General features: G+C 39.5%; 1 protein-coding gene across 1 annotated transcript; it reads right to left on the minus strand.

The window, feature by feature from the left end:
* Positions 1-1,541: 1,541 nt before the first annotated feature.
* On the minus strand, positions 1,542-32,843 carry LURAP1L (leucine rich adaptor protein 1 like). Its single transcript, XM_060762357.2, has 2 exons — positions 32,353-32,843; positions 1,542-2,830 (listed from the first exon to the last, which is right to left on the minus strand). The coding sequence occupies exons 1-2, from the start codon at positions 32,602-32,604 to the stop codon at positions 2,453-2,455; spliced, it is 630 nt and encodes a 209-aa protein (XP_060618340.2). The 5' UTR covers positions 32,605-32,843; the 3' UTR covers positions 1,542-2,452.
* Between the last annotated feature and the right edge of the window lie 26,000 nt (positions 32,844-58,843).

A 58,843-nucleotide genomic window follows, 5' to 3' on the forward strand; every position in this document is an offset into this window, starting at 1 on the left:
GGAAGCCCCCATCTATAAAGACCCAGACCTTGGAGCTTTAGAGGTGTTTAATTAATGTGGAGAAAACCCCAGTACTCTGCATTAATTCACTTTCATCTGAGGCATCATTTGGATGCCTCAGGTAAAAAGCAAGGCAGGTCTTGCATTTTGGGCTTGTCTGGAAGGGCTCTCCAATAATACAGATCAATTTGCATTATATAAGTCTACACTGACCATATAATGCAGATCAAAATGTGTTATATGGTAGTGTAGATAGGGCTTAAGATAGACAATTTCTGAAGACATTTTCTGAAGATCTTGGAATGCATTATGGAGAAGAATTAGATAATAATCCCAAAAACCAATAGTCCAAATGGTTGTCTAAAATTAATCATAGCATCTGGCTTTAAACAAGAGATACACATCACTTGTAGAACCATTCCAGGTAGGTCCAAAACACACTAGAAACAGGCATGCCGGTTTTTAGCAGAATGGAGTCTAGACAGCCTGCCCAAACCCTCAATTTTAGCAGGGTGATGGCTAGATACTGTGCCAGATCAATCTGAGATTGACCTAGGGAGTAACACTGCCAGCCCCCCATCCCCCGTTTTAGCATTAAACTAAAGCCTGCAAATGGAGCCTGAAGAAACGTAATGGCTGTGGGGTTTGACCCTCGGGTTTGTGGAAGGTGATCCTGAGAATTAATCCCCACAGGCCCCACACCCGGGAAACTGCAGATCTTCCTGGAAGATCTGCACTTTCCCAGGTGTTTTTTAAACCTGGAGTAAACCTGGAAATCGAGGTGTACTCCGGGGTAAATTGGATTAGCCAGATGCATGGTTTGGACATTTCAGGCTACTCTTGTAAAAACCCCAGGTTTTGGGCCAGTGTGGATGGGCCCGTAGAAGTTAAAAATGATGAACCAGGGCTTTATGCTGGTATCACAACAATTCATTTCAAATACAGTGTTTTCTCCCTAAAGCATTTCATTTGTGCAATGTGATTTTTAATATAATCTTATAAACCTCTTTTTCTGTAGAAAGTATCACCAGTTAGCCAAGTTTAAACCAGGTGGGAATAGGGCTTTCCACACTTCCACTGAGGGATGAAGCTCCTTCCTCTTGAACCATGTAGTGCTAGTAGGTAGTACTGGCTTATGTTTCTTTAATATGCTAGATTTCCAGGTACAATCAGTGTTTTTTTTTTTTAAATACAGTTACATTCTTCTCTTCTCTTTAATATGACCTTTTTACTGAAGCAGTTAGGTTCCATAAGTACTATGTTTTCATTTTATGTGGACATTTTTGTGGCTTTTTCTTTTGCCTTATATGAATTTGAAAATCAAGAGAGTCTTGGTTAAGACATTCCTTGACAACTCCCAGTGGAGTCATGAAAAGAGTTATATATCTTTAATTATAACTCATTTTCCTTCCACTTCCTTTTTCCCACAAGTCATTACACTGTAAGCCTGAAAGCTTATTATTAATATCTGCACAAATATTTGTAAGCAGAATAAAACCATCATAATGTGCCATTAAGAAAGTTTGACTCAAATCCATAAATAATCAAAAATGTTTTATTGTCAGTCAAATTTAGCATTCAATAGTTCATCCCCATACTTCGTATTGAAGATAAAAGTTAATTTCCCTAATATTTATTTCATTTTTAAAATCATCAAAAGTGATATTATAAAAGGGGGAGAAAATTCTAACAGCAATAAATTAAGATGGCAGGGGAATCTAGAAACTGAGATATAGAAACAGACAAAGGCCCAATCCACACGGGCAGAATAATCTGGCTTGAAGCCGGCTCAAGAGTGGGGTGCCTCTAAAACATTCACCCCCAATGCAACCTCCAACCCACATCCATCTGGAAACTGTGTTAAAGAAACTTACTGGAAATTTGGGATCCTACCATAAAATGTGCTGATCACTGTATAAACAGTGCAGTGCTATCAAGCAGAAGAGACATTTAGAGCGCTTGTCAAGACAGGGTTAAACTGCAGGAATCACAGGCAGAAGCCGAATTAAGAGCTCGGCTTGAAGGTAAAAAATGCCTTCCCTCCTGCAAGGAAAGGACAGTGTTCCTATGTGAATGCTGGCTTTCAATGACTCAGCTTGCTCTGCTTTAAGCCAAGTAAACTGTTTTCAGCCAGCACTTTTTGCCAGAGAAGCTAAAAAACATCAGTCCTAGATTCAGTTCAATCCACGATCAGTACAGCTTTGTATACTCTGTTGCAGCTTTGAACAAGTTCAAGGGGTTTCTGTGTAGGCACTCCAAAGCAAACCGGATTTCTTAAATCCAAATCCTGTGTGGAAGGGCCCAAAAAAAGGAGCACACCGAGCGAAAAAAGCAGATTTAAAATACATTATCTTTTACAAAGGTGCTTTTAAATGCTTAAAACAAAATAGCAGCATAGAAAAAACATAAATACAAGTGCACATGTGTCCCCTTACCCCATAGTTTCATTTGATTAACCAAAACAGTAGTACTCGTCCGACTCAATCTTTGAATGTTTATGTAGGGACTGTGAGTCATCTATTAGGGAAGAGTCACTGAACTGATCCATGTCTGAAGGAGTACGCTGTCCTGGGACATCATCTGCCAAAGTGTCCAGGTAACTCCCCACAGATATCCCATCCAATCCATCACTACAGTCCTGCAAACTGTTGTAGCTTCCTCGGAGTGAGGTTTCCTGGCTCTCTAGTAAACTGCAGAGGCTGCCACTCAGGCTGCTTCCCCGACTGGCCACAGCTCCTTTCTCTTCAATCATCCACTTGATGGATTCAATGCTTTCATTGATGATCAATAGTTGCCGCATGAGCTTGACATCTGTGGCTCGGAGATCAATCTGCAGGCAGAAAAAAACAACTGTTCAGTCTATGGCATTTCCATCCACAGTTGTCTCTCCAGATATGTAGTTTTTATATTAAAAGATTTGATTATTCATGGATTTGGTTAAAAATGTTCCCTCTAGGTCGTCCAGTGTGATTCTACAGTCAATTTTTTCCAGTCATGCTGGAGGACCTAAGGTGCAGCTATACTGTAGAAATAATGCAGTTTGAAACCACTTTAACTCAATGCTATGGAATGCTGTGAGTTGGGAAATTGTATTTGTTGGTTAGTTTAATGAATTCCTACACAGAGACACCAAAAGTTCTTTGTAAAGAATGATATCTCTTGAAAATATAAACAGGTTTGAAGTGCAACTGTAAGATAGTGACTAGAGAAGCAGAATATAATCTCAAGATAAATCTGCAAATGAAACATAATACAGAACTGAACAAAAAACCAGCAGTGGGATAGAAGTCAAAGAGAATTTGAAATCACTAGGGCAGTTCTTCCGAAGGTATTTAAAAACACAGTAAGCATATCAAGATTCTCCAAAAACAGAGGTACTAAGAAAAAAATCAGCAGTACTCAGAAAATGTCTCACATAAGAAAATGTGTGTAGACAGACAGACCACATATGTCCACACAATTTTGAAAGGCTGGTTTAAATGGTTTTACAGCACTAATGACATCCAATTTGTACTTTATTACTTGGGCTAAGTTAGCAATTGGATCCCATTAATTTCTTTCTAAATCTAGTTGTGTGCTGTCTCCTAATCAGTGAAAGGTTGAGAAAAAGATTGCTTTAATATACCTCTCACAAAATGAAGACAACAGTGACTCAGTCCCTGCTGTGTGAATATGCTCATTAGTATTTATGATATGTCAGGGATGATGCAGAGTCAAGCTTTCAGAAGTGACTAATTAACTCTGTTTCTCTGGGACACTACCAGTTAAACTCTCATTAGCATAACCCAAAGCAGAATTAGGCCAATGCTGAGATTCAAACTCCACATATTATGGGTCCCTTTGGTAGCACAGGTATGAAAACATAACCCATAAAGATTTGTCACAACCGAGCAGGCTAGTAATTGATCACCTTCCACTATCCCCTGGTTTACTTATTTAGGTTGTAATCCTATCAGACTCCATGATATCCCATTATGCAAACAGAGGTATTCCAAAATCTGAAAAAAGACTCTTGTCACAAGCATTTTGTATATGGGTTGTTCAAACTGTACACACTTTGGTTGTTATTCACCAAGAAGTCAACCTTGACATATGACTCTATGAATGGGAGGCCTTCATGAACTATGGTCATTAATTTGCTCTAGGACTCATTTATTTGTTTGTTTGCCAGTTTAGAGTACACACAGAGCTCTCCTTCAGCACCACATTTTAAAGGAGTTGATTTTCTTCCTGTCAGCTTTCTTCAGTATTCAGCTTTTTCACTCATGCATAGAAGAAACTTATATAACTGTAAGTCTCAATGAACTTAATGAAGTGTAGGATTGCAGTGAACTGTATTGACTCTGTCTGCCTGCTCCACATCATGAACACAGTGGCCAACAGCAGAAGTTGAAAAAAGGAGTAAAATCCATCAAAAGAATCAGGAACTTCCATAAAAAGCTTCTTCCTTTTCTTAGCCTGTTTTCCACCAATAATTTCTACATTCTATCCCAGAATTTGGAAACATTACATTCCTTAACTACAATACCTTTCTAGTATCTAGACTCAGCGTACTTGAGGGACCGTATCTCCTCCTAGCAGCCCACACGAGCCCTGAGATCATCAGGAGGGGCCCTTCTCTTGGTCCCAGCACCGTCACAAGTGCAATTGCTGGAACAAGAGAGAGGGCCTTCTTGGACTCCTCCTTGTTGGCCTTTTGTCCACAAATTAAAACCCTTTTTGTGGGACCAGGCCTTTCCAGATAACTTATAATAGACAACAGCCAGATAGCTACTGGTAATATCTATCTTTGAATGCTTTTTCAAACTTTACAATGTAGTTACACGGCCCAATGGAAATGATTTTAGTACAATCTGTTTTATGGGTGATCTCAGTGGTCAGAGTTTCAGGTAAATTTTAAATGGTATGTTTCATAATTTATTGATTTGTTATATATGGTTTATGTAATGTGCAAATTCTATATTTGGTTTATGATGTTTTTGTTTGAATATATATGTTATGTAATTTCTGTTTTTAATCAGCTTTGAATCCCAGCCATGGGAGAAAAGTGGGATAAAATTAATTAATTAATTAATTACAATCCATTGGCTAGAATGGCTACTAAAAAGGATCTTATTGGTCCCATTGCGTATTTTTACTTTTTATTGTCCTCTTGTCTATCTTCTGTTGCTTTCACCTTGCCTCCTGTTTTCTACATCTTCCATAAAACTTCGTTTTAGTCTTATGTAGCTTACTTCTCTATGGCTCTCACTTTTTCTATATTTTAATTTTATTTTTTATTTATTTTATTTATTTATTTGCTCCCTCTCTCCCAGAGTGGAACCCAACACAGCTTCCAAAAACCATAAATTAAAAAAACAAAACATTAACCATACAAAACAATACAAAACAGTATAATTCATTTCTAAGCAGCCTGTTTTCTCTATTGTGTTATTTCTTAGTTATTTACATTTATTTATTAAATGTATATGCTGCCTTCTCCACCAAAATAAATAAATAACAGGATTTAGAAGAGTTCATCCCTCTTGCCCACTCACTTCTGCCTAGTATTTGCTTGCATTGTGACTCCTTATGATTTGTAGTGTTTCCATGACGTTGGTGTGCTGAAAGCATTGAAGGTTATAAATTTAAATTCTAAAGGAATGTAATGAAACACTGGGCACATTGGAGAAGGAGTAAGGTTTCAATACTTTGAATGCTTCTTTAAATTTTGAATTACAACCTGGAGTGGGACCACAGTTTCGGGTGCATCTACACTGTAGAATTGATGTAGTTTAACACCACTTAACTGCCATGGCTCAATGCTGTGGAATTCTGGGATTTGTAGGTCTGTGGGGCACCAGTACACTTGGACAGAAAATGCTAAAGATTTCATAAAACTAAAATCCCGTGATTTCATAGTATTAAACCATTACAGTTAAAGCAGTGTCTAACTACATTATTCCGCAATGTAATGCATCAAGATTCCCAACTCATATATTTTGAAGCCTTCTGAGAGGGAGAAGATATTGATTTTAAAAGACCATTTAATCTCTCATGTCTTTCAAGCATGTTTACTATGTGTTTTCCATCTATCTGCTTCACAGTGGTGGTTGACATTGTGTGCCATCACATCGATTATAACATATGACAACTCTAATAACCGTCATGGATTTTTAGGGGTTGAGAGAGTGTGATTCTCCCAAGGTCATCCAACGGGTTTATGTGTCTGATCAGGGAATCAAACCCTGGTCTTCAGAGTCATAGTCCAACAATCAGTTCACTACATCATGCTGGCCCCTTTGTCAAAAGTTCAGTATTTAGAACAGTGGTTCTCAACCTGTGGATCCCCAGATGTTTTGACCTTCAACTCCCAGAAATCCTGACAACTGGTAAACTGGTTGGGATTTCTGGGAGTTGTAGGTCAAAACACCTGGGGACACACAGGTTGAGAAACACTGATTTAGAATTTATTAGGAGACAAAGGATTTGTTAAAAAAATAAAAATACAATACAAAAAAGTGCAACAGTTTAAGAGAAAAACATATTTAATTCATCTTCACAACAAAAATCACATCTAGAGGACATATATGTGTGTGATGCAATCTTTGCATGTATGAATTTGGGAGAAATATTCCTAGAAATTAATGAGGATGGTATACCAAAAATAGAACAATATCCTCTTTTTTTTTTGAAGTTTACATTGGGGTAGGTGGGGAAGCTTTTGCTTTTCTGTATTCTATAATTCCACTATTTGTTTGATAAATGACAACAAAAAACAAGTTAGGTCTTTGAGCCAAACTCCAGACCCCATGCCTACAAATGAAGATGCAAGTACTAATGTGTGCATGTCAATGAATGTAATCTATTGTGGTGTATAATCTTTTAAACTGTCCTCCTAAACCTTCTGCTTTTATACAGATCAATGTAACATCTGCATTGTTCACTCACAATGAGCTGGAAAAAAACCTGCATTCCAGACTCTAAGGAAGTGAGCACTTTATCTTGTTTTGGCAAGCTTCCCTTTTCTTTATTTCTTTTTTTTCTGGATATAATCCTTTCCATGGATTCTTTCAAAATTTCAACTCCGTCAAAATATCCTGAATTACTTAGTGTTCTTTTTCTCTCTCTTTGGTGGTTTAGATCCATGGTGTCTGTCTGACCACCAGCTTAAAAAAATAGACTGGAGAATTCTTTCAGAATCTGTTCCACTCTTTCCTCTGCTTATATTCTTCTCACATTTCATGAACTTAATATAAACCATTCCCTCCATTGTATTCCATATATCATCTTTATTTCCTGTATCACTTTTCTGCCGCCCTTAGCACCCCAGGTTCATCTTTCAGTTTTTGGACTTCCTCTTCATTCTACCTCTCTCAAAATTTTAGTTATTATCTTGTTCCAACCACCCCCCCCCCCCCCCACTGAATTCTATTTAACACAGGAAGCTTCCTGTGTTCACCTATATTTTTATGACAGGACCTTGTCAGGAGTTGTTCTACATTGTGGGATGGAGTTGATGGGCTCTGTTGTAAAAGTATGGGCAAACCAGTGCATGCCGCCAAAAGGACCTCATGTGATATGGTTGTTAGTCTCATTCATTCACTACCTGTGGTATGTAAGAAATGCAAGGGTGGGGAGATACTGACGATCTGTGATATGGAAAGATTCCAAGTCTCTCTCACCAGTCTCGCAAATGCAGTATGGTACTAGGTTAATTGCAGTTCATATTTTCAAAAATCCAAAATTTGAAACACTTCTGGTCCCAGATATTCCAAATAAGGGAGGGTTCAATCTGTAATAGAAATGCCTCATTTGATATGGGCAGGTCCCAAATTGCAATAGGACCAATTTTCAGTTTTGACTGAGGAAATGTGGTACATTATAGATTCCTTTTCCACAGGCTGGTTTTCTGATATTATGCAGTGGTACATTAAGGATGGGATTGTACTAGCTCCCAGGCCACCAAAATACCACAATGGGACCAAGGAACCTGTAATTCTCCATGAAGTAAATGTCTGTTGGTGTGATTCAGCATGTTACAGATGTTAAGGTTTCAGCATAGGACTAGGGGAACAGGGTTCAAATCCCCATTCTGGAAGATTACCTGCTTAGTGAATGTTTACCTGTCTTACAGGATTTGTCATGAGAACACTATGGGGTGGGAAAAGGCATATCTGCTGCCTTGAGCTCTTTGGAAATGAATAAATAGATGAAATGAATAAATACATATCTTTGATTTGGTTTCAACAGGATCTTTCAGGTCTAACTTGCTCTCAGTTTTGCCTCCCGTGTGGAAATTCTCTAGCGGAAAAATCTCCACCTAGGTATCATAATATTCCCATCCTCTTGAATAAAAACTTAAAGAAACACAGCTGCATCTGTAAGAAATCCTTTGGGTGACTGATTATATCAAATTCCTGATAAAATGGACAGTCTTAGCCTTTGGGTCTAGACATCTGTGAAATATGTCCAGTGGATTTAAATGTTGTCATATAGTGAGATTAGTAAGATCAGTTCAGTTCATGAGAATCAGCACAGTAACTTCGAATATATTTTTTCAGTCAGTCACATAACTTTCTAGATGGAATGCACTGGGATCTAAAGAATAAAAAAATCAGGAATAGCTTGTAATTTGGAGCCATCGGCATGGCCTATGATTACATTCTAACAACCAGATGAAAATGGCGTGGTTAAAGAGTATTGGATTTGGACTCTAATCTTGAAGCCCCTACTGAGCCGTAAAATTTATGGGCCCTCAGTGATAATTATTTATACTGCCTTTTCTATCAAAAAGTAGAACATCAAACATATACAGTAGACTCTTGCTTATCCAACATAAACAGGCTGGCAGTACGTTGGTTAAGTGAAAATGTTGAATAATAAGGAGGGATTAAGGAAATGACTATTAAACGTCAAATTACATTAAGAATTCACAAATTAAGCACCAAAACATTTTTTTACAACAAATCGACAGAAAAAGTAGTTCAATACATGGTAACATTATATAGTAATTACTGTATTTATGAATTTAGCACCAAAACATTGTAATGTATTAAAACAGCTGTGGATTCGGGTAAGAGGCAGACTGCGTTTGATAATACAGAATGTTGGGTGAGTGAAGGCTGGATAAACAAGACTCTACTATGCCATCAAAGATCATAACACAAAAATACAATATAATAGAAATAAAATCCCCCAAATCCTACTCATCGCTACCCATCTCAACAATCCCAGACACAACTCTTTAAACATAGTGCAGAGCATGTTTTTTCCATATTCAGCTTATAATGGTGGATGACCCTTCAGTAATAAATAAATAAATAAATAAATAAACTATTGGAGACAATGGGTTCCTGGCATACAATATGGGTTCCTGGCATATTAGTGGAAAAATAACTACCAATGCCCATATCAGATTGCTGGAGAAGCATTGATCTATCACGCCATATACCACATTCTTTAGAGCAGTAATATAATTTCCAGATCTATATTTTATCAGCCATGCTGGCCGACCTGTCAATAATACCATGGCATGTCCTTGAAAAATATCTGCAATTTAATTTGTGCAAGCACCTCACTATGTGTTAGCAATGAAACCTGTCCTCAAGGCAACAGGAGAGAATTTAATCTGAGCATGTTCGTCATGATTTCCAGCCTGGAACAATGCTAGGTTTACCCACATTCATTTGTCAGTCAACAGCAGCATCAAAGGATGACATGTATTTGTGACTCCCTCAGTCTGCATCATCCACCCACTGTAATCTGATACTTTTTCCAAGGAGTATTCTGACTGAATGACAAAGTGATGGAACATTAAGCACAGAACAAACCAGAGCTTAGGGGAAAATCCTTTCTTTGTTATTACATCTCCCACATCCTCCCTGCTCCCCTCATCCAATATGACTGCTGCTATGCTGGGTTGAAGATGCTAGGAACTCTAATACAAACAAAAGGCAGTTTTTCAGGCTCTAGAGAACTTTAACTAGAACTGGGAAGGATGCTTATACAGCGGACCCTTGGTATCTGTTGGGGTTTGGTTCCAGGGCCCCTTGAATCCCAAAGTCCATGGGTGCTCAAATCCTGTTACATACAATGGCATAGCTGAATATGTTCTGGGAATATTTTTAAATAGTGAATAGTTGAATCTGTGGGTGCAAAATCCATGGAGATGCAAATCATGTGCTTTCTAAGGGCCCTCCCAGACAAGCCCAAAATGAAAGACCTGTGGGTTTTACTGGAGGTGTCCAAACAATGCCTCCAGTAAAAACAAATTAATTCAGAACAAACCAAGGTTTCCCTGGTTTGTTCTGAATTAATTAAATACTTCATTAGATCCAGGCTTTCCTGAAAGGCCCAGAACTAATGGGGCATTGGCCCTGTGGGAACTAACTTCTGGGACTATGAAATCTCACTTCTTTGGGCTTTGAGAAGTCTGGAGGAGGAGGGGTGACACCTACCTCCCCCCCCCTCCAGCCCCTGATTTCCTCCTAAAACTTACTTTTAAAGGTCCCTGGCCACCATAACTCCTTTCCTCAAATCCCCTGGTGCATGAGAGGAGACAGGGGTGGAGCAAGAAGGTAGTTTCCTCCTCCCCACTCCCATTGTGTCTGGCATCATTTTCTCATGCCAGGAGGATGCGAGGAAAGGAGTTATGGTGGCCAGGGGCCTTTTAAAGTAAGTTTCAGGGGATAAATCATAGAATCATAGAGTTGGAAGAGATCTCATGGGCCATCCAATCCAACCCCCTGCCAAGAAGCAGGAATATTGCATTCAAATGGGGGGAAGGTCTTCAGGGTGGCTTCATACTATCTGATTTGTCTCAGGATGACATGTAGGCCATTTGAAGTATGTTTCAGCAGGTAAATGGGGGATTGGAGGGGAGGGGGTAGACGCCATCCCATTCCTCCATGCTTTTCAAAGCCCAAAGAAGCAAGATAGCTGTGGAGACTTACCCCTGGGCCTGCAGAAAGCCTGGGCTTTGGGAGGTGAGGGGGGACAAGAACCCGTGCCAAAATGGGTTACTTAAACTCACTTTGGCATGAGTTTTAGGGCTGTCTGGACATGAGGTGGGGTTTTTCTCTCTCTTCTCCCCTTTCCTTCCTTTTTAATTATAACATCAGACATGTTTGGTACAGAAAAGGGAAACCAATATTAGCCACTTTGTGTTGAGTGGTAGGATATTGGTTTTTAAGGCTTATTTATAGGCATTGGGACAAAATTGTACCAGGAGGTTTAAGGAGACAAATGCTTATTGAAATGAAAAATGAGAAAAGACATCCCCAATCCCAACAAACAGGGCCAGACAGGATGGATTACAATGATAGGAAAATCCAGACAGATTAAAAAGACCAGACAATCACAGATTTTGTTCCTTTATTTTGGAGATCAATGCAGGTTTGCTGAAATCCTATATGATACATTACATTATCTTACACAGATGGCCTAAGAAACACCTTTTCTGAATTGAAAAAGTTCGTAACAGGACACTGGCAAGAATGCCTAAAGCACATCAGGACCAATGGTGCACAATGCACGTCGCTTAAAGTTGTGCTTAGGCATTGATGTGTATCATGTACTGGGGCATACTGCACTTTCCTGGCTCTGCTATGTAGTAATATAATAGTATATCTCTACAAATGTTACAAAACTGAGTACAGACATGATGAAACTGCACAATTCCAATTCCTGCAGATGTAAGTAAATTTATGACAATGTAAGGACCCAATAGGATTCCAGCAGTTTTGCTTACCCCGGAATATTTTCTGTCTGCTCATAATATAATCATATAGTTCTTATACCAGTTCTCCAACTCAGTATATTTTAAACTAGTATAAAATTGGAAAGAAACTGGGACAAAATCTGAGACTTTTCTGCCATTCTGGTTTTCTGCAACAATGAACTACTTTCTATTAACCATATAAGCTTCTGCCCTTGGCTATATGTGTGTGTGTGTGCGCACACACACACACACGGTATATATTTGCATATATGTGGGTGTGTATATATCTATGTTTGTAGGTAATTTCCATGACAGCTCCCATTTCCAGAGAGCACTGAGACACCCAGCACCAATGGATCTGGACCAAACTTGGCACACAGACCCTTCCCCTTAACCAACTTTAAATATTGATGTGGTTTGTGAGGAAATGACAGAGGATGATGGGATGTAAAGTCCACCGACATCAAGAGAGCATCGTAAACTCATGGAAATGGATCTGGACCAAACTTGGGACACATAACCATCATGACCAACTTTAAACAGTGGTTCGGTTTCAGAGGCAATGGCAGAGGATTATTGGAAGTGTAGTTTACTCACATCCTTATGCATTTTAATGGAATCATTAATATTTATTTATTTATTTCAAACATTTATATCCCATCCTTCTCAACCCCTGAAGGGGGATTCGGGGCAGCTTACAACTGGCAATCATTAGATGCCAACAAACAATCACAGTAAAGGCAATTAACATTAAGTAAATCAACAAGATTATACAAATACTTTAAAATATTGACCATTAAAGTATTAAAACACAACCAAGCCAAATCCTCAAATCCAAATCGTAATCCAGAGTTCTAGTCCAAGGTCTATTCACTGACAGTTCTCATAAGTCATTGCAGTTGCTGCTCGGTCAGCTGCCCCAATGCTTGGTCCCAAAGCCAAGATTTAAGCTTTTTTCCTAAAGGAGAGGAGAGAGGAAGTCACCCTGATTTCACTGATCACAGTCCAGAAAAACTTACAAGAAGGGTGTTATAATTGAACACCATCATTGCTACATTTCAATGACAGGTGCAAATCTTTTAAGCACTATGTCCTAATAGAGACAGAGATACACAAATATGAATCAACAAAACTGAAATGTTTGTAATTTTGGTTGGATTGTATCCTTATTACAATTTTCCAGTCACGGGGTTTTCCACAAAGGCAATGTTTTATTTACCTATTGTTCTGCTTACATTTCTTCTTTCATGTATATGGAAACATATTTCCAATGACACCTATGTACAATGCCAGTTTATTTTCATGTCTGGGTTTGGTCTGTTTTGCATTGATAGCAATTTTCCAATGCTTCAAAACAAAACACAGCATGTGGACAATAACCATAATCTGTACTTTTTGTTTTTTATAACCTTGTCATAATTCAATGCAAAAAAAATTATCTTGTTATGAACTGTGGTTCTCGGCTGTGTAGATCACTGCTTCTCTTGCTTGTTTTAAAACGGATTACAGAAATTGACTCTGACAAAGCAAGCAATGAATCAGCAGACTGGTGAAATCATGCTGAAGTTCCTGCCTAGCATTTTTCACCAGACCTAAAGCTCACTTTCTTTCAATATCTGTTTTGGAATTCTCAATGCTGATGTGTAACATCTACTGTTTGAGGCATATAGCTGTTTATTTACAGGACTCCATATGGAATGACATCACCACAGAGTTTTTCACAGGATCTTAAGGTGTGAGAGAAGCCAAATATTGCTCAAGCCAAGTAGGATAGTGGTTTTAGTATAGGCATACTTCAATTAACAAAGCCTCTGACAAAGAAGATCCTACTCAAGAGAGTATTTTCATGAGCATTCAGCTCATCCTATGTCCAACTAGAGAAGGCATAAGCACTTTATCAGAACCAATGATTGCTGCACATCGCACATCGCACTTGCCCTGGAAGCCCTATATACACCTCCTGTCACATCAGCACTTTTAATCTTGTACCCATTGCTCTGGCCCGGCCCAGTTTTATTGTGTTTACTGTATTGTGCCTATTGTTTATTTTGCTTTATTCTGTTTTTAATTGTTTGATTTTCTTAGATTGTATTGTTGTGTTGTGTGTTGAGGCCTCAGCCTGTGTAAGCCGCATCGAATCCTTCGGGAGATGCTAGTGGGGTACAAATAAAGTTTAATAATAATAATAATAATAATAATAATAAAAGGCATGTATTTTTTAGAACATTCACATTTGTAGGATGTTGACCGAGGGCTGAAGAAATGCAGGCTTTCAAGGTCCATTAGCAGCAGTGTGTCTGCTCTAAACAATACAATCAAGCTTCAGCAGGAAAAGAATAGGATTCTATTTTGTTTATCTTACTTTAGCCAAGTGTGACTGCCAACATCAGGCAAAGTCCTGCCCTTCTGTGATGTTATTAGGAGCCACCTCCGGATCTCATTTTTGTGGTCTGCTTCATTTCTAACATATCATGGTCTATTAAATATTGTTGAATGGTAATGTCTAGCAACCCCAACCAACATGATGAAGCAGTACCTGGAGTAACAAGTTGTCCATATTTTAAGGAGACCTAGGGTAGAGCCACCATGCAAAATTATAGCAGTTTGACACAATCATGACTGAATACTATTCTAGGATTTGTATTTCATTGTGACATCATAGCTCCCAGGTGGAGAAGATTTAATAGCCCATAAAACTAAAAAATTCCAGAATCCTATAACATTGTGTCTATCATAGCAATGTCTAACTGCGATAATTCTGCAGTGTGGCTACAGTCCTAGAGATCTTGTCCTCTTAGATAGCCTTCACTCAATAAGCTGATGTTATGCAAAGCTCTAGTAATCTTCTCTTATTGTAAGAGAAAACATCAACAGAAAACGGAAGGTATATATACCTCTGTGAGTCGTCCCTGGGCTGAGAACAGCGGTATATAAGCAAAGTAAATAAAAAAATAAAAATAAGTGTATATTTTGCATGACAACCATCCCATCTGTTCTGGATAGCAGATATCAATGTAAATGCAGATGTCTGAGGAACTCTACCTCTGGATGAACTAGCCAAATCCAGATATATCAGAGCAATATCTGATTCAGAAAATACATTTAGACGTTCAGGTTATGTGAATATGTGTGTGTGTGTGTGTGTGTATGTCTATGCATATGAATATGCATATGTATACACACACACACACACATATATACATACGTACACATGCAATAAGAAATTATTAAGGGTGGGATTTTTGGACATATTTTTATATTTATACTGGATGTCCAAATACTTGGTTCAAATGCAAAGACCCTTCTTAAAGTTGCAAACCCTTAATGCAGGAAATATGGACTGAAAGGTAACAGAGAAATCAGCAGCTCTACTTGACCTATTGTCTAAAGAATTAATGTGTATTAGCTCTTTTCTGCTTCGAGAGTAATCCATTCTGCCTTCCCTTTAACCTCTCTGATTCTCAAGGGGGTACTAATAACAGGGTCAGATGGTAAAGAAAACAGGGGCCCCGTGTCTCCTGAAATGCTCCTTTTTAATAGAACTATTAAAGATACCTACTTCAAAGGTTACAAACATTAAAATAAAGTAGAGAAACACTCTAAAACATTCCTGTGGTATGAGCTCAAATCACGCTGAGCCACTTCTAAGTCAGAAAAGAAACACTGCTGTGCTAATCATGGAAAATGATTGACTACATTTTAAACTCAGTGTGATGTTTCTCTGTGCATTCTCCATCAGCCCTGCATTCTCTCTGTGTTTCATTTCACCCCCTCTATTCTTTCCTTGCTCCAACGTGCATCTTTCTCATTTGTACTGTTACCCAACATCTACTTACCTCTGCCTTGGAATGTTTTATCTTTCCTCAATCTCTGCAAAACTATAGATCTATTCCTGTTTGCCTCATTTACCTTTCCTTTCCACAATTCTCAGTCCTGTCCTATCTGCCCCATTACTGTGACTTCCCCATTTAGAACCACAGTTCTTCTCTCTATACCACAATTTTAATCAATTTCCACCAACAGTTACAGAGGAAAACCAGGTCAAACAACATATGAATGTAGTCCACATGGTTAAAGTTATCAATTAGAAAGGACATACTAGCTAGAAGATGCTACAGAAGTTTGCTTTTGCCCGGGTCTACTGGGAAAGGCGAGATTCTGTCATCTTCTCCTTTCACCCCACTCAATTGAGGGCAAGTTATGTTTGCTCTTTAAATTCAGTTTGCAGTACCTGAAGAAAGCTAAGAATAAAGGGGAAAGTGTATTCAGGAAAGAAAGAATTGGGTATTTGAAAAGCAACTGAAAAAGTGACAGGAGAGAAGATTAACTGGGGCAGTCCCTGTCAAACTGGGACAACTGGGGAATATACTATCTGCATCCCTACCTTTTAGGCCTGTGTGATCAATGAAAAAAAATCAATACTCATTACTAAATTGGAGGGGCAGGGTGGTGAATAATTTCTAAAGTGTTTCTAAAATATCATAAGGGGGCCGTATTGTTACTATAACAATTACTTTTTTGTTGAGCCATTGGGGAAAGATCAGGAGCCCCTTTTTCCCTCACTGTTAGTTAGAGCTATCGGCATGAAACTTGTTACAATTATAGAATACAGTTATCACTGTTACTCCTGCTTCTCGGTTTCAGAATGTTTCATTCAGCCGCTGATTTTGGGGGATTTTTAAAAAGTTTTTACACACATTTTTTTTTAAAAAAACTGCAAGAGCTATCTCCTTGATATTGTCTTCAATGGCACAAGATAACCAGGGCATCATTCACCCCAAGTTTCAGAAAGATTTGCACATCTAGTGACTTTTGGGAAATTTTAAAAGTTTTGATAAAACTTTTTTTTAACTCACAGCAGCTATCCCTTTGAATGCCTGTATACCATAGAACACATACCATAGAATTTCAACATAGGGATTTTCCTCCCAATCCAGCACAGATTTACTATCAGTCCTCTTTGCAAATTCAGTAATTTATTGGAACTCTGGCTGCTGCTACAGAAGGACAATAGCTCTCATCTACCTCATTGGGGCTTCCTGGTGCGAGCAGAATTCTGGGAAATATAGTTTAGGGCAGGGCCTTTTGGATTCTCTGCCGCAGGGGTCCTCACCTTCCCGGACTACATTTCCCAGAATTCTCAGTTTCCCTCCCAAGTCGCTTGCCCTCCCAAGAGCTAGAACTTGACTCTCCTTAATATAAAGAGGAATGGCCTGTTTGATTTTGCACCACTGGTACAGTTCATTGCTTGTGCTGAAAATGAAGCTGACTTTGGAAGACCTAAGATGTTTACTGAACTGTAATGACAAGTCATAGGTGAGAGTTTTGATTCTTAAGTTTTTTGCATGGATGACTTTGGGAGACAAGAGGTTTACTGAACTGTAACGAAAAGTCATAGGTGATATCCCTTGCATTTTTAATATCTCCTCATACGTAAAGATCTTACGAAATAATATGACATATGAAGAACAAACAACTTTTTTGCATAGCCCTACTACTTTTATCTCCCTGTTCATCTTAAAGGTCTTTCTGTATCCCCGTGTTTTTTTTCTACCCATCTTTTAAAATTATTTTTCACTTTCTCTTCCTGAAATCTCTTATACTACAGTGGCTGCATTATGCACCTGGTTTTCACTCTGCCAGCAGTTCCCACAGTGGAGGAATCCAACAGGCTTGAAATCCTCCCACACATTTGAATCCAGAGGAAGACTAACATAGGCATTCTCCCATCCCCACCCTCATTTTTATAGGCTTGCCTGGCTTTTAGATGTTCCCTTTTACAACAGAGTGGGAAAAACCAGATAGAAACAACACAGAGCAGACCTAGAAGCATGGATGAGGAATGTATGGCCTTCCAGATCTTGTTGAGCTGCAATGCCAATGCTTCTTCACCACAGGCTTTTCTAGCTAGGGCAAGTGGAGCTACAGTCCAACAACATATAGAGGACTACATTATTTCCTCTCCTGCTTCTTCATCTAGTAAAATAACTCCCTATAATATTAAAAAAAGGTTACATGTGAAACCCAGGTTGCAGGCAAGGATATTTTTGAGGTCCTTAAGATCTGTATATAAGGTTAATTATAGGTAAATTTTAATATAAATTCAGAGTGGGTGGGAGGGGAATAGAAATAATTGAATACAGTGGGATCTTGGTATCCACTGGGATTCGATTCCAGGACCCCTGCAGATACAAAAACATATGAGCTGACGTCCCATTGGATATAATAGTGTAGTGAAACTGTGCTAATATAAAATGACAAAATCAAGGTTTTCTTTTGAAGTTTAAAAAAATATTTTCAAGCCATGGATGGTTGAATCTATGGATACAGAATCCCTGTATATGGAAGTGCTGACTGAACTTTTGTCCCTAAAGCAGCCTGTGTTGAATGACTGTTTGAAGACAGAAATCCTCAAAGCTACCTTGAATTAGTGTTGATGACAGCCCAGTTCTTTTAACAAAGGAAGTGGGGGACGGAGTCTACATGACTCATGGCCCACATTTCTGATCATATGGAAGCGAGACTTGTGCTCTGAAAATCCCTAATACAACATTACTGATGTTGTCAGACATGATGATTCAAGTGTAAACATTTAGGTCAATACCCAGTGATAAAGAGTGGCTGCTGGTGTCGGAAATTTTTTGAACAGATGGGGGATGGCACATTCATTATGATCCTGTCTGGACATCTGTCTTCATTAGCAGCTATACCACTCGGGTGGAAGAACAGAAGCATTCAGGGAATTGCGCTGAAGTCTGCACATGATCTTACACGTCCTTCGATATCAACTTGTCCCGCTCCTTATTCTAAGGGATTTTTTTTTGTTAATGCAGGTATGATTGCATTACCATATGTGTGTTATGAATGTGGCAGTGTGCCTCAGTGGGGATAGGCAAATGAGGGTTTTGAACTGCTGATCCCTATTAATCTAATTGGTTTAGTGTCTTCCATTATGGACTTGAAGCATCTTGGGTCATGAGAAATGGTGGAATTAAGATTTAAAAATAGATTTTTCTGTATGCACAGAAGACCTATACTGGGAAGTAAAAAGTCTAGGGATCTTTATTTTTCAAGAGTGACAAATAGATTTACTGTTTTATTTCTGTACTTATTTATAGAAAGTGTGTGCACAAATGCAAACAAACACAGTAGGACTTACAATTGCAGCAATATTACGTGTAGCTTGAGCTCAGTCTGCACACAAGGCTTCTAAAGTTTATATAGTGTGAACATGCTTACAACCTTCCATGCCACACAACAAACATTTAGCCATTACACATCCATTCACCCCACAAACCGTTCATGTTAAATTCAATCCCCATTGGTTTACAGCAGGGATGGGGAACTTGTGTTCCAACAGATGTTGTTGGACTCCAACTCCTAACACAGCTAGCCAGCATAATAAATGTTCAGTGCTGGTGGAAGCATCAGGAAGGTCAAAAGATTCTCATCCATGTTTTCATAGACATCTGTATAGATTAATGGGTCTGCACCTCAGATGTTTTGGACTTCAGCTCACAAAAACCTAAGCCAACATAACTGGAAGATGTTCTGGAAGGCCGAGTCCATAACAGTTGGGAGGACCAAAGATTGGTAGCCACTCCTTTAGATCAATGGTTCCCAAAACTCAGTCTTCAAATGCTATTGACCGACATTTTCCAAACTTCCTGACAATTTGGCTATTAAGGTTTCTGAAGATGAAGTCCACTACCATTTTGCGACCCAGGTATGGGAATCACTGACTTAAATCTTTTCTCTTGTATGAACAGAGGAGCTTGTTGGTCAGACAAATGTCTATATATGATTAGTTTCCTAAGGGTTTCATGTAGAGGTGGGCAACATCTTGAGATCAAGAGGACCGCATTGTCCTCACTATTAACAATTTAATGGATGTTCTCTTCTTTCACTGCAGCTGAAGTTTCTGCTGGAGTTTGAGGGCAATTGCAATGCAGTATTGAGAGACCACAAAACAGAGTATTTCACATTCTGTGAAAGGTAGCAATGCTATGAAGAAGTGTTATCACATGCATCAAGGAAGCAATTGGAAACTCAGAAACCAGACTCTGTTCAAGAATTAGGACCAAATATGGGACTTTAGGTAATCAATGGATGGGGGCGGGGGGGGGGGGATACATGCAGCAGCTGTTTCTTTTGTAAAGAAAGGAAGGAGAAGGAAACAGTTTGTGGTGTAGTTTTACCAGTGGCAGCATGGATTTGGACAGTGTGCTTTTGGAACTAACTACAAGAAAAGAGCGGGGACAGATTGGGAGATCTGTCCCGTGGGCAACAACTTGCCCACATCTTATTCAGCCCTTTCTTAAGTTTCTGGCAAACAATGAGTGGGTACATTTAGCCTGAAAGCTTTAATTCCAACTTGTCTAAATACAGTTTTCTTAAGTGTTTCTTGAGTTGGATACTTTAATGACACACAATAGGGCACTTAAGGAACTGGTACAGCAGGGTGCTGATTACACAGCTTTTGACTTAACCTATCTGGAAACTAAATCTACCTTTCCCCCATCTTGAAGTAAAGAGTGATTATTATATTTTCATTTACTTTTACAAGAAATATTCATCCATTCTGGGCTATTGTGTATCTGTTGGTTTTTCCCAGTCGGTTTTTATATGTGAAACAAGAACTAAATGGCATTTTAAAAAGATGCAAAACAGGAAAATGGTTTATACACTTTGCAATAAAGTTTCTGTGCAACATTCCTGTCAGATATGTTCCCCTGAAGTAGAAATATGAAGTATTGGTATGTGGAATAGCTGGTCTTGTGTCAAAGGAATCAGTGATGGCATGCACAGTTCACAAAACCCAGGTCTTTGTCTTTACAATAGAGATGCTAGCATGTGGCTTCAAGTGACTCACTACACTATGACATGGAAAAGAATGTTTTAAAAGCTTCTCTGTCTCTGCTTATACATATGCTGAAATTATACATATTAAGACCCCTGCATCGACGAGGGAAATGTTTGCTCTGGACTGCAGTTATGTGAAGCTGCAGATACTACCAAATACTATTTAATTATTATCTTCCAGTCTAATCATACCATAGACTCTTACAGAGGTATCCTGACTAGGAATTAGCTAGGTCCTCCAACACAGCTCTGTGATAATTTCCAGGAAGAGCATACCATAGAAGTAACTGCAGGACCTAGCAAATGCTTAGTTGGGAATTTGAATTAATAAATAATATCCCTTATTTATATTCTGCTCCATCTGCCTGAGGGGACTCAAGCTTACCGAATACATATATGGCAAACATTCAATGCCAATATACAATTAACAACAAAGACACATAGTACACAAACAGAGATAAAGGCTTCCCCTTATCCATCTCCAGCATCTGGAGGCTGTGCTCAACTCTGACCAAGGGGATGTGCTCTTGTTCCATTTCCATGGCGAGGAGCCTGTTGTCCATGGATGCTTTCCTGATTGCTGGCATGTCTGCATGGGTTCCTTTTATCTCCCTGCCAAAGCGGTACCTATTGATCTACTCACATTTTTGTTTTCGAACTGCTAGGTTGGCAGAAGCTAGAGCTTATGATGGGAGCTCAACCTGACCCATGGCTTTGAACTGCCAACCTTCCAGTCAGCAAGATTTTCTGCAGCTGGCGGTTTACCCTGCTGTGCTAGCATGGTCCCTTCTCACAATTTATGGTTGTGTTCCTGTGTTGACTGTTTCATGATACTGAATTACAATTTTAAAAATATATATCACTCCAGGCACTTGTTAGGCAGAGGATCCTAAATATACTAAATAAATTAATGAAAATAAAATAGGGATCCCATTCTTCATGATTTTCAGCAAAAGCTATTTGAGCTTTTAAAGCATTATCTTCTGAGTGGAATATTTTGAAACTGTCTGGAGCTGTCCTCTTTTTCCAAGAATCAGAAGGGATTTCCTCAAAACCAAATACTACTTAAACACAAGCAGGCTTAAGAAGTCATGTCGACATCTGGGACATTTTGGACCCACAGGAAAAAGACAAACAAACTCAAGAAAGACTTTTTACAAAGCAGTAGTAAAAGCTGAAAACAGGACTAAAGAGATAGCTGCAATGATATCTTGTACCCAGCTCATTTCAAGACACATCTCTTCATCAAGACAAAACAAATCTTTACTTCCTTCTGAGGTTTCCTCAAAACCTGCTCAGAGCTATGTCCCTCGGGGCTCCCTTGAGAAGACCGTGAGAAAGCACAAAAGGCCAGCCTGTCCATTGGTCCCAGCTTGTATTGGGACATGGACAGAAAAATCTAAGCTCTTATCATATTAACCGAACCAGTTTCTGCAACCTCTACTGCCTGACAACACTCTTGGTATTCACTACTGTAGCAAGCTCTTTTTGTTTTGCAGACATATGACAAAGATGGTGACAGGAAGCATCCTTCCCATATGGCTGTGCTTCTTGAACTCTTAAATTTGGCAGACCTGCAATTTTCTACTAAAATTTACCAGGTGCTGGAATAATATGTGTGCTATTAGGTGCAACTGTTCCTTCTTCCCTAAAAATACACAGCAGCCAGGAGTGGTGCCGAAAGCCTATCCACACTCCATTATTATAGAAGCAGTATTCCATTTTTAACTGTCATGGTTCCACCCTATGGGATCCTGGGGTTTGTAGTTTGGTGAGGCACTAGAGCTCTTTAGTTGAAAATTGTAAATGCCCCTCCATTAACTGCAAAACTTCAAGTTCCATGATTCCATTGCATTGAGCCAGGGCTGTTAAAGTGATGTCAAAACTGCATTAAATCTATAATATAGATGTACCCAGTGTGTCTGTATTAAAGGCAAATAAATTAAATAAACATAAGATCATTGTTGAGGGAAACTTAGGATGAATTTACCCTGTAGAATTAATGCACTTTGACCCCACTTTAACTGCAATGACTCAATGCAATAGAATTAGGAGAGTTGCAGATTTACAAGGTCTTTACAAGCCTTTTCCAGCAAAAAATGCTGGTGCCTCACCAAACTACACATCCCAAGATTTCCTAGCATTAAACCATGGGAGTTAAAGTAGTGTTAAACTGCACTAATTAATGTTTTTATATGTGCATATTTTAAACTTTTATACAGATTTTATCATCCTGTGGCATTGTTTATGAGGTTTATTGACTACATGTTTCAGTCTAGGTAGTTATACTGGTTTATTTTTAATGTTTGTTCTCAACTGTTTGTTGGTTTCTGTTTTATTTCTATTTTTTGTCATAGCAGTGTCATTGAATGCTTGCCATTTTTGTCTTTGGAAGCTGCCCTGAGTCCCTTCAGGGAGAGAAGGTGTTGTTGTTATTGTTGTTGTTGTTGATAATGTTATTAATATTAATTCGACAGTGTAGATGCACCTCAGACCCCATCTGAACTGTCATGTAATGCAGTTTTATAATGCAGCTTAACTGCATCATGAAACTGCACTGTATGGCAGTGTAAATGGGGCCTCTGTCATCATTCACATGATGAACTTCCTGCTTACCCAATTGTCTTATTGCTGTATTTAATTGACTTTTTTCCTGCTAGACACCAAGTGCATTTTTTAAAATGTTCTTCTCAGAGATCCCTGCCAAAAAGTAAAGAATTTTTTTACTAATTAATACAAGAACTAGCAGAGTTTACAATATTAAAATACTAATGTAAGATTGTTGGTAAAAGACATGCAATACTGTAACACAGCCAAGAAAAAAATGTGTTTGCATTTTGAGCTAATGTATTTTTATTCTCAAGGGAGAACTTTTGGCATGGTTTGAATGTAGTATTGCTATATTTATTGCTTTTCATTTTAAATTTCCTTAAACATTTTAATAAATGCTTTGCAACATAGTAGTTGCAAAAGAAAACGCCTGCAAAGCTTTTGAAGTATGGAAATGTTTGACAGTTCCTCACCACATCAATTAAAGTTTGTAAAGTAATGAGATCTATATCTAAAGTACTCCGAAGAATATTGCTTTGGGAAGGAGTGTAGTCTGGTAACACTCAGCCTATTTACCTCACCTGTTTTCTGGAGACAGACCTGTAGGAAGAAGTAATGTTGTGATGGACCTAAGGGGTGAGGAATGATGGTAGAACAGCTAGAACCTAACATTAATAATGTTATTTGATTATTTGAAATCCTAATAAAATATATATTTCATGTGTGATTTTCTAAAGGAATAAATTTACAGCAGAAGAGACAACAGAAGAAACCAGGAAGGTAAAAAATTGATAGTCACTCTCTTCGACTGCAAGCTGATCATAGAATCATACTGGATCATAGAATCATACTAGAAATCTCTAGGTCCTTCAACAAGACCAAAGAAAGTTGACCATAGTGTGACACTGGAGGTCCTAGAAATTCCTAGAGAGAACCTTTAAATCAAATAAAATGCACAAATAATCAAGAAGAAGTCAAATGTATAAGGACTATTTCAGATTTTGGAAATCTGGATAATGGATCCTCAATCTGTAGTGTCTTACTATGAAGGGTATTTAGTTGGTGGCATTGCAGGAAATGAATGACCATCTAAATTCTCTTACAATCAAATAGTGGGTGGCTTCTCAGCCACTGTCACCATAAACTTGCATCTGAAGAAATGAAAAGGTTGTGCCTCCTCTTCCCTTCATTGCCTTAAGGATTCACCTCTCAGCTCACTTCAAACTCTGCTTCCTTAAGTTCTAAATGTGTTCTGTTGAACAAAAAACTAGAAAAGAGGTGCCAGCTCCTTTCATCCCAAACAAGAATTTATGTAAATAGCAAAATGATAGTTAACTCTAAAGGAGTTTATATTGCCACAGTAAAATGCAACAACATCTAAGAAAAATCTAAAATAGTTAGGGAGGGTATCTGCCTACAACAATCCTGGATTGCCTTTTTAGTAGACACATGGAAGAACAGAGCTTGCTAGAATGTTTTGGGGAGTTGTGCCCCCAAAACCTGAAGCATCCAAGCTGCATCAAGAAGTTAAGGTTTCAAGATAACAACCTTGACATCCTGATTATTTAAAAAACTTAACTTTTCCAAATAGCTTGTCACAGAGATCCACAGTAGTGTGAGCCTTGTGGGAGAGCGTTCCACTGTCTCAGAGGAGCCACCAAACCCATACATGATTCCTAGGATGTTAACACTTGGAAAGATTCATATAGACAGTTTGAACCCAAGCTCTTTGGTACACTGAAGGTCCAAGGTTCAATCCCTGACATCTGCAAGTAATGCTAGGAAGAACTCTCTGCTACTCAGAGCCAAAACTATTGGGCTACATGAACCAACAGGTAACCAAGACCATATAAAGCTCCCAAAGTTGTATAATCACAACAACACTGTTGTGATTATACAACTTTGCATTTATGATTGTGGCCTGGAGCAAAAAAAAAGCACCTACTGAGTGGGTTATGTGTATGTTTTGATTGAAGCAGTGGCCTTTTGAACAACATGCACACACACACACTCACACACAAACAGGGATATTCCAGTTCAGTCATGCTAAACATGTCATATGAGAAGGGATGGACCAGCTGCACCACTGAATAGTGACACCACCATGTTCAGGTATGCTACATACCAAAGCTTATCCCACCATCACTTCCTTGTTTCCTCTCTAAATAGGAAATGTTAAATTTTCCCAGTTAATTTCTGAGCTATCCCTATTGGTAATGCATAGTATTTTGGGGTGACTTGAATGAGCTATTTCAAGGCATTAGCTTTACAAAAGACTTGCTCTTTGTCAAGATGAAAGCTATAACTGATACATTGATATAGGATCATTAGAGCTACCTAGATTTTGAGAACTTCTTTGGAAATTGGGAGCTGTCACAGTATACCTCAAAATGCAATTGACCCTCCTTGTTTGTAAGTTTAACTTTTACAGATTGGATCAATGTGTTTTCTTTCTTGGCATCTCTAGTTCTCCAGTATGGAGGTTGGATATAGAGTCATGCTGGAGGACTAGAGATTCATAGAGAACACATTTTTCTAGGTGTTTGCAGATCCTCCAGTGCAATTCTATGGTTGACTTCCAACGGAAGTTGACCGCAGAGTCACACTGGGTGACCTAGAGACTGCTAGAGGTGTCTCTTAGGGAGAAAATATATAATGACTTCTTTTTCCCCCTTAGAGACACGCATACATAGGTTCTGCACTCCTGCTCTCTGAGAAAGTGGAAGGTGTAATGTATATCACTGAACTGTATGGCATAAGATGTAAAATGTATTACAGATCACTACAGTGGGAAGATTACAGCAGCTCTTATTTCTGGAAATAACAATTATGACAATCAGGAGGGTAAGATTAAAATCCATAAATACAGTTTGTCAGAGACTGCTGGTGACCAGGTTCCACTGTTTTCAGTCATGGGCTGAAAAGGGGAGGCAGCTATGGTTTTAAACAAATACGATCAGCCTTCTCCTAACACTCCTGGTCTTTTTCCCTTGCATCTCTCACAGACATTATAATGGTCTCATATAAAAACAGGAGTTCTGCAAAGCTTGATGGTTACAAATGGAGCTATTATCAATGTGTTGTTGAAGGCTTTCATGGCCGGAATCACTGGTTTGCTGCGAGTTTTTCAGGCTGTATGGCATGTTCCAGAAGCATTCTCTCCTGATGTTTTTTCCACATCTGTGGCAGGCATCCTCAGAGGTCGAGAGGTGTGTTGGAAACTAGGCAAGTGAGGTTTATATATCTGTGGAATGTCCAGGGCAAAGTGTCAGGAGAGAATGCTTCTGGAACATGGCCATACAGCCCGGAAAACTCACAGCAACCTGGAGTTATTATCCTTAATTTCTTTACGATGTTCAGATAGAGGTATCCTGGGCTCAAGCTTTCCAACCAAAGTATATGGCTACAGTTGTTGAAACGTCCAGAAAACATACTCTGCACGTGCCAAGGGGAATTTATTTTAGGAGGGCATCAAAACTATTCCAGGAACTAGCCATGGTACTGAGAAGAGATTCAGAATAAAGTTCCAGCACAAATTAGATCCTGAAAGCAACAGGCAGGGAAAAAAAAGATGTGGTGTGGGAGTGGAGTTAATTTCCGGGATCAAGAGATAGAAACAGCTAGCTTCCACACAAAGACAAAAATGTACATTGGCAAATCCCTTAAATGGGAAAACATATGACGGATAGAAGCAGCCTCCCTCTGTAGTTTATTTTTCCATTACATACTGGGCAGAGGTTTGATCTGACTATAATAAGACATGAGCCATACTAATAATTGCTTATTTATGAGGGACATTGTTTTTGATTAGAACTGTCACTCATATTTTAAAAATTCCACACTCAATATAATACACTCATGAAGTCTGAGCAAGACAGTTGAGACACCTATGAGATGGCAGTAAAAGCAGAGCTCAGGAAAGCTAGGTTTTTGGATTATGGCATCCAGAATCCCCTAGGTTTGGAGACTTTGGGTGTATCTACACTGTAGAATTAGTGCAGTTTGACCCCACTGTAACTGCCATAGTCGAATGCTTTGGAATCATGGGAGCTGTTGTTTGGTGAGGCATGAGCACTCTCTTGAAGAGAACTTTGTAAAATTACAACTCTCATATTTCACTGATCAAGTTTTCCTTTGATTAGTTGAGACCATAAAAAGAGAAGCTCTCTGATGTGACTATGTTGTAGTAGTTGTTATAACGTGATTCTATTTCACTGCCAGTATTCACTTGACTTCTTTTAAAAATTCTTTTAGACTATTTTCTCTCTTATGAGCCTACAGTCTGGAGATGCAGAGACTCTACAGTCACTCCTTGTTCTGACAGGACACATGCAGAAGCAACATGAGAGTTTTTCTATATTCCCAGTTTCAGTTATCCAGATTGAAATAATGCATTTACCAAGACTGCAGGAAAGATGCAGTATTGTATGGGATTTTATATGAAAATCTCCCATTTCCCACTTGTTGAATTTTGTGGGTATGGTTACTACCCACTGCCCGGAACTATTTTGTCGGCACTTGGCTTGCTGTGCCACAGGAGGATCAAGTGCATTAGAGGAACACACTGGAAACACCCGTTCGCTCTCCAGCCCCAGGGGTAAACATACCCTGGTGAAACAAAATAGCTCATGGATTACTTTCCATAAAGGGAAGCTTTGGGTTTCAGTTTAAACAGACCACATAGCTTATGATTGGGAAGTCGGGACTTTAACCCTACCGACAGGCTGTGATGATGTCTCCACACATGCTCAGAGGCACCCTCTTCTTTATTTCACAGCCACACTCCCATCTTGTGTTTAAATGACCTTTGTTCAAAGCTAACACTATCACTTAAAAGTTCACTCTTGATTAAATAATAATACAGATTGAGTATCCCTTGTCTGAGGAGACAATGTGGCTTGAATATCAGATGACAACTCTGGGAGCCAAGGTTTGAATCTTTGTTCAGCCAAGGAGCCCCTCTTGGGCATGTCACAATCTCTTGGCTTCAGAGGAAAGCAATAGAAACCTCTTCAGATAAAATCTTGCCAAGCAAGCCCTTTACTTTAGGTCAAACAATAAGTCAAACGTTACTTGAAGGCACACAACTGAAGACCTGAAATTCAAGATGCTCCAAAATGATGGGTGGATGAAATAGTGACCCCCTGCTTCCTGATGGTGAAATATACACAAATTTTGTTTAATGTACAACTATTAAAATACTGTGCATCAAATTATCTTCAAGTTATGTGTATAAGGTATGTAATAAACATAAATGAAGTTAATGTTTAGACTTGGGTGCTATCCCCAAGATATCGCATTCTGTACACGCCGATATTCCAGATCTGAAATCCTAAACACTTCTGCTCTCAAGCATTTTGGATAAAGGAGACTCAAGGTGCATCTATACTGCAGAGCAGTGGTTCCCAACCTTTTTTTTGACCAGGGACCACTTTGACCAGGGACCACTTTGACCAGGGACCACTCTCCAACATTGCTACCAAAAGGGTTACGAATCAGTTTTTGGTCAACTTTAGATTTGGTTTGGTTATCTGGGGTGCTGATTCAGAAAAATGCATTGGGTAGACCACATCAGCTCTAGTTTCTGATACAGAACATATGCCATCTAGTAGTCGTCATCTGCTCCCCCACACAAAACCATATTTGAGCCTGGAACCCCAGGTCTCGGCGGTGGTCAGGGGAGCTTTTGCACAATTAAAACTTGTGCACCAGCTGCGCACGTTCCTTGGGAAGTCTGACTTGGCCACGGTGGTCCACGCTCTGGTTACATCCCATATAGACTACTGCAATGTTCTCTACATGGGGTTGCCTCTGAAGACTGCCCAGAAGCTACAATTGGTCCAACGAGCGGCTGCCAGATTACTAACAGGAACGGGTACAGGGAGCATTCAACTCCTCTGTTGCGCCAGCTCCACTGGCTGCCAATTAGCTTCCGAGCACAATTCAAAGTGCTCGTTTTGACCTATAAATCCCTAAATGACTCTGGTCCAGTTTACCTGTCCAAACGGATTCTCCCCTATGAACCATCAAGGTTGTTAAGATCTTCTGGAGGGGCCCTGCTCTCGGTCCCACCACCCTCGCAATCGCGTCTGGTGGACAGGGCCTTCTCGGTGGTGGCCCCTTGGCTCTGAAACTCTCTCCCACTGGAGATTAGAACTGCCCCATCTCTCCCGACTTTTAGAAAGCTGGTGAAAACTTGGCTCTGGAATTTAGCATTTGAGGAGTGAGTCAATAACTCTTGACCACACGGACGGATGGTGATGAATTGCGATTTCATTCTGACAACTTGGCCTTATGTAATTATATGATTGTATTTTAATGTATTTTATGTATTAGTGTGATGTTTTAAACTATTGTTTATGAATCTTTTGTTGTGAACCAGCCTGAGTCCCTCTTCGGAGGTCGAGAAGACCAGTATATAAAAGTTCTATATAAATTAATTAATTAATTAATTAATAATAAGCCTCAGCACTATAAGAGGGTGTCATGAGACCAGTTGCTCCCATTGCAATGGTGTAGTAACAGTGAGGCTACGGATCATATTTTAGTTCTTGGTGGTCCAAGGACCACAGGTTGGGAATCACTGCTGTAGAGTTAATGCAGTTTAACACCACTTTGACGATCATGACTCAATGTCATGGAATCCTGGGATCTGTAGTTTGGTGAGGCACAAGCACTCTTTGGCAGAGAAGACTAAAGACCTTGTGAAACTAAAACCTCCATGAGTTCACAGCATTGTGCTATGGCACTTGAAGTGCTGTCAAACTGTATTCATTCTACAGTGTAGCACCTGCAGATTGAATGTGATAAAGTGTTTCTTGGCCAAAGAGTGCTGGTGCCTCCCCTAAACTACAACTCACAGGATTCCATGACATTGAGCCCTGGCAGTTAAAGTGGTGTTAAACTGCATTAACTCTATAGTATAGATGCACCTTTCCTTTATCTAAAATGCTTGGGAGCAGAAGTGTTTGGGATTTCAGGTCTTTGAGTATTGGCATGTACAGAATGCATTATCTTGAGGATCACAATTCATTCATGTTTATTATATACCTTAGACACATAACCTGAAGGTAATTTAATACACAGTATTAAACTGGAACAGCCATGGCAGTTCCAATGGCATCAAACTGCATTCATTGGAGCTGCATCCCTAGTTTAACACTCAAACCACTATATCACACTAGGCACCTTTGATGGGGGGGGGGGGGGGAGAAAACATACCAGCAGCACACCTAAGCTTGTGCTTAACTATTTTAAATTCACTTCATACTTAACTGCTTGCACTTAACTGTTTCACACTTCACAAGCTACACAGGATTCTATAGCATGGAGCATAGCAGCTGAAGCCATGCCAAACCATATTCATTCCACAGTGTAGATGCCCACCCCCCAACCAAAGTTGGTGTCTGACAACAAAGAGACTCACAATTTCTTGCTGGAGGAGGTGAGGTTTCACCAGATTTTATTTGAGAAGATCTATCTTTGCTAAAGAGTGCTATTACCTGTGATTCCCTAGCATTGAGCCATGGTAGTTTCATACAATTTACTCTATAGTGTAGATCAGACATGGACAAACTTGGACCCTCCAGATGTTTTGGACTTCAACTCCCACCATTCCTAACAGCCTTGGGCCCCTTCCGCTTAAGCAGCTGCCGAGGAAAAGATGGGGCCTGAGGCTATTAGGAATGGTGGGAGTTGAAGTCCAAAAACACCTGGAGGGCCCAAGTTTGCCCATACCAGGTGTGGACACACCTTCACATTTCAACTGGATCTACACTGCCATATAATGTAGTTGGAAACTGCACGTGTAGACTAAAATAATGCACTGGGTGGCAGCCTTTGTGAAGGTCTTTTTCTGCCAAAGAGAGCTAGTGCCTCCTCAACATGACAACTCCCAGGATCCCAAAGCATGTACATAATTTAACAACAACATTGAGCCATGGCAGTGGAAGTGGTGTCAACTAGCTGCAGGCATCCTCCAGTGTAGGTAGATGCACCCTCAGGTATAGTTTGACAAGATCTTTCTCTGCCAAAGAGGGCTGCTGCCTTCCCAAACTACAACTCCAGGGATTCCATTGCATATCAATAAAGATAGCAATGCTAACTTGCAAAGATAGACCTTGTCAAATCTGGTGAAACCTCACCTCCTTCAGCAAGAAATGGTGATTCTCTGACACCAACTTTGTTGGGGGGGGGGGGGGTGTGGTGGTGGTGGTGTGCATCTACAGCAGTGTTTCTCAACCTTCCTTATGCTGTGACTCATTTAATACGAAATGAGTATTCCTCATGTTGTTGTGACCCCCAACCATAAAATTATTTTCACTACTTCTTCACAACTGTAATTTTGCTATGAATCATTATGTAAATATCTGATATGCAGGATCTATTTTCGTTCACTGGACCAAATTTAGCACAATTGCCCGTTATGCCCAAATTTGAATACTGGTGGCATTGAGGGGGATTGATTTGGTCATTTGGGAGTTGTAGTTGCTGGGACGTATAGTTCACCTACAATCAAAGAGCATTCTGAACTCCACCAACAATGGAATTGAACCAAAACTTGGCACACAGAACTTCCATGACTGACAGAAAATACTTGAAGGGTTTGCCGGGCATTGACCTTAAGTTTTGGAGTTGTAGTTCACCTACATCTGGAGAACACTGTGGACTCAAACAATCATAGAATCATAGAATCAAAGAGTTGGAAGAGACCTCATGGGCCATCCAGTCCAACCCCCTGCCAAGAAGCAGGAATATTGCATTCAATGATAGATCTGGATCAAACTTGGGATGAATACTCAATATGTCCAAATGTGAACACTGGTGGAGTTTGGGCAAAATAGACCATGACATTTGGGAGTTGTAGTTGCTGAATCCCACTAACGACAGAATTGGGCCAAACTTCCCACACAGAACCCCCATAACCAACAGAAAACAATGTCTTCTGATGGTCTTGGGCAACCCCTCTGACACCTCCTCATGACCCCCCCCCCCCCGCAGGGGCCCCGACCCCCAGGTTGAGAAACGCTGCACTAGAGAATGAATCCACTTGAAATCCGGTTTCTGCCTCCTGCGGAATTTGGGGTTTGTAGTTTAGGGAGGATCCTTCAACAGCCTCCCTAGACTACATACCCCAGAATTCTGCAGGAGGCAGAAACCGGATTGAAAGTGGCTTCGTTCCCGAGTGTGATGTTGGAGCGGTGCTCCAAGGGATTCCCTGGGCGAGGGAAGAGGCTCACCATTTCTTGCCGGAGGAGGTAGAGCTTCATCTCGAGCCTCTCCAAGGCGGTAGAGGAGCTGCAGTGAAGGGCGGCTTTGGCGGAGGAGGAGAAGCAGGAGGAGGAGGAGGAGAAGCCGCCCTCCTTGCCGTGGGGCTCCTTCTCCTTCTCCTTCTCCTTCTCCCCTCGCAAGGAGCGCGCCAGGCTCTCGGGGACTTTGCGCCCCAGCTTGAGCTCCACGTCGCGGAGGTCGGGGAGGGCGCCGTCTTCCATGGCCGATGCCCCGGCCGGCGGCTCAAGGCGGCTTTGGGGATTAGAGAGGGAGCCCCGAGCCCGCTTTAGCCGCTCACCCGCCGCAGCGCCGCCAGCCACCAGCGCGGCCTCAGGGAAGCCTCCCGCGGAGGCAAGGGCATGCTTCTGCCCACGCCGCCAGCCCCGGCTCACCGGAGGGAAGCCCAACGAGAGTGCCGCCTTCGCTTCGGCCTCGGCTGGGTTGTCCCCTCGCTCCGGAATTTAGGTCACGCCTCCCTCCCTCCCTCCCTCCCTCCCTCCCTCCAGCAGCCCCAAGGCCCGGAAAGGTTTGGGGAAGGCGCGTCTCCCCAGCCCGGCTCCTTGCCCGCCCAGCCCGGCTCTCAATGACTGCCTCCTGCTTGCCTTCTCTTGTAACGTTGCTTGCTTGTTGCTTCCCTCTGAGCCGCTTTGGCTCTCAGGCTGGATCTACACTGCCACAGAATCTGCATTGCATGGTCAGTAGAGGCCAGGCACGGGCAAACTTTGGCCCTCCAGGTGTTTTGGACTTCAGCTCCCACAACTCCTTGAGCATCAACATCCCCGGTGTCAGACAGAAAAAAAATCCGGTTTCTGCCTCCTGCAGAATTCTGGGATTTGCAGTTTAGGGAGGCTGTTAAAGGCTCCGCCCAAAACTACAAACCCCAGAGTCGGACAGGACTAGACCTGCATCACACTAGAGAAAACATCCACTTAGAATCTGGTTTCTGCCGCCTGCAGAATTCTGGGATTTGTAGTTTAGGGAGGGTGTTAAAGGCTCCCCTCTAAACTACAAAGCCAGAATTCTGCGGGAGGCAGAAACCAGATTTTAAGTGGATTTATTCTCTAGTGTGATAAGGTAATGTCAAGGGGAAACCTTTACCTTTACCTTAGTGCAATGAAACTGCATTACCTGGGTCTACACCAGGGATGGGCAATCTTTGGCCCTCCGGGTGTTTTGGACTTCAACTTCCACAATTCTTTGAGCACCAACCCCTGGAGTTGGACACGCTTCACCATACTAAGGGAAAAAATCCACATAAAATCCAGTTTCAGCCTCCTGCAGAATTCTGAGGTTTGTAGTTTAGGGAGGCTGTTAAAGGCTCCGCCCTAAACTACAAACCCCAGAGTCAGACATGACTAGACCTGCATCACACTAGAGAAAACGTGCACTTAAAATCTGGTTTCTGCCTCCTGAAGAATTCAGGAGTTTGTAGTTTAGGGAGGCTGTTAAAGGCTCCTCCCTAAACGACAAACCCCAGAGTCGGACACGACTAGACCTGCATCAAACTAAAGAAAAAATCCACTTAAAATCTGGGAATTGTAGTTTTGTGAGGCTGTTAAAGGCTCTTCCCTAAACTACAAACCCCAGAATTCTGCAGGAGGCAGCAACAGGATTTTAAGAGGATTCATTCTCTAGTGTGATAAGGCTAATGTCAAGGGGAAAACTCCGGCATAGACACTGAGAACTTGGAAGCCCTGGTCCTTGACCGCTCCAGCTGGCAGTCAGCTGTGACCAGCAGTGCTGCAGAATTTGAAGAGACACGAATGGAGGGCAAAAGGGGGAAGCATGCCAAGAGGAAGGCGCGTCAAGCCAACCCCGACCAAGACCGCCTTCCACCTGGAAACCAATGCCCTCACTGCGGAAGAAGATGCAGAGCAAGAATAGGGCTCCACAGCCACATACAGACCCACAAGAATACTGGAAGACAATCCTCCTCAGAAGATGAGGATCACCTAAGAAGAAGAAGAAGTCAAGGGGAAACCTTTACCTTTACCTTAGTGCAATGAAACTGCATTACTTGGATCTACACCAGGGATGGGCAAACTTTGGCCCTCCAGGTGTTTTGGACTTCATCTCCCACAATTCTTAGAGCACCAACCCCTGGAGTCAGACACGCTTCATCACACTAGGGAGAAGAATCAACATAAAATCCGGTTTCTGCCTCCTGCAGAATTCTGGGGTTTGTAGTTTAGTGAGGCTATTAAAGGCTCCTCCCTAAACTACAAACCCAGAATTCTGCAGGAGGCAGAAACTGGATTTTAAGTGGATTTATTTTCTAGTGTGATAAGGCTAATGTCAATGTGAAGCCTTTACCTTAGTGCAATGAAACTGCATTACCTGGGTCTACACCAGGCATGGGCAAATTTGGCCCTCCAGGTGTTTTGGACTCCAGCTCCCATAATTCCTAACAGTCCAAAACAACTAGTAAAGGGTTAGGGTACTGATCTTAGACAATCAAGGACTTGAGTTATCAGTATAGAAAGTGAATGAATGCATATATACAAAGCCCTCTCATCCACCAAAGCCACCTGTCCATTTATGGCAATCTCATTAATTTTACAGGGTTTTTTTAGTCATGGAATGCTCAAAAATTATTTGCCTCTGCCTCTATCTGAAATATAGCTTACAGGTATTCATTGTCAGTCTCCGATCCAGGTACTAACCCTACCTGATGTACTTAGTTCCCCACATTAAAGGGGATCTAAATCCCTTCAAGGTGCTGACATATTCTTTTATCTTTTAATGCTAAACCTGTTTGTGATCTGATGGAAGTAGAGTCTGTTTCTTTTTTGCTGTGCTAGAGGAAGGAACATAGTTTTCTCTCTCCTTTGGGCCTTTAAGATAACACAAGTGGAATCTGTACAAAATGTTGTACAGTGGGCACTTGATATCCACTGGGGTTGGATACCAGGACCCCTATGTATATTCAAATATGTGGATGCTCAAGTCCCATTATATACAGTGGCATAGTATAATAGTGTCTCTTATGTAAAATGGGGGGGGGGGGGGAGGGAATCAAGATTTACTTTTTCTAGATAGATAGATAGATAGATAGATATTCATTCAAGCCAAAGATGGTTGAATTCATGGATACAGAATCTGTAGATCATGAGGACTAACTTTATTGTTATTAAACTATTTGAGGTCTTCCCTCCTCTTCAGCAGAGCTGGCCTTACCTGCCAGAAGCTTTGGGGTGTGATTGAAAGAGCAGGAAATGGTTGATTATTTTATGTATTCTTATTGTTTGCTGCTAAAGATGAGGGGAATGCCTTGAGGAATGTCCTGCCAAAAGAACCTAGCTGGTTTGGTTAGTGGGTGCCTTAACTTGGATGAGTGTTGGGCAGAAGCGTAGCTATGAGGAGGGGGAGCAAAATGAGACTATTACCTTCAAAATGACAATTCAGCAGTTTAGTGTGACCTAATTCTCTGGCTGAGAATTGTAAATGTTCTTCCTAAACTGCAGATTTGGAATTCCATAGGATGTTGTCATTGCAGTTAGTGGAATAATAGTGTTGGTGTGATGGGACGCATAGGCCCAAGCCTAATATTTTATCCTGTGAACAAGTTCTTTGATTTAACTGGGCTCCCTTTCTTAAGGCTTGGATCACTTTCTTGAGCCTGAAAAATACCGGATTGCCTGAATTCAGTATCTTTTTTTTTTTTTTTTGCTGAACTTCAGGAAACTGGCTGAACAACTTCACCTGGTCTTTTATTTGCATTTATCTTTTTTTTTAATAATTCTTTATTGAGTTTTTTATAATACAGCGAAAGTGGGGGAATAATATAAGAAGATAGAAAAGTAGGAAAATACCCCTACCCTGATACCCGTGAAAGGGAAAGAAGAGAAAAAAAGCGGGGAGAAAAAGAAAAAAGGGGGAAAAAGAAAGAAAAAATACACACCAAAAACCAAATTTAAAAAAGGAAAAAATCCAAAAAAAAAAAATCAAAAAGATCAAAGAGTCAAAACTACAAAAATACAAAAATTTTAAAAAGACAAAAAAGAAAAAAGAAAACAAAAAGTGGACTCCCTTCTGATTCAGCGCGTCCAATAACTTTCGTCTTATATCTAATAAGTTCCATAACTTGTCATCCAATGTCCTCAAGTTCTTTGTATAGATTGATGTGTTGTTTCTATGTACTCTTCAACAATTGACCAATTTGTCTCTTTAATTACATTACCTGTATTCTTCTTTAATAAAAAAGTTAATATATCCATATCTTTTATTTCACTTATTTTGTCTGTCCAGTGGAGTTTTCCTGGTATTTCCTTCTGTTTCCACATTTTGGCGAAGACAATTCTGGCAGCTGTTGTCAAGTATACAAATAAAATGTCCTCGTTAGAGTCCAGTTTAATGTCATCATCTGTAATTCCCAGCAAGTAGTATTCAGCCTTTCTTGGGAAGTTCTTTTTGAATATTTTTTGCATTTCTTCGTGTATTATTTTCCAGTATTTTTGAGTTTCTCTACAGCTCCACCATAGATGAAAAAAAGTCCCTTCGTGTTCATTACATTTCCAGCAATTTTTCGATACATTCTTATACATGCAATTTAATTTTACTGGAGTCATGTACCACCTATGAAACATTTTCATCCAATTTTCCTTTAAATCCATTGCATAGGTGTACTTGAGTTTTTTCTTCCACATAATTTCCCAATCACACATTGCTATTGGTCTTTTAAAATTTTCAGCCCATTTTACCATACATCCTTTTATTACCTCAGTCTCTGTTGACCATTCTAGTAGTTTTTCATATAATTTAGTTATACATTTTGTATCAGTCTTTAGAAATTTGTCCCAAAATGTCTCTTCGACCTGGAACCCCTGTTTTAAGTCTTGAGTGTATTGTTCCTTTATTTGCAGATAGTGTAACCATGTGATTTTAGGAAAGCTCTGATTTATTTCTTCTTGGGATTTTAATACCATTGAACCCCTTTTTAGGAGATCTTTATATGTAGGCCAAGTTGTCCAACCCAGTAATCTTCTTTGTTTTGCTTCCATAGGGGAGATCCAAAGAGGAATTTTAGAGTAAAAGTATTTTTTATATCTGTCCCAGATTCTGATTAGTGAGGATCGGATAAAATGATTACCAAAATTTCTTTCCTTCTGTTCTCTTCCATACCAGATATAAGCATGCCAGCCTACGCGTAGGTCATGGCCTTCTAATGTGAGAAGGTTTTCTTTTTTTTAAACTATCCAGTCCTTTAACCAGATTAGGGCATTTGCTTCGTGATAAAGTTTAAAATTAGGGAATCCAAACCCCCCTCTCGTTTTTTTGTCTGTCAAAACTTGATATTTTATTCTTGGTTTTTTACCTTTCCAAACAAATTTCATTAAGTCTTTTGTCCATTCATTGAATTTCTTCACATTTCTGATTATTGGTAAGTTTTGGAAAAGATATAATAGTTTCGGAAGAACTGACATTTTAATCAGAGCAATTCTACCCAGGAGAGAGAGGTTTAGAAATTTCCACCTCTCTAAATCTCTTTGGATCTCCTTCCAGAGTCTTTCATAATTGTTTGTAAGGAGTTGCGCATTTTTTGATGTAATCCAAATGCCGAGATATTTCATTTTACTTACTATTGCGAGACCCGAGATGTCCTTCAACTCTTCTTGCTTTTCTTTTGTCATGTTCTTAGTTAAAATAATAGTTTTTTGTTTGTTTAATTTGAAACCTGCCAGTTTTCCAAACTGCTCGATTATATTTAGCCAATTTTTAATGTTTTCTCGTGGGTTTTCTATTATCCCTATTATATCATCAGCATAGGCTCTAGCCTTGAATTCTTGTTTACCAATTTTAACCCCCTTGATACTTTGATCTTCCTTTAAATTTTTCAGCAAGATCTCTAATGCCATTATAAAAATCAGGGGTGAGATCGGGCAGCCTTGTCTAGATCCTTTCCCTATCACAAATTCTTCAGATATTTGGCCATTTATTTGTACTTTTGCCTTTTGATTCTTGTAAATTTCTTCGATCGCCGTGATGAACTGGTGCCCCAAGTCCATTTCTTTCATTAAGACTTTAAAAAAGTCCCAGTTAAGATTATCAAATGCCTTTTCTGCATCAATAGCAAGAAAGGCCACTTCTTTTTGGGGGTTGGCTTCAAAATATTCGATCATATCAATAACTATTCTCAAGTTATCTTTCATGTTTCTTTTCGGAAGGAAGCCCACTTGTTCCTCCCCTATCCAATTACTTAAAAAGTCTTTTAATCTTTGTGCCAGAATATTCGTAAAAATTTTATAATCCACATTTAATAGTGAAATTGGCCTGTAATTTCGTACATCTGTGGGGTCTGTTTGTTCTTTATGGATAACTATTATTTCTGCTAGATCCATGTCTCTGGGATTCCCTGACCTTGGAGTATTCCGTTCATCACCGTTTTTAAAATTGGCATCAGTTCCTTTATAAAGACTTTATAGTAGCCTGCGGAGAAGCCATCTGGTCCTGGCGCTTTATTTGCGTCCATTTTCCTTATGGCCGCTTCCACTTCTTCTTCTGTGATTTCCCTATTTAGGGCTTCTCTTTGGGCCTCTGTAATCTTGGGAATATTGAATTTACCCAAATATTTTACAACCTCCTCTTTTGAAATTTCATCGCTAGAGTATAGTCTTTCGTAATAGATTTTGAATGCATTTATCTTATATGTTCTCTTCGGCTGCCCTTTCAACGAATAGCAGCTGATCTGCTTTGGCCTTTCCTTTCCCTCTTGAAACATTTACAGATGGAACACGATATCGTCTTTGTCATGGAGAGTGAAATGCTGTAATACAAAACATTGCAAGGCAGCTAATCTCTTTATATAATCCACACACACAACCATTGTTAAAATAATCTGAAATATTGTATACAAACTAGAGGGGGGGGGGGCAATCAGTGCTTAGTGGTTTGCCCCTGGATTTTTCCTTTCTTTTTTGTATTTCAAGAAATTAAGTGTAACAACAGTTAAGTGCAAGTGTAGGTGTGTTTGTGTGTTCTCCAGAAGTAGTTCATGTGCTACAATGACCTGAGGGCACATCCAGACAGCGCCAAAATGTGGGACAAAGCAATGGGGGGGGGGGGGGGTTTAATGCAGGAGCTCAAAGGGAGTCCCTGTCAGTACCACTGCATATTCCTCTGCTATCCTCACAGCTGTTGTTTGAAGCGGATTAAGATGGAGGGCTAACATGGGGCATTGTTGGAAGATTTTACTTCACTACAGAAATGCGCATCAAGCACATAAAAAGCAGAATTTTTATTTTAAAAATTCCCTCAGATCTCTATCTCCCCCCAATTGTTAATTCAAGCTCTGTTTAACATTACAAATGGTAAAAGACAGAATTTGAGAGAGTTGTATTTGATTTCCACTTGTGCTTCCCTGAGCCACCTGAGTCTCCATTTGAAAGTTGATCAGAAGAAAGAGGAAGACATGAAAGACCATCATAGGAACCTGTTCTTGATCCATTATCCTCCTTTCTCCCAGATAGCCTTTCACCATGGGCTTCCCTATGGAAACAATTGCAATGCACTCCTTGAGTTCTTGGTATCCATTTGGGGTTTTGTTCCAGGACTCCTCATGGATACCAACATCTGCAGGTGCTCAAGTCCCATGATATACATTGTCATTGTTAAATGGTGTCCCTTATATAAAACAGCAAAATTAAGGTTTGCTTTTTTGGATTTTTGGAGAGAAGTATTTACAAGTTGTGGATAGATGCAGAATCTATGGATATGAAGGACTGACTGTATTTCAGTATTGTTTATGGTATTCGATCAGTCATTCTCAACCTGTGGGTAACCAGGTGTTTTGGCCTACAACTTACAGAAATCCCAGCCAGTTTACCAGCAGTTAGGATTTCTGGGTGTTGATGGCCAAAACATCTGGGGACCCACAAGTTGAGAGCCACTGTATTAGATCCATATTATCATTGTGTTATCCATATCTAGGAGGAATTTGAATCCTGAAAGGTGTTATATACAAAACTGTAATAAACAAATAGATATTGGACATGTGTTTGTTATTCTCAGTTTACAGTAACCCTAAATCACGGCATTTCTTGACCAAATTCAGGGGGGGGGGGGGAGTTGCCATTATTTTTCTCCGAGAATGGGAGAGTTGATTTGCCCAAGGTCACCCAGTAGATTTCCATAGCTGAGCACGGATTTGGACCCTGGTTTCCAGCAGCAGGCATAAATCTCAGGGTATGTTTTCTTATCCCATCTCTCCTTTTTGTATTGTCTGTGTCTGAGACATTCCTAATGCTTTTGGGTCAACGATTTCCTCAGAGAATGGCTGAGTTGATATTTAACCTGGCATTACATCATGATGAAATGGATATGGGAAAGAGAAGGTTTGCTTGTTTTCTGGAGGCAGCTTCAGTTCATCAGCTCTTCTTTTTTTAGATGTAACAAAATAGCTTCTCTTTGTCTAGTTCCTAATTACAGGCATTTATCGTTTTTAAAAATAGGTTGAAAACCTAACTGCGCTTCAATAAGAAGACATGTAAGTACATTGCTGAAGTGAACAGGTCCCAGGGCAGAAACTCATGTACTTGTACTGACCAGTAATTTGTGGTTAGGATTTCCCTCAAACGCTTGCTGCTTTAAAACTCCAGAGAAAGCTTCACACAGAAAAATCTCCTGGTAAAATGTGTTCCCCAAGACATGAAGAGACTCATCTTGCTTACACTGCCCTATAAATGAGTATAGCTCCACTGGGTCATTGTGCCTATGTATGTTACTTTATTTCTATGACTTATATCCTGCTGTTCTTCAAGGCAGTTTACAACACAGAATAAACTAAGGGATATCTAAAAGCTTAACAAACAAGTTATCCATTTCCAGACTGTCCTCAAGTTATGAACAAGATAGGTTCTGTAGGCGTGTTCTTAAGTTGAATTTGTATGCAAGTCAGAACAGGTACATTTTAAAGTGTAACTCCAGCTAAAATATATATTGTTTAGCTTTGGATAGCATAGAGAATAGTTAACACCCCTGTGGTATTTGTTTTGCTGTCTGTGTCCCTGATCAGAAGATTTCACCTCACCCTCTGTTCCTGTGATCATTGGATTTTGAAGAATTTGGATTGTTGTGGAAATAAGGATTAGTGATAAAGCTTCAGTGGAGACACCTTTTCCCCATTATAACTTTTCAGGAGTGAATTTCCCTTCCTAAGGGTAGATTTCTTTCATTTCTTGTTGTCTCACCTCTGTTCTTAACTATGAGTCATTTGTAAGTTAGATGTTTGTAACTCAGGAACTGCCTGTAAAACACCAGCATTTAAAATAACAGTTACAGACCACATTAAAATATATTTTTGCACAAGCAGCTAACTGCCAAATGCCTGTTTTTATTTTTTGAAAGACTTTTATTTGCTGACAGAAGAAGAGCAGAAAAAGTTGCATCCTGTCAGCCTGGGAGCAGCCACCAAGAAGGCCCTCTCACGTGTCCTCCTTAGATTGATCTATGCATTCAGTGGGATGGCAAGAGATGTCTTTATCTGTTCATTTTGTCATTGTTCTTATTATTACTATATTATGTTTTTTTATTTAAGTTCTGTTGAACCTTGGGAGGAGTTATTGTAGAAGGCTGTGTATGAATTTTAAGAAAGCAGTAACTAAATAGGCAAACTGGCTTACTTGACAGGACTATCAGTGAGTACAATATGATCTCTGCATCTGTGAGAGAATATTTCCAAGATCGTCCATGGATACATGAAACCATGTACAATCATGTTGCACTCCGCCCTGAGTCCCCTTCAGGGTGGGAAGAGTGGAATATAAATACATTGGAATATAAATGTTTCAAGTAAAGAAATAAATATAATAGTGAACCCCATATTTTGACTATAATTGGGTTGGGGATATATTTATTATTTAATTTTTTACCACAGTTATATCCTGCCCTTCTCAACCCCAAAGGGGAGTCAGAGTGGCCTTACAAAGGCAACAATTCAATGCCATATAGCGAATAATCGCTCTGGAGGACCTAGAGAGGCCCACCAACACTTCTGTTTTTTTAGGGGGGGGGGGCTTTGGTAAGTGAAACTATGGCTATTGAATCCTTTAAAGAAGGCAGTCATACTGGACCTCAAATCTAAAAACAGGACTAAATTTTTCCCCAATCCAGATTCCTCATTCTGCAGATCATGAGAATTTGTTGTACCCAATATGTGTTGGGATCTACTATTGTTACCAGTGTGATATATTTTTTTGAAGACCAGTTCATTTCACACAGTTGTGCACACAATGTGATATATTACCACTTGACAACTCAGAGCTAGATGACATTGAGCTGAATGCCCTTGGATAGCATTCTGCTTTACACAATGTGAAATGATATAGAATTCTATCTGGGATGACACATTCACTGACTTATTGCTAAAGTCGTCAAGTGACAACAGTTTATCTGTGAACAAGAATGTAAATGTCTCCTCATGCATGGCAATGTGGCTTGTGAATCAAAGAGGGGAGATTTTCTGTGTGAATAAACAAAATCCAGTGCATCTATATCTGCTGTCTTTTGCATCTAAGCATTTCTGAATGACTTTTTCAATTCAGAATTATTGGAGATTTGTGACAGTCAGAGGTGGTGGTGGGTAGAATAAAGATTAGTTGGGAATCCAGTGGTGCATATGCACTCTATGGTAATATGGCTTCAACTCTGGTCTAGGACCCCTTCCACACAGCTGTTTAAAATCCCCATTGAACTATATTATATGGCAGTGTGGACTTAGATAATCCAGTTCAAAGCAGATATCGTGGATTACCTGCCTTGATATTCTGGGTTATATGGCTGTGAGGAAGGTCCCTTGGTGGCTCACTGAACTAGTACAACTCTGATACCTGGGGAACAAGTACCCACAGTTTCACTAACTCTCATCTGACAAAATATGTTCTCTTTAGGAATTTTCTGTGTCATCCAAACAATTCTATGGTATGCTTCTCCTGGAAATTCCTATAGAATTGTGTTAGATGATCTAGCAGATTTCTAGAAAGGATACCTGTCTAGGAATTTTCTAGGTCCTCTAGGATGAACTAGAGGGAAGGCATTAATTTCAGTACGATTTTCTATTATCCATGATTTTGTGTTTCCACTATACATTCAGGAAGGTATCTCCGGTAGATAAGGTGCCCATTCTTCAAACAAACCCACAATCTGCCCCACACCTGTTTTATAGAATGGGGCCTTTATTCTTTTGTTTGGAAACCTCAACATGGGCAAAACAGGATCCAAAAGAAAGAACTCTTGTGCCCAAGGAGTTACTTCCATGCAAGTGACTCTGAACTGAAGAGCACACACTTACCAACTTAACAATGCCTTTTACTGGAATGGGGAGAACTTGCATTCACTATCACTATTCTCTTGGGGAGGGTTTTTTTTTTTTTTTGGCAAACTCTTCTGAGAAGTACTCAGCCCATCTCTCTAGGGAGATATCTGCCCTGGGTGGACCCTGGGGGTAATTTCTTCTGTTTACTATTGACCAAAATTTCTTTGCATTATTGATTGTGATGCCTCCAGTAGCTGCTTCCAATCAGCTATGATGCGGGATTTATGTTTTTGGCCTTATAAGCAGTTGGAGCTGTTGCATGGACTCTCTAGTTGTTATAAGGAGGATGTAGTTTAATGTGGAGCGATAATTATTATAAAGTGAGCAAATGTGTTTATTTATCATTATGCACATTTTGTCGAACCAGTTTTTTGGTCTGGCACTAAATTGCCTCAGCAATCGTGTAATTTTAAAAGGATAGATTTAACAACGGATTCAAACACAATGATCACCTCCTCACAATCTAAGCTTTCAGTTACCATAGCTTCCATGTACATCACTTCATAAGAGCTTAAGATATCTAGGCACACCTCCTTCATCCTTCCATTCCACTTCAGTCTAGTGCATTGTGGGTACGTTTGTTCGAGAACTTGCAATCAAGAATGGCATTTGCTTGGTCAGATGAATTGCTGTGGCTGGACTCCCACCCTTAGTCATGCCAGATACTATTTAACTTGGTGAGTCATCTTGCTGAAATTAATGAAATCGTTCTCATGTTAAAGAACTTGGCACAAGGATGTGTTATTATGTGTAGAAGGTAGATAAAATCTTGTTCCTGATAGTTAAGGTGATCAAAGAGGCTATAAATATTACCTTTGTCTTTGATGAAGGCCACATTTACAACTCACTTTCCTTTTCTGGGGTTTTCACATTCACCTTATCTGCAAACATAATGGAAATTGATTGAAAAAGAGGGTGGAGAAAAATGGCACACCTTGATTGTTTCCATGATCGGGCTATTGTTTCCATGATCGGGGACTTGTTCACATCAACAAGGAGTGGTGCTCATGCAGGAGTATCCTTGTTCTGACAGAAGGACTTCTGAATAAACTGTATAGAGACTGCTACATATGAAGTACAAAGTTGCAGTGATAATTGAGGAATAGTTCTTTATCAAAGCAGTTTTTGATGAGGAGATCCGCCCCATGAAAGAACCTGGGCATGGTGAGGTTTCTTTTGTGGACTACAACTCTCTTGTTAAATTTGTGCATCTGAATAAATATTAGACGCACAATATTGCATATAATATTGATTCGGGAAGGGAGGTTTAGAAATGGAAACATTCACCAATCATTTTTGTTAAGATTCTGTAATATTCGGATGCCTCCTTAGGTTGGTTTAATTTTCAGTATAACCATTAAGCAACTTTGGTAAAGCCAAAAGAATATAAAGTGTTTTAAAAACCAATTCTTTTTCTTTGGCCCGATCACCATAAGGAAAGCACTAGGGTCGGGACTAAAGTTAATGGGTAGGAGACTTAGAACACAGCCATTTGTGAAGCCCCCTGTAGCAGAGAATGCAAAAGCCCCTGCCCTAAACTACATTTCTCAGAATGCAATGCTCACCATCGGGCTGCAGCAGCTGGCCATTAGAGTCAATAAATAAAATGATTGAATCTGCAAAGAGGACTAAAGTACGTAATTAATAGCATAAATCTGTGATAGTTGAAGTTGTGTGGTTGTATGTCATAGAAACAGAGATTCAAGGGAATGGCTGTGGTTGCATTTTGGGGGGCATTTTGTCTAAACCTTTAAAATCCCCAAAAATCCGTAGATGTGTGAATCTTTCTGAAACTTCTGGGGATTGATGCCCTAGTTATCTTGTATGTTGCATATAAAATTCAAGTAGAAGGCTCTTGTAGTTTTTAAAAAAATGTTGTTTATAAAAACTTTGAAAATTTCCCAAAATCCGTGGATAAAGTGTAGCATTCTGAAATTAGGGCTAACAGTGGTAAATGTGTTTTACCATTGTAGCAAGTTTCACTCCAATATCTGTAAAAATGAGGGAGAAAGGAGCCCCTGAATTTTCCCCAACTATAGTAATTATGTGCAATTACTATAACGAAATAGTAACGAAATTACATTACTCTCGTTATAGTAACAAATTTTTCACAGTCTATACTTTAGAAATGCTTTAGAAATGAAACACCAGCACTCTCCAGTTTTGCAATGACTTTTGAACCATTTTAAATGGATCTCACATTCCTAGTAGTTACTCTTCAGATACAGGAGAGCTCTGTCCCATAAGGTACATGTGGATGCTTGGGAAATTCTGAGAAAGATGGAGGCTTTTCCCAACAGTGGATCTCTTCTTACACATCACCAGAAAGATAATCTATGCAGGACTGCCTCTTATGACTGCCCCAAGATATAGTAGTACATTATTATTATTATTATTATTATTATTATTATTATTATTATTATTAGAAACACAATAAGATTAGTTCACAGCAGACACGCTGCTGGCTGTTGTATTGGATCACATGTTGGACACTTCCCAAGTATCTAGGACTGTGTGATGTATCAGCGAATAATGCATGCAGATCCCAGTAAGGTGGCCTTTTGCAGCTGGTAGATGGTAATTTTGTCAGTGCCGAGGTCTTTAGGCACGGTACCCAGTGTACTGGGACCACCTTTACTGGCTTGTACCAGAGTCTTTGCAGTTCGATCTTTAAATCTTCGTATCGTGTCAACTTTTCCAGTTGTTTCTCTTCAATCTTGCTGTCACCTGGGATTGCAACATCAACAATCCATACTTTGTTTTTTAACATGATTGTGAGGTCAGGAGTATTGATTATTATTATTATTATTATTATTATTATTATTATTATTATCCCTGCTTTTTCTCTCCACAAGGAGACTCAAAGCAGCTTACATTAAAATATTTCAATACAATCTAAAATCTACAAATATACACACATTAAAACAGAATTAAATATCAAAGGGATAAAAAAAAGTTAAAATCCATACAGTAGCACACCTTGTTCATCTAGGCCAAAATGCATAGTATTCAAAACCAGCCAGGATATTTTTTGCATATCAAGCAGAAAATATCAAAGTAATGTTTTATTGGAAAACCATAAAGAACTAAGCATATAATATATACAATGTGACATCATCAACAAAATAGTTATTCAAACAATTCCCCCAAATTTTATCCCCTTGCTATCAACTGTTGAACCCCAGCCTTTTATTTTGTCACAAGGTGATTTAGTGATATAGTTATACAGTGAAGTGACATACTCTTGTGTGATCCCACTTGAGAGAAATCAACATTTCTTCCACCAGGATATTTCACTTCATTGGGGACAGAAAATACCACATAAGAAGTGTTTTTTTAATTTTTATTTTATGTGATTTTACTTTTCTTCTACATTGTGTTTCCATTGGGTTCTGAGGGAAGCACACATGATTCAGAGTGTCAACATTACCATTTCTTTTGATATGGGACTTTTGCATGCCTTGTATTATACTGGGATTCTCATGCAAGGGTGGCTTTTTTAAAACTTGTGCATTTGTGGTTTAAAACAGTGTGAACAGACACTTGCCCCCTCCCTTTGGTGGTGAGTGACTGTACTGTCTCCTAATTGCATCTCTCATAATCCTATGATTAGTCTTTAGTAAGGAACACAATAAAAGCACATTATCTTACTTAATATCACTTCATTTCTTCCAGGTCTGGCATCTAGCCTTAAATTGGGAACTGAAATTAATCCCTGCCTTGAATTAAGTATGTCAAGCTATTGCATTTTAGTCATAATCAACAAGTGAAAAACAACCCCTCCTTAGACAATGGAGCTCAATGAGGGTATTTGAGACTTAAAAAAAACCATAGGTATCATGAAGATATTTGGCTATTGTTGATCCACATATTTTCCTAGCAAATAGGGTTATCAGGTTTCCAACATCCCTGAGACTTAGAATCAAGAGATAGAATTGGATGATGACACAAAATAAGCTTGGTGATGTTATGAAACAAGGCCAGGTGATGTAACAATGCTTTTACAACACATGATGCAGATAAGTCACAATTACAGCAGGACAATGACAGCTTTGCCTTGGACCTTTCACATGATGTCGCCATTTCCCCAACACTCTTTCATTGGGGCACCTTCAAAAAAATATTTCTTCTACAAAGGGGGGTGATTAATGGATTTGTGTTTGTGAAATGTTTCCCAGGGTGTTTATCTGGGAAACATCCTGGGCATCATGTGGTATATCTAAGGCACATGTGTGAAATTCAAGGCCTGTGGGACACATCTGGCCCACCATGTCATTTTATGTGGCTCTCTGGCCCCTTCTACACTGCCATATAATTCAGATTAACAAAGCAGGCAATCCACATTACCTGCTTTGAACTGGATTATATGAATCTACGCTGCCATATAATTCAGTTCAAAACAGATAATCTGGATTTTATATGGCAGTGTAGAAAGGGGCCTCCATATACTGGACTAGAAGTCCTATATACCTCATGTTAGGCACATTAGAATTTGTGAGAGTTGTGATACAGTAAAATCTGGAATGTTGCACTTTGTTTTATTTAATCAGGATTGTGGGATTTGAATTTAGATACAAGGCTTGTGGATATAATGTCTAACATTAGAATGTTCTTTAACCTTTCCCCAACATCAGAGCTACAATTGCTGTTAGGTTGCAGTTCCCATTATCCCATTCTGCATGGCAGATAATCAAAAGTGATGGAAGGCAAAGACTGCTGGACTGTTATAGTTGTGATTTGTCTGCATTATGTGGAAAATTGCTTATCTGGTTTGTGAACTGTAATATGGTTATTGAGGAATGGGGAAATTAACTTTGGATCCCAACAAAGGAAGAACTACCTTCCATCCTATATGTAGCATGGAACTAATTGCCCTTCAAACCACCTTCCTCACCTTCCAAAAGTGTCATTTTTGTGGAAGGTAGCAGCATGATTCCCAATATTACATTCCTTTTGAACCCCATAAACCATTTCAGCAACTAGTTAAATAAATCCAATTGTTGGTCTGAACTAGAGTGGATCTCCCTTGTGATCAATGTAATTTTCCTAAATATTGATTTACCAGCTGCATTTGATTCAATTTATTTATTTATTTATTTGAAAAATTTATATTCCACCCCGAAGGGGACTCAGGGCAGAGTACAACATATATATAGCAAACATTCAATACCAGAATGTAAAATAAACTATAATATACAAAAACACTAAAACCAGTCATCTCCACTTTCAATGAGTCTGCTTTAATTTGGTCAACAACAACAAAAAAGAATTCAGCCTAGCAAATACACAAGTTTACCAAATTAGCTGAATGTTCTCAGATTTACTGCCCTGAGTCCCTCCAAGGAGAGAGGGTGGGTTATAAAATTAGTCTTATTATTATTATTATTATTATTATTATTATTATTATACCTCATCACTCTGAGAACGGACCCAATATCGTCTAACGTTTGATAGATTTAAAACCAGGAAATGTTGTCAAGTAACATCAGAATGTAGTCAAGATGACAAAAGTTATTAGCAAGGAAAAGCTAGGACAGGCTGCAGAAGTTTGCTTTTGCCCAAGCCTACTGAGAAGGATGGAACTGTGTCCCTTCTCCCCACACTGATCTAATATAATACAACCTACTTCACTTTGAACACAGTTTGTAGCAATTGAAATAAACTACTTCCAAAAGGGGGAAAGGGACAAAAACTTGGACAGCAGTTGAAAGCAGTTGAAAAGATGGAATGATAGAGAATTATCTTGCCAAATCAAGATAGTAGGATAGTAGAGAACTCTAAACTTGAGTCTCTCAAACAAGGCCTGAGTCCTAGAAAATCTTGTTTTTTAAACAATCCACAAGGGTCTTCTACTCAGGTTTCCTTGCCCTCACTGTACTTTATGGGTTTTTGCTTGGGAAGGACGGCAGAAGAATGGTTAATATAACAACACATTCTAGATTTTACCTGGACAAACGGATCTATGGATCTAGAACAGCCATGAGTTTTCTATGACATTCCTCTGAACCCAGAGAAACAGGTTCTTTCTTTTATGTGTGTAATTAGAAACAGCCATGAACTGATTCCGAGAACAGATGATTTATCAAAGGCACCTGGTGACCAACATACAGGAGCTGTCATTGCTCCAATTGAATGATTGTTCCCCTATATTGTTCCATGCCCCTGGCTCTGTATAGCATTATGGAGTGTGAGTGGGTATTGTATTCCTGTCAGTTCTTGTGACATATGGTATCAGAAAATGCTTTCCCTGAGCCACCGCTTCCATCCGCTTCCTCCTGACTCATTGACAATGAAAACAAAAGAGGACCGTGTTCAGAGACACAGAGTTTTATGTTCAATACAACTCTTTCTCTCCTGTGGTTGGACGCACCTTAGCAAGGAGTGGTGAACAACAATGAATGAATCCAAGCCCAAATGTCAGAGCAGCATTCGTGCTATAATCTGGCAAGAAAAAATTGCATTAGACCTGCCTTTTACTTACTGCATTTACCTAGGAAAATAATAAAATATATCTGCCTTTTTGGAGCTTCTAGGCCCTCCTTGGCTTCTTCAATAGTTCCATATCATTCAATCCTCCCAGCTGTCTCAGTAATATGTGTTCAAGGCTGGTCCACTGACCATGGGTCCTTTCACACAGCCATATAACCCAGAATATCAAGGCAGAAAATCCCACAATATCTGCTTTGAACTAGCTTATCTGAGTCCACACTGCCCTCTATTCCATGGATCCGATTTTTAGTCCCATGAAACTGGGACCTTTGGCAATAAATGGTAAATAGTAATTCATCTAAAGAAGAAGAATATCTCCCTTTTGCATATGCTTTGTCTCCTCAGAGAACCCCAGGGCAGCATCATGGACAGGGTCAATATTCTATAATAATTGGAGTGCTTCTTGGATGTGACTTTATCATGCATTGGAATGTTCAGTGAACCCCAAACAACCTCACACCCTCTAACTTTCCTAGCTTGGCATAGGTAGTCTCAATTGAGCCTTTATTCTCCCACTTTTTCAGCTGCTTTTAAAACGTTCAATTTTCTCTCTGATTCTCCCATTTTTTAAAATTCATTCTAGATGAATTCAGTTACTATAAATTGAGTTCAAAATGAGAAACTAGCCTGAACTCCATTAACTCAGCAGTGGGGAAGATGAGAAGAGGAGCAGAATCTTACCACTGCCTGTAATCGCAGCAAAAACAAAGTGACGCAGACTGAGCCACAGCTAGGACCACCTTGGAGCAATCATAGATAGACATGAAGGCGTGGCATTAGGATGTATTGGAGTCCCAGTTTTCATTTGTGAGAAGTTGCAGGACAACTTCCTACTGAAAAAAAATAATCTAACTCCACTCTTAGAAAATTCCCAGAATGGTGATTTGGTGATGGATGGCATTAGCTCAAGAGTTTTGGACTGTGGCAGGCTATGTTGATTGGATGTTCACAATAAATCTGGAGTCAATATGACAGCACCTTGTTTTGTCATCATTGCAAGTTTTTTTTTGCTGGTCGTGAAAACTGTAGATCTTTCTTTTATTATTCAGAAATGAAAAATCTTGGGGTGGCTGATACTACTCCCCCAATGTGGTCGCTCTCTCTTTTTGGGGATGTGAAAATTGGAAATGGTCTTCACATTTCTATTCTAAAAACTGTGTGCAATCCTACCTAAAATAATGTGGGCCCAGCACACTCCCTTTAGCTCTAGACACATGATACTTGTCCTCCTCCTGCTGAGTCTGCATCATCATTGAGGCCCAGAATTTCTGAAGTCAAAACCTGCAGTTGTAATAAACATATTTTTAAAATGTCCAAAACCTCTGTTAGCTTTTAATAGGGGCTTCCAATGAATCATACTTAGTCAAGGGAAGCTGTCATACATTTCCTAGAAACTGTGAAACTTATCTCAAAAGTGATTCTAATTCTGTTCTGATTTCATACTACTTGTGCTTTCTTTCATTTTTATATTTATGGGACAGCTTGATATTTATGGAAGTGCATTGTCAGGTGGTTACTCCATAATCTTTACATAGTTTCTGTGGCAATACAGTAGAGTTACTGGTCATTGTCCTATATTATCAATTCCTGGCGCTCCCAATAGGGCCACCAGCTGGCACAGTTCAAATTGACTTTTGAAAAAGACACATAAAATAAAATCTATACAGCACAATGGGTACATACTCCACTGCATAATCATTATTGACAGAAATTGCTGCCTGGGGTTGTTCTCTCAGAGAGAAAATTAAGTTCAACTGTGACATGGAAAAGAATATGGAGGATATAGTTGCAACCTTGGATGCAACTGCATTGTACAATTGATGCAGTTTGACACCACTTTGCCATGGCTCAATGCTATGAAATCATGGGAGTTACAGTTTTACAGGGTCTTTAAGCTTAGTCTGCAAAGAGTCTTGGTGACTCACCAAATTACAGATTCCATGATTCCATGCAATTAGCTTTCAAATACAACAAATTATCAAAGCATATCTCAGGGAATTTTACATCCTGTTTTTTCAAAAAGCAGTAGTTAGACTACTACTGAAAAACCCCTCTCTGGATTCGCTGAACCTCAGTAATCACAGATTAGTCTCTAACTTTCCTTTTTGGGGCAAAGTGTTTGGGAAGGCAGTTGCCCTCCAACTCCGGGAAGTCCTGGATACTTCCTTGACCCATTTCAAACTGGCTTCAGATTAGTATATGGAGTTGAGACTGCTATGGTTGACTTAGTAAATGATCTCTGTCTTAACACTGGCAGAGGGAGTTTGTCCCTGTTAATGTTTCTAGGGACCTCATCACATGGGGCTTTTCCCTGTCCTGGTACATTGCCGAGACACAGCCAGGACTGGCCATCACATGTCACAGGGCTGCTTCCGTCAGGGCTGTATCTCAGCTCCATGCACACTGTGTCTTGGCACTGTGAATGGTGCTTGAGATCATGGGTCACTACCCATGTTTTCATAGATTAAATGCGGGACCAAGCCAAAGACAGACAAGAAACAGAATGGGATGGTAAGGAGGTGATGTGGGACACTGCCTGACACTTTCCCCCACGGCCCATGGATTCGCCTCACTGTCCAACTGATTCCCCCACTGTCCCCTGGCTTATGGACCTCCATGTGATGTGGTCCTGTATCTTTCAGCTGCATCTGATACCATCAACCATGGTATCCTTCTGCAATGCCTAGTGAGGATGCCCTCTTTGTCTCTTCTGAGCATTCCCTATTGCCAAATTCTCTTGCTTTAACTTCTATTCGATCTACATGTTTTTAATACTTAAAGTGAAAAGTCTTCAAAGTGATGCATGAAATATGTTTGTAGAAAATGGATATGCACATTTGAAATGATTACAAGAAGTGTGAATGTGCATGTTCGTTTTTCGTGCATCTGTATGTCTGGTGTTGAATCTCTTACCTCCACTCTTGTGCTGGTATATGTTTATTACTGTACTTCCTCTACTTTTCTCCTCTTTCCTTCCTTCACAGTCTTCTCCATTACCTAGAAATCAGTTTCAGTTAATTTTCTGATCTTCCGAAGCAAATTCTGTGGCTATGTCAAGAATATGGAATTGCTTCCTTGTAGTTCTGATAATCCCACTTTCAGGCAACATATGCAAACCATCTTCTTTCTGGCTGGGGTAGGATTATCTAGGCCACGTGCCATTTAAAGATAAAGAAAGAAGAGGAGAGAACACTGAAGTTGCCTATCATCCACTATCTCCAAAACAGAGGATGAAGCAAGCACCTAAGCCACTTGGTTCCTCTCGCTCCCACTATTTTTGAATTTTGAATTTTAAATTTAGAAATAATAACTATAATTTATGTATACATTAAATTATATATTATGACATGCCGATTGCATGCATTTGTGTGTCTCTATTTTGTTCTCTCTCTTGGGGTTACATTTCCTCCTTTTTGGCAATATACATTAGTGGCCACCCTATATTTTGGAACAGGCATTCACCTGGGACTAGAAGGAGAACAGCTACAGCAATTTAACTGGTTTGTAAAATCATGAAAAAGGCAGTATCAGCAAGGCACTAAACAAGATTTTAAGCTCCTCTAAATACCTATCTCATACAGTTAATCGCTTTTCCTCTTCCTTCTTGGTTGTGGTTTAGGGCTCAGACTTTTGCAATTTAGAGCCATTTGACCTTTTGCATCTTGAGCTGAACTCAGTCAGATTTTCAGAGATAGCAAAAGGTTGATTCTTTCATCACCTGATATTGGCAAACCATGAGCAAGCTATTTATCTTGGTAAGATCAGGTCGCTGTGCTACAAGCCTCGGTTTTGGAACAGACCTCAAATTTCAACTAGAAAAAACAATGGGAGGATACCAATATTTGAGAGGAAATTAATAAAAATGAAAATAAGACAAATACTGTTTCCAACAATTGATGGATAACTCCTTTTCTTGTCTGTGGACTATTACATGAAGGAGGCAAACCAGCATTGAAGCAGGATAATCACCTTTGGTAACGGTCCCTATTGTACAACAGCATTGGCATCCCATTGATGGTCTGCCTCCTCCCTATCATAAATCCATTACCTGCTATTGACAGTAAAACCTGTCAATAGCTGCAGATTGTGCCACATTCTTGTCACCTAACTGGTGCAAATGGTCTGCTTTGCTTCTGTACCATTACTGGAGTGACATCAAAGAGTGGGATTCCCCTCTTCTTCCACTATTGTCCTTTTGCTATTCCTGACTCAGTAACATTTTTATTTAAAGTTTTATTGGCATTTTTTGTTAAATAACCTTAGTTGGGATTGCAAATGGATCAGCAGGAGTGTAGGAGGATAGAGTTACAAGGTTATGTGGAAGAATGACCATGGGGCCATGGACCAGCAAATTTCACAGTTGCATGAATGAAGAGAAGTGCAATAGCCTGGATGGCCATCCCTGCTATCTGTGATCACATGGGTGCCTTGAAATAGCAGCTTTGTGCTTTAAAGTCATGTGTCTCCTGTTAGACTGTTTTGCCATGTTTCCGTATTAATGCAGGAAGACTGGCAATTTAAATGATATCCTTATGCATCTTTAAATTCAGCATAAACTTTTTTCTTAAAATGCACATTTGCTATGCACAGTTTTTAAGAGTACTAATTTGAACAATTGTGGTGCAACTTTCAGAGAAAACATGAAGTCTGATAGATAATTACATTCTGAGCTGCCCCTTGTTTGGAAGATGCAACTCCGAGCAGTTCACTTTTGAGATTGCAAATATGAAGCTCCTCAAGCGACCCCGAATACTGCTTCCTTTCTTATGCTTGAGGATTGGGTAGGTATCCATCAGTATTCCAATTCCTTATCAACAGAATTCCTTTGCTTTTCTTAGCTATACAAATAAAACTGAAACAGCTGAATATCTCTCCAGAACACCTTTAGAAGTGCCCATAATGGCTAGCAATTGCAGTTGTTGTGTATCTTTAGAAGGTTAGTCTAGCCCTACTACTCAGCAGCGTGGTCTCATGTGTTTGTTTACAGATTTGGCTGCATGAAAGGGCAGCAAATAGTTTGTTATTTTTGTACATGTTAAGCATCTTTTATCCGGAATCCCAAATCCAAAAATGTTCAGATAGATGACCAAGATAGTGACACCTTTGCTTCTGATGGTACACAATACACATGAACTTTGTCTCATGCACAAAAGTATTACAAAAATTGTGAATAAAATTACTGTTAGGTTATGTGTACAAGATATATTTTAAACATAAATGAATTTCATGTTAAGATTTGGGTCCCATCGCCAAGGTATCTTATTATGATTACCTGATTAATAACTGTTCTGATTGATAACTGGCAAATAGAAGGAAAAAACATGTAGGCAGTGACAGACTTTGTATTTCTAGGTGCATAGATTACTGCAGATGTAGACTGCAGCCAGGAAATCAGAAGACACTTACTTCTTGGGGGGAGAGCAATGTCCAATCTTGATAAAATAGTGAAGAATAGAGACATTACACTGGCAACAAAGATCCGTATAGTCAAAGCAATGGTATTCCCCATAGTAACCTACGGATGTGAGAGCTGGACCTTAGGGAAGACTGAGTGAAGGAAGATAGATGCTTTTGAACTGTGGTGTTGGAGGAAAGTTCTGAGAGTGCCTTGCACCGCAAGAAGATCCAACCCAGTCCATACTTCAGGAAGTAAAGCCCAACTGCTCATTGGAGAGAAGGATAGTAGAGGCCAAGATGAAGTACTTTGGCCACATCATGAGAAGAAAGGAAAGCTTAGAGAAGACAATTATGCTGGGGGAAATGGAAGGAAAAAGAAAGAGGGGGTGACCAAGGGCAAAATGGATGGCTGAATTGACATTGAAGGAGCTGGGGTTGGTGACAGCCGACAGGGAGCTCTGGCGTGGGCTGGTCCATGAGTCAGAAATGACTGAACGAATGAACAACAACAACACATATTTAAATGTAGCTATTCCAAAATCTGAAAATACCTGAAATCCAAAATATTTCTGATTCCAAGCATTTCAGGTATAGAATAATTAACCTGTATTTTCATTACAAGTGCAGGAAAGAGGTACAATCATCCATCCACTTTTATGGTTTTGACTTCTGTGATTATTCACAAATGTTCTCTCTAGGGCTTTCTAGGACCTCCAGTGAGATTCTATGTTCAGCTTCCAGAAGAAACAGACCATAAAGTTGTGCTAGAAGATCCAAAAATTCCTATAGAAATATTTTCTAACGTTAAAAAAATTAGCAATTTCTTAATTTCCAATTTTTCACCTTCATTGGGATTCTGTCTTTAGCCCCAGATAATGTTGGGGATGGGTTATGCATCTGTCATTTTTCTATCTAATGGGCCAAAATATTTTCCCTGGATTTGGGTAGTATACATCTTGACGGCTCAGGACGTATATGTGGGGAGGAAATTTTTCATCTTCTCTCTTTTCAGCAAAAGGTATTGAGCAAGTACTGTCATGTTATACAAACTGTTATCATATTGGTTGTTTATGTGTGTAGCTGAGAACTCAACAAAATTGCCATATAAAAAAAAGGTATTCTAACTTTTTTCATTTTCTTTATTTGTGCTCTTAAAGAAAGGCAGTAACTCATATAGTTTATGTTGCCTTTATGCTGCTTTGGAAAATGATGGGACCAAAGAACTATGAGAGGAGAGTTAATGACATGCTTTCTTTCTCTCATGTACATGACAGACAATTTTATTTTGCAGTTCTTGTGCTTTATGATTGCTTACATCTGCTCAATTTCTTTACGTTAATTCCATTGGTTTACATTTTCTTTGTATTATAGGAATTCATTTTAAAAGAATGATGATTTTAAAAAAAACTAGCATAAAGAATGAAACAAATATTTCCTCCCCATGATGATAAATGACTGGGAGCCTTCAAGTTTTAAATGGTGAACTAGTCTACCTCTAGACTCTATGTTTTCCCCCTTATGCTGTTTTCAATTTTGTGCAGACATTTTTAAAACCCCCAGAATATTCAAAAGTTACTTTTTTTTGAGTAGAGTGCCTTAAACTCTGAAGCTATCTGGCACTGTAATGTTTGTTGTAAACTTGTTAGGTCAACTAACTTATCCAGACTCTCATCAAATTGTTGTAATGATACTCAATGTCTATTTTGTATATCAAGTGTGTGTAATTCTAGTGCTGCCTATGATACAGTGGATTGTGTAGTTTACACACTTGAATGATTAGTGAATGCAATGTATTGTCACAATTCCCTTGAGCTCTGTACATTAAAAGTTGTAGATTTCATGTAAAACTCCAATTATCTTTTTCTGCTCTTGGTTTGGATACCTGCCTAAAACTTCAGATGTACATTGAAATTTTAGCAAGCCAGATTTATCCCTCTGGTATAAAGTCCTTTAACGTTATGTGGGTTACATCATGGATTAATTTGAAGCAATGGACCTGCTTGTAAATATTTACAGAAACCCTCATGGGAATAAATGACCTCTTAAAACTCCCTATGGTGAACAGGCCTATAGCAAGAAATATGACTCCTGCTCAGATAGGTGTCTATGTTTGGCTGGCTTATAAGAAAAGTGCAGGGATTTTATAATATTTGTGCAGCAGGGATGCGGCGGGGGGCGGGGGGGGGGGGGAGAAAAGGGAAAACCACATTAGCATTTGCTGCTTGAGTAAGGGGATATAGATTTTGGAATGGTGGCAGCATCATCATAGAACTTGGAAGAGGCTTTACTGAAAGTTTGAAAAGACCCAACTGAGCATCCAGTTTAGGGTTTATCAGAACCATATTATGCACACAAGGGAACATTGTTGTCCACAAATTAACCACTGATCTTCTCTTTCCTCTTATTTGTATGATATCTCTATCAAATTTCTCTTGTATGGAGCATCTATTATTTGTACTTGCTAAATAGACCAAATGAGGATTTGAGTGCTATGCCAAAGAGAGCAATCATTTTACACCCTGAAAAGATGCCATTTCTGTTAGTGATTTCAGGGTTATTACAAAGCCTAGCCCTACCTATGAAGGCTGTCAAATTATATAGTTAGGTCACTGCTTTTTAAAATGCATGGAGTATAATATGCATTTAAAGAAATTACAGGTCTTGCATAGTTCAAGTCAAGGAAGACACTTTTGAAAACTTAGGTTTAAACTATCCATAATGGCACTATGCCCATACATTTTAACCCCCATCAGACCCAGTCATGAACAAAGCAGAAGGGGGAATCCATAGTGTGAGTTCTGTCGATTCATCCCAAGTAGAGGACACTCATTGAATCAGATGCTGAGTGGAGAATCAAACCCTGGGATCTGTACTTTAGCAAGGATTTAGCATTTTCTGCTAGAGAGCTTGAGTGCACTGCCATAAACCACTGTCCTAAAAGCACTTTTAGGGCCCTTCCAGACAGACCCAAAACATGGGCCCTTACTCAGTATTAATTGAGGGTCCTTCTACACAGCCCTATATCCCGGGATATCAAGGCACAAAATCCCACATTATCGGAATATGGACTCAGGGCCCATCCAGACAGTACCTTTATCCCAGGAGCTCCCACAGCAATCAGGAGGGTGGCCAGATGCCATTTTCTGTAAATACGGAAATAATTGCATCAAATGGCAAAAAACATGAGATTTCCAGGTGTTGGAATATTGCTGTTCTGTTTCTAGCTTGAAAATGTGTGTTCCTGTTCCATTGTGTAGTGCTGACTT

This window comes from Anolis sagrei, chromosome 2 (assembly GCF_037176765.1).
Source record: "Anolis sagrei isolate rAnoSag1 chromosome 2, rAnoSag1.mat, whole genome shotgun sequence".
Taxonomy (NCBI): Eukaryota; Metazoa; Chordata; class Lepidosauria; order Squamata; family Dactyloidae; genus Anolis; species Anolis sagrei.

Excerpts from the sequence above, each read along its gene's own strand:
- LURAP1L (XM_060762357.2), bottom strand. The coding sequence starts at position 32,604 with ATGGAAGACGGCGCCCTCCCCGACCTCCGCGACGTGGAGCTCAAGCTG. Across the intron at positions 2,831-32,352 it reads ACCTCCTCCGGCAAGAAATG|ATTGATCTCCGAGCCACAGA; the intron begins GTGAGCCTCTTC and ends TTCTGCCTGCAG.